Source organism: Magallana gigas, chromosome 5 (assembly GCF_963853765.1).
Source record: "Magallana gigas chromosome 5, xbMagGiga1.1, whole genome shotgun sequence".
In the NCBI taxonomy this organism is placed as follows: Eukaryota; Metazoa; Mollusca; class Bivalvia; order Ostreida; family Ostreidae; genus Magallana; species Magallana gigas.
The window spans coordinates 40162007-40234095 of record NC_088857.1 but is presented as its reverse complement, the minus strand read 5'-3'; the positions used below and the strand labels follow the sequence as shown (position 1 = coordinate 40234095).

General features: G+C 33.2%; 6 protein-coding genes and 1 long non-coding RNA gene across 8 annotated transcripts in view; 2 read left to right on the top strand and 5 right to left on the bottom strand.

The window, feature by feature from the left end:
- The window catches only part of LOC117692167 (antho-RFamide neuropeptides-like), a 10105-nt gene extending 6443 nt beyond the window's left edge, over positions 1–3662 (bottom strand). Inside the window, exon 1 of the mRNA XM_066085332.1 lies at positions 3529–3662. The gene's annotated coding sequence lies outside the window, so the exon portion shown is untranslated. The remainder of the gene's footprint in view (positions 1–3528) is intronic.
- A 12176-nt stretch (positions 3663–15838) lies between these two features.
- LOC105322698 (alkylglycerol monooxygenase) lies at positions 15839–29471 on the bottom strand. 2 transcript variants are annotated; one of them, XM_011421548.4, is made up of 11 exons: positions 29272–29471; positions 27713–27840; positions 26404–26555; positions 26158–26261; positions 23060–23155; positions 22220–22352; positions 20606–20685; positions 19494–19628; positions 17892–18008; positions 17575–17657; positions 15839–16468 (listed from the first exon to the last, which is right to left on the bottom strand). In XM_011421548.4, exons 1-11 carry the CDS (start codon positions 29386–29388, stop codon positions 16276–16278), a joined length of 1338 nt encoding a protein of 445 aa, XP_011419850.2. In that variant the 5' UTR covers positions 29389–29471; the 3' UTR covers positions 15839–16275. The 2 variants fall into 2 exon arrangements, with proteins under 2 accessions (XP_011419850.2, XP_011419849.3); XM_011421547.4 differs by lacking the exon at positions 26158–26261 and adding an exon at positions 24685–24788 and having other exon boundaries at positions 29272–29470.
- Positions 29472–30379: 908 nt separating this feature from the next.
- LOC105322697 (cubilin) lies at positions 30380–40182 on the bottom strand. The gene is made up of 17 exons (XM_011421545.4): positions 40051–40182; positions 39722–39897; positions 39236–39392; positions 38662–38861; positions 37594–37738; positions 37190–37377; positions 35541–35706; positions 34928–35112; positions 34429–34809; positions 34180–34336; positions 33722–33900; positions 33305–33458; positions 32669–32856; positions 31747–31918; positions 31464–31550; positions 31198–31291; positions 30380–31100 (listed from the first exon to the last, which is right to left on the bottom strand). The coding sequence occupies exons 1-17, from the start codon at positions 40130–40132 to the stop codon at positions 30572–30574; spliced, it is 3240 nt and encodes a 1079-aa protein (XP_011419847.3). The 5' UTR covers positions 40133–40182; the 3' UTR covers positions 30380–30571.
- Positions 40183–42813: 2631 nt separating this feature from the next.
- On the top strand, positions 42814–56291 carry LOC105322696 (cubilin). The gene is made up of 18 exons (XM_011421544.4): positions 42814–43488; positions 46906–47057; positions 47505–47652; positions 48084–48253; positions 48463–48616; positions 49876–50051; positions 50314–50476; positions 50626–50798; positions 50979–51129; positions 51243–51412; positions 51766–51886; positions 51986–52149; positions 52429–52564; positions 53017–53207; positions 53699–53864; positions 54021–54095; positions 54777–54870; positions 55011–56291. Exons 1-18 carry the CDS (start codon positions 43425–43427, stop codon positions 55924–55926), a joined length of 3384 nt encoding a protein of 1127 aa, XP_011419846.3. The 5' UTR covers positions 42814–43424; the 3' UTR covers positions 55927–56291.
- Positions 56292–56352: 61 nt separating this feature from the next.
- Positions 56353–66715, bottom strand: LOC105322695 (uncharacterized). Its single transcript, XM_011421543.4, has 6 exons — positions 66083–66715; positions 61187–61283; positions 60237–60419; positions 59662–59818; positions 58787–58938; positions 56353–56903 (listed from the first exon to the last, which is right to left on the bottom strand). Exons 1-6 carry the CDS (start codon positions 66413–66415, stop codon positions 56773–56775), a joined length of 1053 nt encoding a protein of 350 aa, XP_011419845.3. The 5' UTR covers positions 66416–66715; the 3' UTR covers positions 56353–56772.
- Positions 63749–68096, top strand: LOC136275675 (uncharacterized). The gene is made up of 3 exons (XR_010714196.1): positions 63749–63914; positions 66087–66184; positions 67978–68096. It is a non-coding gene; the product is annotated as an uncharacterized lncRNA (long non-coding RNA).
- On the bottom strand, positions 67916–70763 carry LOC105322693 (isoamyl acetate-hydrolyzing esterase 1 homolog). The gene is made up of 6 exons (XM_011421542.4): positions 70619–70763; positions 70217–70272; positions 69723–69939; positions 69054–69141; positions 68607–68725; positions 67916–68124 (listed from the first exon to the last, which is right to left on the bottom strand). The coding sequence occupies exons 1-6, from the start codon at positions 70688–70690 to the stop codon at positions 67954–67956; spliced, it is 723 nt and encodes a 240-aa protein (XP_011419844.3). The 5' UTR covers positions 70691–70763; the 3' UTR covers positions 67916–67953.
- Positions 70764–72089: the final 1326 nt, after the last annotated feature.

Sequence of the window (72089 nt, the reverse complement as noted above, 5' to 3'; positions counted from 1 at the left end):
TGTTTTTATTATTTACAATGCTTTAGGAATGCATTTCTAATGATCAAATGAAATTTGGATGCCAGTCGACGAGTTTTAAGCAAGATACAGGGCTCACAATTCTTCGTCATGTAAACAAGGCTCGTGCCCTGTTTATGTTTCCATAGGTTCAATATACCAGTAAAAAATCTGTTTCAAGCTGATTTGTCTATCTTTTTATTCATTTTAGACATAAATAAAAAATTACTAACGATTAACACATTTATTTGAGGTCTAAAACTGGAATTTTCACTTCAACAACTCGCTTATAACTCAACAAATGTCAATTAAATTTTGGTTGCCTATTAAAAATGCCTCACTGAGGATTTTAAACATTCAAATCAGAAAAATAATTTTTGACCAAAATCGTGCCCATGCCCCTTTAAAAAGGGAGGTTTTACATAAAATGACCAAATAAAACCGATTGTTATATTTTGGTTAAGGGGAACAAAGTCCGTTCAAAACAATATATCTATTATTTTTTCCTTAGAGTTCTATGACATCTATGACATTAAAATCCTTCGTAAGAAACACGAGTATGGCGGCTTAAGGTTTCCAGAATAAGCATCAAAGTTTTTAAAAAACATGTTTCGAATAATATAACAAAAGTTTTGGAGAAAACAGCATTAAACCGAGAGTGTGTGTCGATAGAACAAAACAACGCATGGTAGAAGTTTTTTAACATCATAAATGTCAGGGTTTTCGTCCCTTTGTTGAATTTTTCTCTCAAAACCATAATAAAAATTATCATACAAAAGCTAATTGCAATAAAAAGAACAAAGCTCGGGTAATCAAATTAATAACATGTGATCCATTTCCGTTTATCTGATAACGGACAAAAGAAGTATATGTCGCCCACACATGATAAAAGAAGGCAGATAATTGTTACATCATTATAGCTAACTCTAGAGAGCGTCCTTCATCAATTAATTTGCAAGCTCTTTTTTATCATTTGAGCTTTCAAATATTGAGCGTAGATATTAATGATAATTTGATACGTCACTGTATTTTAAAGAGAGTTTAGTGTGCCAAAGAAGTGCAGCAATGATGTATGATGGGAAATGACGTTGACGTAATTTGACTTGATGTCTCCTCTCGATTTTTTGCTGTCGAAAAATACAATATTTTTTCTATAGAAAACTTTACTTTTGAATTATATAATATTTCCGCTAAAATTGTTACTTGATATATGGCACTTAACGTACTTTATTGTAAATGTATATATTTTTTAGTTAAGATAATTATTTTACGTATTAAATTTCAAAAGACCCTATAGTTTATAATAAACAATTATTTCTTTCTCATATTCATTGGTTGAATTATAAAACGTAAAGTTCTCGAGTATTATGATGTGAAACTATAATAATGACATGAAAAAGTGAATTATCCATTCTTACACGTATATTTTCTATTCTTTCGTGAATATTTCTCATTAAAACCATTCAATTGAATTAACGCGATGTCAAGGACCCAATAACAGCTTACGATAAAATATCGCCCGAAATGTTTTTTTTCTTTTATTCGTCTAACTATTCGTCTATTTAGATGTAAAAAAAAAATCTCTCAGAAAATCAAAACCTTGTCAAAACCAGATTATTTTTTACATTCAATAGTGAAAGCATTTTCTTTGATTTAAGCCCTAGGATTTGGACCGCCACTCTATGTCTATTGAGTACTCTTTATAAAAGCTTCCCTAATTCCTGGTGTTTGATATAAAAAGTAAGAGTCAAGCAAAGTTCATAAACGATCTACAATATATGGAAAAAAGTATAAAACCTACATAAAGGCATGTGAGTCACAAATTGGTCGTTATGCTGAGTATAACAACAAAGAGACACTAACCAAAAAAACAACAACACGCTATCATCATAATAAAAGATGACGTTGAAACACATTATCCAAAAGACAGAAGTGATGATAAAAAAGTATGAAAAAATCGGATTGACAAAAACGATAAAGAAGAAAAAAATATAACATTTAAGATTAAAAATTGATATAGTCATCACTTTGGTAGTGTTTATAAAATCTTTAAAAGAAAATCGTTTCACAGATATATACATGTATGACAAATCTAAGTCTACATTTAATCCATCTAGATAATACCAGATCAGCGGGGTTTTGTTTTTATTCCTTTTGGTTTGTTTCCTTACAAGTCAAAACTTCTAATTAAGATCCTCTACATCGTTTTTATACATTCAGAAAATACTTCATTGCTTTGGCCAATTTAGTATTGAATTTTTTATATCACAATTGCATTTGAAAGTATGCATAGTGCATGTCCTGGACGAAAATAATTAACCTTGCTCTCGGCATAACCAAGTAAGATAGAAGGGATGTTCACGGGATATCTAAATTTATTATTCAATTCCTCGGTCCATATCTCCCTTCATTATTACGACTACGATAGATATGATAGAGATGATAAGTATGCAATTCCACATCAAAATGTTCAATTTGATAGAAATGGTAAAGAAATTCAATTATGTGGCTCCGAGGATGCTACGGAAAAACTCCAAAGCAAACATGGTCTGAATAATAGAGATTTCAGAAAAAGATGGCCTGCTGTACGTCGTTCTTAATTATGAAAGGCAACTGTCATGGCAGAACGATATTACCAGCATATCAGTTTTCCATTTACATAAATGTGGTTTTTCACGTTGTTAAACGGTCTTTTCTACCCATTGTAAATAGCGATAGTCTTTGTGATCGCATCTTTTGAATAAAAGCGTAGGTTTATCTTAACAATTATAACGTTTTATACACGTATATCTCAAAAACCTAATCTGAAAAAGACTTTTTTGTTGCGACTATCGACAGAGTAATTCAATAGATTATAAGATTTTGGTTCGCTAATCCAACCTCTAAGCACTTTGAATATCATCATACAAAGTTTTTGGGCTTTGTAGTTTTCACATGCAAATGCACCATAATCGGTATCACTAATTGCTGAAAACCGATTTCCTCCTGTATTTTGACTACATTTTCCCAACTGAGCTATCGACAGTTAACTTTCGAAGGATGGTGAATGGAATTAATTTTTTTTCATCAATTACATATGCTGATATGATATACAATATGATATTCTCAATTAATATCGTTTTATTTTAACTTTACCTTTTTTCCAATTGAATATACCAGTAAGCATGGTCTTTGATACAAAAATAATTATGATATCTTTCTATGGCTTTGGCAAATAAGACTTTAAATTGCATATAAGAAAACGAATAAGGCTTTGTCTTGCATTGAAAATTTGAAGAATTTGTTAAGTTTACATTTGCTTACTTATGACATATATTTTTTTTATAGATGTAGTTATGCTATTTATTTAACCACTAACTATAAGTCTAAAGGCATTTCTCCAGGAATATGTGTTTATCCTGAGGAAAACTTCCCTTCTTTACTCTAAACGATTTAAACTTAGTATACATGTATTTACACAAACCAAATCAGTACAGCGAGGTAAATTGGAAGTATACATTATCTTAACAAACAAAACAAAAAAATACTTACATTGAATTACGTTGTCCAAAGATCCAAAAGGCCAAACAACTGCTTTAACCAACCTTTTGGTTTTCAATAAATAGCGGGAGATCGCAATTGATTGGATGCTGGATGATTTATCATGACGTCGCGCAAGGTGCTTCGCGCACAGTGTCAATCAGGTTCTTGTTTCAACACAGCAAAGAGTGGGTAAGACGAAAGCGTTGTGATGACGTCGTTAACGTTTACATATATCCTTAATTGTAAAGTCCGGTCCGTCGCTTGAAATGAATACATTTATTGACAAGTCGCTCGGACTTGGTAAAGTAGATTAATTGTTAATTCGGTAAATCATTATCAGGACCTTGTATTGTATATGGAAGTTAAAGAGTAAAATTGTGATACAGTTGTATTGATTCCTTTCTCTCATTTTTGTGGACATGTCCAGCGTGTATTAATGTCTTATTGTTCAAATAAACATTGATTTTTCATTAATTGCATCGGTGCTTATAAAAGTGTTTCACACTGAATTCGCCTAACATATAACGACATTTAAGTCAAAAAGCATAATATCGATTCTTGAAAATTGTCACTGATAAATTGGATTGCTTGACACAAAACGCAAGTTAGCGAACCAAATTCCTTCATTATTTGCGAGACTACGAATAATATAATATAATTATTAACTGCGGTTTTTTGAAATGGATAATTTCATTCTCTTCAAGAATGAATGGCGTGTAATTTCTAGCGTTCAACGATAACAAGTCAAAGTAACAAGGCCCTTAAATAGCGTGTTCAAATCCTTTCAAAGAGTGGAAACCTTGGTACGTCCCTCACGAAGGCGAGGTATAATGTAATACAATCTTTCTGACATGTAGATTTCATAATGAAAATTAACTGCATTGATCAATAGGCTGAGACTTATGACCTCTATTGTTTTAAACTTGTCAAGGACAAGGTTCAGGATATAGCTTTGATTAGTGTAGGCATTGTCTACGCCTTTATCTACCATCACAACATACAAGTATACTTTTACTGTCTTTGTGACGAATATCTATCTCTTTTATACCTCTAAAACAAGGTTTGATATTAAAACTTGTTAAGAATTTGATCTGACGCCTATCCTGGAATAATCAGATTCCTTTTCTTTTCAGGTTTTATATACGAAGTCCCTAATAAAGCCCATTTCTTTATTGCCACATTGCACAAGAGTATATGTCGTCAAAATATATGAACAATTTATTCAAATATCGACATGCATTTTTATGTATTTTAATGAAAGTGATGCGTTTGGTTTTGCTATACTTTTCCATTTTTTATCGTAATAATTTCATATCTGCATGCCTAAACAAAAAGTCTGACGGTATGTCTGGAAAAGCAATGTCTATTTTTGAAACCTTTTTACCGGCAATGTTTGGAGAAGGGTGAAATAATCTCAATGAGAAGTGAAACATCGCGAGGACAATCACTGATTGATAGAACGTCTTTCACTTTCTAAAATGCAGGGCTTTCTGTATCCAAACATCGTAAATCGTTATTGACTTTCTTTCTAAGACATAGAAATGCAATGATTCATAGTTTATCCGAATTAATCATGTTTGGTGAAACATTTAATATGATTCTATAACCTTCTGACTGTCACTGTCACGATAAGCTATACCATTAACCACATTAACACTAAACATTGACTTTAAGGTGTGTTTTAACACAAAAGCAAAACTTTAAAAGTACTACTTGCATCTCACTTCTGTCACGTTGCTATAATAATTTAAAACATCTCAAACGCTTTTATTTCTCAATAATGGGACTTAAACTTGAGACCACATCATCAGGATACAGTTTCAGTATGATATTTCTGTATGACCCCGTCTGTTTTACTGTACTTTACCTTAATTTACTTTTATTACCTTACCTACACATGTAACTGTGTCCACCCTCATATTCATTTACCACAGTTTACCCTTAAAGCAACCCTCCGTAAGCTTTTTATTCTGATATTAGAGAGGTTTAGCAAACCAACGTGTACGCGTACGTGTACGTGTAGAAAGGAAAATATGTGCACTACGTCATCAGTTTGTGCAATGACGAATTTCTACACGTAAGTACACAGATGAGCATAAATACATTTAATTTTTTTTTTGTCTATGTACTTGCACGAAACTTAAATAGTTTTTCTAAATACCCATATAAATTTTCAAATCATGCAATAGTTGATGTAGTATGTAATCTGAAATCTTGCCAGAACCAATCAGCTATAACCTTCCTGCATAGATGAAGGCCCCCAATTCTGTATTTTTATGTCGGTACAAGATGCTTTATAGAGAAATTCAAAATAAATCGTTGCAGTAATTTCATCTTGTAAAAAAATGTTTGTTACATTGTGCTACAAGAACAAAAAAAAACACAAAAAACCCCCCAAATAACATTCAATATACTGGCTCTATGATTAAAAAAAATGATATTAAAAAAAATACAAATACCACACACAGTGTCAAAGACTTTGCTCTAATGTGATAAAAATCTTATATTCCCAAGAAAATGATAGTCGATATTCTAATGAACTGCACTCAAATGTGTTTTCTCGGGTTAACACAATTTGCCATCGTGAAAAGTGTTGTTTTATAATCTTTTGATTACAACAGGAGTGATTTATCTATAAACGGATCCTAAATTGTTCAGGGGAGAAGAGGAAGAACCAGGACCATTTCACTTTGTGTCCATTTTTCAAAATACATGTAGCTGACTTCTAGAATACAGAATACAGAAGACGCACATTTCATAGATAGAAGCATTTTTCAGATGGACACATTTTCCATACAGACGCATTTTTAAAGAGAATTTTTTAATTGACACACGTAATATTAAATATGTAATACTGTGTTACAGAGATGGATGACATTTTGTCGCATCGTCAGAAAGGAGCAAATGGTAGTAAATATTCACATAGATTTATTCAAAATTATACTCTACTTTCTTTCATTTTTTCCAGAATAATTGCCTTTGCCATTTTTTTTTCACATACTGATTATAATCGTGGAGGTTTAATGAGATGTGACACTAAATACAGCCATTTTGTTATTGTAGTGTGCAAGAAGTTTACTGTGGTGCTTGTATGTAGTAAACGACTCAAGGAGAACATGTATAGGAGTATAGGACATTCAACAATATCATCACTTTTATTTCTCCATTAACAGAGCAACTATTGTTTTTTTTTCAAAAAATATCCCTTTGTCTATATGTTTATCCAATATCAATAAGATACATGTACATGTAAACATCGCAAAGAAAAGGTAAAACCAAGTAAATTTGCCTAAAAGCGTAAATAAACTTCATCAGATGAATGTACTATCATACTATTTAATGTAGTTAACATTTTAAAAAAAATATTGTTTTAACCATAAAGAAGTTTAAATCTTGATGCCTATAAAATGAACGTAGTTAATCTATAAAGTCTTTCCATTATCTCCACTCTCATTACCACTCGAATACTAAAAATATTTGCGGGATAACATCAGAAATTTTCAGCAAATAATGGTGAAAAAAACCCAGTGTACTTTAGTAAATGGTTAAAAATTTCTGAACAAATGAAAAAAAAAGGTTCGATGTACTTTAGTTTAATGGTTAAAAATTTCCTTAATAACACAAATTTTACTACGCTGTACCGTTGCTTCCAATAGCACATATCTAAAGACGTTGGCAGCAAAGATAAGATCTCTGGTTTCCTATATTAAACTTTACTATCTATTTGTCATCGTGTTTTTTTATACCTGCCATCATTATATTAATCAATATAATTTTTATAATTATATAATTTATAATTCAGAATTATCGTAACTGCTCTACTTTTATAGTTTTAAAATTGACATTCTAAATGCAATACATATATATAGATTGACCAAAAAATGTAAACATGATCATTATTTACCACATTGTATGTAGTGCTTAGTGTCTGATTTACTCGTAATAACACGTGCATTTATCTTCTTGAAATATCATACAAAATTAAGTTATTACTTTCTGAATTTCCATGTAAAGTAAGTACGATTCTTCGCTATAAACTTTGCGAGAGACTTCTATTACATCATTTGAAGGTGATTCAGTTTTTACATCTTTATTTGTACTAGATATGGCTGTATGTATTTTTCAGCAGGAGACTGGGGATTTGAATGTAATAATTGTAGATTCACTTTAAGTTAATATACAGTGTTATGCCGTATTTAACACAAAGGCTTTTTTTTAATAATCAAAGGTACACATAAGAGCATTTTGAAACGTTTACGCTCCAAATTGTGTGTACGCATTGACGTTTCTAGCGGTAATGCATTTTCTTTACATAAAAAGGAGTCACATTAAAATTAAACCATGCAATTCCAACCAATTTTTCAACAAAAAAAAAATAGTCCATTAAAAAGAAGGGTACTTTCATTACATGTCGTTAGGAGTATTCTTGTGATTTCGCAAAGAGTCAGAAGATCCAATTTTCAGTACAATTAACATTTGATTACTGGCAACGATCATAAAAGTAATAGCAGGCCATTCCTTATTTATGTAACTAAATTTACAGTATTAATGCATGCAAATAAAGTCTTCATAAAATCCATTTCCCGTCTTGACTTTTCTTCACGCCAATTTCCGGAGTCTCGTAATTTCGCGTTATTCTGTTCGTCTTTTCAGCTTTAATGGCAAGACAACATGTCAGCTTTGATACATTTACATAACACTTTGTCAAACGTACCTTGACAATCGTGACTGTGCAATCTGATTAGTTACATTATCGTTATTTCAGACAAAAAACACATTCATATTAATGTAACAAAGGAGGAAAAATTCAAATGGTTTATCTTTGATAACTTTATTATGGTGACCCAAAATTACTGCCACATAATCAAAGTAACTTTGCCAACTTTAATGATGCACGTGTAGTAAAGGTTTGGTGATAATTGAATACACTGACTAAAGAACACCATTCTTAAAGGCAACATTTTAACGTCAAATAACTAGACATCATCGAGATGGTAACCATCTCAAATGGCCTCGCTAAAGTAATGGAAAATAGGATAAAAGCATTTCAGAGGATTTTGCTTTGACATTAACCTATGATTTAAAATTTTCCAGTTGGAAAATACATGTAACATCAAGTCAAGCTCATTACCCTTTATCAACAGGCATTTTGGGATTTAACCTGAGCTACATCAGGCCAATGGGAAATAACTTATAGTCTAAAACTGAATTTTAAAGAGATCTGCTATGACCTTCAAATTTGACCTTGCAACTTGGTTCAATGATGCTACACACCTTTTATCCAAAAGCACTGTTTACGTGACGTATGAGCCAGATATACTAAGGGGAGAGTAAATATGCTCTGAAAAAAATTGTTTGGTCTGATTTGACCTTGCCCTTTGACCTAGAAATGTCATTCAAGATCACTGCACATCATTGGACCAAATGCACTCTGTCGGTTAACTATGATCCAAATTAGACCAAAGCTTAAGGAAGATAATTTATGATCCGGACAAGAATTTTTCAGATACCTCTGCTATGACCTTAACCTTAGACATTGAAACTTGGCTCATTTTCACTGCACACCCTTTACCTAAAGGCACTCTGTTGGTGGAGTATGAGCAAGAATGGGCCAAGGGGAGAGAGAGACGAGTAATCTCGGAAGGACAAACTGACACCTATAGGGTGCCTGCAGAGCGGGGTCCTAATTCGTGATGTAATATGCTTTAGACCCCCGGTCGCTAGTGTCAATATAAGACGCCGTTGGGTTGGTCCATTTACCTGTCCCTGTAAGTTCTTGTTTTCAGTCACTTAATGTGTGTGCATAGAGTCACTGGGACCTCAGTGGTTCATCCAATCGTAAGTGTAGCATCACCTTCGTCATCTATTTTCCTTCGTAACACCCTGCAGAGATAATTTTTTTCCATATAAAGTCCTTTACTGACCGTTATACCAATAACAAGGCTTATTTTGGTGTTGGTCATTCGAACAATTTTTAATCTACACTATATCAAGATGCTTATTAAGTAAAAAAAAATATGGCAGCAATATACTGGTAGTCAATGTAAAATACGAATCTTTAAAGATTAATAAGTTTGATTTTCATCTTCACTATAGCCATTTTGCGATCTGAAGGTCGTGTTTTAAAGAAACTTGAGAATTCCACACATAAAATACTTGCATAGGAATTCACACTCTGTAACATAATTTTTTCCACTTACTGGGGTATTCTTCTAAGCTGAAATTATGTCAAAATGGCAAATCTTCAATAAGTTCAACGATGCATTATATATTAAGTAGTGTTGGTTATTTGAACAATTTTTCATCTACACTATATCACGATGCTTACTGAGTAAAACAAAAATGGCAGTAGTACACTACTAGTCAACGGAAAATAAGATTTTTTTAAATTACAAAGCTTAATGTTCACTTTTATTATAGCCCGTTTGCGATCTGAAAGTCACGTTCTGAAGTTACTTTAAAACTGTGCCGTTGTGGTCTGAGACAATTGTTGACGATTTTTCTTATATATCCAGGCACTTAGCACCGTATTGGAAGGCGTGCGGCAGATTTACACCATAATCTTGACAAAGTAGTCTCTCTCGGTTTTATGTGTCTGTATTCCTACACTCAGCTTTGCATAGTTACAGTGCATATTGAAGATTTCTTATAGTTCCAAAAGAAGAAAAAAAACTTGCCATATATCAGGATACTTGCATATCCAAACTATATCTTTTTCATTTTAATATAATTCTCACTTAAAGAGACAGTACAGCTGAAAACACATGTGCGAATAACTTCAGATTTACCCATTGTATCGTTAGGAAATGAGAAATAACGTTGATTGTAATAGTTGAAATACACAAAAATCCCTTTCACATACCTAGTTAACGTAATTATAAGCTTCCGGAAATTTAAAGGTCGTACAAACCGGAATAATCTTATATCGTTTATTTGTACCACATGGGCTTTGATTGACAGTAATTGACACGTGCTGAAAAATACAAGATCTCCGTTCGACTAAGGTCATCATGGTATACGAGGTTAAAAGTACTCTTTAAACGGAACACATCGTCACTTACTCGATAATTTGTAAATGGTTTACCAATTACGGTTCATTTTAAAATGAACAGACATAAATATGTCAAATAACCCCTCTAGGGGCCTCATTTACACAAATGAATTTAGGTTGTAGCAACTCCTATGATAAACATGAAAAATACATGCTTACAAAATAATAACATATTTTTATCAACAAACATGTCCAGGAGAATCTTCGCGAGCCCTGCATGTGTTTTGTTTACAGTACATACGCATGCGTAATAGTATAGAACCCCGTAACACGTTGCGATGTAAATATGTGATAGGTTATACGTAATAATTATTATTAATTTTAATGAAAGAATTAGATGTATTTCATGGAGAACTTTGTAATTTTCTGAAAGTTTATACATTCATGAGTAGTAAAAAAATACCGAACCCGATCGGACAAATTTTTCAAGTCGGTTTTTTGATAAGATGCGCCGTACTGTCTCTTTAAGCATTGGATGCTTATTTTTGGATGTCGTCGGTACTATTACAAACCAAGTCTGTGCTAAAAAGTTGAATACCGCGCGTAAACGCGGTAAACGCGTGGTATGATAATTCGTCAGCACAGCCTTGGTGTGTCATAGGACCTACGACATCCAAAAATAAGCATTTAATGCTTATATCAATATTCATATTGTTGTTTATTAGTATCAATCAATTGCGTATCGTCGTTTTAAATCTATTATATACGCTCTTAGTCAGGGATATGAAACAAACATGGAACAGCAATATTAACATGCCTTTTAGATTGCTTCCGCGACGAAAAATATAGTGCCAGAAACTTTGTAGAGTATTTTTTTTTTATTAACGAATATACATGTATATGATTTAATAATTATTTTTTCGTATTCTAAGTAAATATCAAATTAGTCATGTAATATAAGTTTGAACCTTTCATTCAATCTTACAATAATAAATATAACACCAGAACGCATAATGACGTTTACATTTGTGCTCAAGCGCCGTGAGTAGGCAAAGTGTTTTCACAGAAAATTGAACGTCATAAATATCTAATGCAATAGTAAGGGGAAATATAAACTAAATGTAAATATTATATTTTAAAAATCTTCCTTTGGCCAATGCATTGGTCATAGTTATAATCATTCTTGTATCTTTATACATGTACATGTGTATGTAATGTAAGGATACATGCACATTTATACTTTCCATTTTTTTTTAAAGAAATATTCCTACTATGTTGAAAATGTACCAAAAATGAAACCTAATATTGGTTCTTGGGTTATGACCTGACCATCGTTGAATCCACACTGCATGTATCATATCTAAAAAAAAATATCTGCATTGGTTGGGCAATGAATCATTTTTAGGATAATTATCATCTATTTTTCTTTTCTATAGACAATAGGGTGTGATCCTGCAGCTAGAAATTTTAGTTTAATTTTCGAGAAAAACCTGGCTTGGTGGTTTCAAAAAAAAATATTTGAAAAAGCGATGTTATGGACGCTAGAAAAGTTAAGATTAGAAATGCATAATTTATCGCTAGACTCAGGTGAGTCAAAAGCCAATTCTTTGGAAGTCAGGTTGTTCAATGTTGTAGTCATCTACATGATTTTATGTGATGGTAGATTGTAGAACTCAATAAGCAAAATTCGAAATTTTATGTAGTCTTTTTTATAACAGTAAAGTAATTTACTTGAAAAGAATCTTTAGAAATAATCAAAATATTCCAAAATAAATTCAAATTATTGTGCTATTTCCTTTTATACACTCATCTGATAAGAAATCTTCGTCAAAGCGGTTTTAGTTATGTTTATTGCTTCATAATAAAATCATTTTTCTATAAAAAGAATTTAATGATGACTGTACTCACCAGACGGCCTATAAAATAATAGAAGAGATGATAAATGTTCGAATAGGAGTTCAATGCTTCTCGAGGAAAAAACAAGAATTTCATAGCAATAAATCAATGTCAACGGAAGAAACAATATAAAGCACCGTATCAAGTCATAAAAAAGAAACAAATGCAATTGGGATTGTTACTTAGGTCATGGAATTGTGTCATTTTTTGGTGATAAATTAAACGCATTCAATGTATAAATATCAATTGCAGCATCAACATGTACTAGATATTGTACATTCCATTTTACTTTGATATTAGAATTGAATATGCGTGTTGGTGCGTGGTTATAGCAGATCTTAAACAATCTATACTACTATATCAAAATAATAGAATCGAAGTTTTGGGCTTTAATACCGATGAATCGGAAGAGTACTAGTCTGTCTTTCGTTATATATTTGTAACATCAGTGGTACTTGAAGATTACCAATTTGTTTTTATTTTTCTCAATCAAGCTTCGCTAATTAATAATCAACGTACATTTAAATTCCGTTAGAAAATCCGGAAATCAATTGGATTTTTTTTGGATTTTACAATATTGCGCATGCGCATTACATTCACCCTTAATCATGGTAGGCTCTTTAGTTTATGTTTCCACAATATCACATTTATATGGATAAACTCAGAAACAATATCTATAATTACAAATACGTGTAAATTTTCATTGAAAATTTGTCATATATTCTGTTCATCAAGGGAAATACGGGAGATAAATCTAACTCAGTGCATTTAATATGAAAAATCCTGAAAATTCCAAATATCAGCATGTAATGTCGAAGCGAGTAAACACGTTGGTGAAAAAGTGTTGAATTCTTCCAGTCCCTGATTCTTTATTAATATGAATTAAATTATTGGGTGAAAGGTATTAACAGCCTCAAAATGGCTTGTTATAAATAATTTGACTGCTATTTTCAATGCACCTTCATTAATTTTCTCCAAAATCGTTTCGGAGTGATTCTGCAATTTTTTGCTACATTACGGGTACATGGGAGGCATTTTAACTGTGGTGAAGGCCTGTGCCGAGACACAGTTAGATTATTCTAACTACACAGAGTAGAGCGAAATTAAAAGCATTATCGTAGGCTTAAAGTTTGGTTATGTAAAATTGTCAACAATACGGTGTGTCGATGTATCTATTTCGTACATGTAAATGTCCTATATCATATGCAATGTCAACCCGTGCACGCACGGGTTTAAGTCTAGTATATTTTGATTGTTCACATGAACTAAGAGAACATTGGAGCAAACGTAGAGTACATGCACTTTGGGGTGTACAAAGTGGTCCAAAGGTTTATAAGTCCGAACGTTCATTACACCAAATAACAAAAAAGGTAAGCAGTTTTACGAATCCCGGTATCAAACGAATTACTGCTTAAATAAATTACTCGAATTTCATTATAGACGAACATTTAAATTAATTAAATTTTATATTCAATTTCAATCATAATTTTTTTGTTTGTTTAGAAAACTTTCTTTGAAAGTGCTTTTGGTTTTTTTTCTTAACTGAGGGTCACAGATGTTACATCATTATATAGTTCATTCCTTAAAGACACCAAACCTTTGAAGCTGTGTAATACATATAACATTTTAAATTAATTATATCATTCATACATTTTGAAAAACTTTTCTAGTTTTATCAACTTTCATGGTGGTTTAAAAGTATAACGGGCCACTTGTTTCTGTTATTGTGAACAGAAGGAAAATCAAGATATTAGGTATATATATAAGTTATTTTTTTTTGTTATGGAATGTCACTTTGATCTTCTTTACACTATTAATTTTCAAACTAATGTTAACATTTATAACACGAAAAATTATTTGATAAATGACATTTTATATAGTTTTAGATTAAAAATTAGTAAAAGACAGAATATTATTTACAAGAAATTTATTTCAGTCATTCAGGGAAATACTGTTTTTTATTTATGCAATAAAATGAAATAAAAAAAAGGGTTCAAAATTGAAATATGTTGGATTTTAATAACAATGCTGGTCTGTCTGTTTATCTAAATAACATTATAAATACTTGAAAAGTAACAGTTTCTCTTATTCTGACCTGAAACACATATTTGTGGAAAATATACTTAAAGAAGTACTATTAGATTAACTTATTATTTCTAATTCTGTCCTAAGGATCATTGACATCATCTTGAAAATGACGTTTTAAAAAACAATCATTGAAAAGAATATTAAGGCTGAAATGATATCGGTGGTATCTTATTAATAGAATTTGATGTCACGCTTTAAATAGCATCAACCAAAATATCAGAGAAAAACTGACAAATGTACTTTTTCTCGTTATTACAAGGCTTTCTTTACATTGCGTAACGACTGGTCCTAAGAACGTGCAACTTTTGGGCCTGTACCTATACACACGTCAGCTGTGATACCGTTTAAAAAATGTCATTGCACTACTCCATTTTTAAATTTATTTTTAAAACTTTTAACCTAAATTAGGATTTTTATTATTAAATTTTAATTTTACATTACAATAATAACAATATACAGAATTGCAGTTAATAAGAATAACAAATACACAATAATAATCAATATCAAAATGAATTTAACAAAATAAATTTTAACCTTATATTTATCATCGAAGGAATATATATATATATCAATCGCAACTTCTCGGGCCTTTCCGGCAAGCTCGGAAAAACACCTCGAATGTATTACCTAGGCGTCCATGACAACCCCCCTTTTTGTAAAACTTGAAATGAATAGAACACATTTTACGATCTGTTGAGATGTGAGCTATACTTCATTAAAGTAAACGATATACACTAAAATATAACACAGAGGCGACATACAAGACTGTCTAGCCGATACTTATTTTAATGGGAAGCGACTCCATTTTGTATAAAATTCTAACATCCGGTGATGTTAATACATTCGAGGTGTTTTTCCGAGCTTGCCGGAAAGGCCCGAGAAGTTGCGATTGATATATATATATATATATATATATATATATATATATATATATATATATATATATATATATATATAGCTAGCCTATACATTTGCAAAATTTGCAGTCGTTTTAATTTTGGAGATAAAAAGTTGCGAAAAAACATGAATGATAAATGGCATTTATGACTGTCTATAAAGATTCTACCTTTATTTTTATCCAAAATTCAAGGTTCTTTTCATATTAAAAAAAATCTACAATGAGAAGCCATCATTATTTGATGACATAGTCTAAATTTCATGAGAATCTCCTTGAAACATTGAGAATGTATAGGAACAAACCATAATAATGAACAGAATTTAGGTTGGTATTATTTATTTTATTTATGTACAACTGTATATACTTTAATTCTATCTCCATGTATATACAATTCAATTCAACTCTTTTCTTTGTCGTATTCTCGTGATTCCTATATTCACATCAACTTCATGGATCAATATTTGAGCATTAAAAAGTTAAAAGGCATAAAATTATTTATTTAATGACGTAGAGCTTTTCAAGTTGTGAACCATCTTATAAGTTTGCTTTATTGGCAAACTATGCATGTCAAGTAAATGAGATAGATAGTACTTACATATAACTTATATGAGATTCAGTGTTAAATCTGAATCTAAACTCTTACAAACATTTAATATACATATATCTGTCACTAAACTGTCAACTGGTAAAAACTGTCTGATAATTATCCTTCATATTTGCAAACAATGTACATCTAAAACATAAATGATTGTACATACCAAATCTAATATCATTAACTTGTACATGAAAAGTAAATGGAGAAAAGAATACAGAAATCTAAATCTACAGATTAATCAATATTTCAACATGTATATCACAGTCTTCAATATAAACATCAACTTCTTTAAGAGGATTTGGGTTTAATTTTTACCGAAAATTGTCGAACACAAACAAAAACCCATATAGCAAAAGACGTCAAATAGACGGCTATTAAGGCGAGTCCACGAGTGGAAGAGAGAAGCGTAGGTGCAGCTAACACTCTAACAATCAGAAGGAAGACACCACAGCGGAGGAGCTCCTGTAGAGAAGCCCGTGGTCTGAATAGGAAAAGAAATCATGAATGGAAATGTTTCACTACTGAAGATAGTTTATGAGGGTTTTATTTTATATAAAACATTCTTTGACGTTCGTGGCAAATGACGGCGCTAATGACCAAGGATCTGAAGAGAGCTATCGATTGAACGATGAATTACCTTGTTTAATTATTTCAGTACAATAAAACCTTGAATTATAAATTTTAACATTGACCAACGACATTATTAATGAATCAATAAATACTGTGTAACTCTTGTCAAGGACTGTGGAAATCATACAAATTAACAAATGTCCCTAGTCACTTATTTAATCCTTTCCTTTAGGCAAGTTTCAGCAGAAATGAAAAGACCACCAATTGTCATCTACGTCATAATATTCGCCATAAATAAACATCTATTTCATATCATGAAATGGGATTTTATATTCCATTCCTTACTTCCAAATCGATAAAGCTAGCAGGAGACCCAAGGGTCGTCAGCGAAGCATTATGGACGGGCTTTTATTATTGGAGTAAGCTATATAAAATACGTTTGTTTTATAAAATACTATCAAAATTCATAAAGTTAATTTAAATGCATCTGTATCGATTCTGAACGAAAATGACTTAATGCAACGTATGAAAGAATTTTATTTAAAATTAATTTTGAACCTGGCATGGATATTGTAATTTGTTCCAAAAAACTTCTATCACCAAAAACTTAATTATTGCGAGCAATTGTTAAGCAAGACAAAACACTTAATGTTTGAATTTCTTAGATACAGTTACTAGCTGGAAACAATGATATAAAATATATTTATCCATCGCTCAATGTTAAAAAAAAAGTCTTAAAAAAAACCCTGTCATTGAAGCGTTGGAGAAAGTTTAAGTTGCATAGCTATCCTTTTAATGTCATTGTTATACACAATCTAAACTAAGTACTACTAATGAAAGATAAACATTAATAAATTACGTTTCGCCCTCCTTAAGCGAGTCAAGATCCTTTGTGTTTCCATCAAAGTTCATTCTCCATAGCATGCAGATATTGATAAATGTACGGGAATAATTACATCGTAAATTCAAGACAACGATCTTCAAAGAATGAAACAAGGAAAGTACTTTTCAACCTACCTGTGGTCATAAAGAGCACCGAAACTAGATAATGTAAAGATGATGAAAAGTACTCCACCCAGCGTTATATATGGCGAAAGTTCCTAAAAAAAACACCCGGTCGATTACGTGGATGAAATATTACCACAACATGTTTTTTATTAATAAAAGTATTATAATATAAATGACAAGGTTAATAAAACTTTCTAGTATTACCAATACATGTATGTATATTCATAGAAACAAAGATAAATACATAAACTGATTGACTAAAGAAACATTACCCTAGGATAAAGACTGAAAATCATTTGATAAATTGTAAAGCCCCAGAATCTTACCGATTTGTAATGACCAAGGATACCATAGAACACGATAAGGAGTAGCATGTGTGTCCAGATGTATAGGTTTGTCCACAAAGGTAACTTCCGGTCAAATTTCGGTTGAGGGGCATGGATCTTTGTAAGAAAAAGTGAAAGAGTAGTTTATCTATAATTATATATCAAGGTCATTTGTGGATGTAAATCAATGTTAAAGCATCAAAGTTTCCATCTATCTATCTATCTATCTATCTATCTATCTATCTATCTATCTATCTATCTATCTATCTATCTATCTATCTAAATGCGCATTTGTTACATGTGTTCGGAAACTTTACGAAAAAATTTTAACGTTACCGACTGCCGCGATATTTAAACCACGCGATTAAATGTACATGACGATAGATACGTAAAAGCGTAGACCAGTGTTTAAAAGTTCCATTACCTTTATCATATGACATATTACTGGATCATTTGTACATTTTATTTGCTTAAAATGAACATGTGTACAATTACTGTACTGTTAGAAAAATTGATTACTTTTTAATTTTTTGGTTAAAAATATAGAAAGCTCATAAAGTTCATTTCATTAACATTTACCTAAACTATTTATGAATATACGTGTAACTATCGAGAACAGATTATAAAAATACTGCAAAATAAAGAGGGATTTTGCAAATACATGCAAAACGCGAAACTTTTGCGATAATACACGAAATTTTCGCGATATTTCGCGAACGTATTCTTTTGCAAATACACTCTGAAATGTTTGATAAGTGTTGTTATTTTTTTTCCAGGAACTATTGCCAAGAACAATGAACGGAAATGAATGCGTTTTAGTTTTTCATAGCCCACGTCGTTTTTTTAATGTTTCAATTTATTTGCTGAAGCACTTAGTCTAGTATTCGCGTTTCTTTCCATAGATACAAATTGTTGGCATCTTTAAATTATTTAAGAGATTTTGACAGAATAGAAAAATAATATTTATGCAAGACTTTCGCCTATTTGGATGCTTTTGGATCATTTTACTTTGGTATGTTATTAATCAGAACGGCACTGAGTGTACATAAGTCGGCAAAAATTGAAAAACATCTCCTCCAAACATAAATCGTTATAAAAATGACCAGTTTTATAAAATCATTTGGCAAACTATAAGAATTCAGCTGAGGGACCGGTGTTCCCTTCCGCTGTAAGTGAAGGGGTCTTAAATTTGTTTCCGATGTCCGCATTCAAGTTCTCCAATAGAAATATTTTGTTGATATGCATTGATTTGAATTTATCTGGACGTTTTGTACAACTATCAAAATATAAAAACTACAAAATGGGCCATTAAGAGCTATCGAAAAATCTCCGAGGATTTGCAAAGAGTTTATTGGTTACTAAAAAGCCTCATGGTTCATTTGAGGCCTCATCGTTTCGGGCACTCCTCGTATTCTCTAGATGCAACATGGTTCGTATCAAACTTGAAATTCCTATCAATATTCGCGGACGTCATAAATTAGCATTATCCAAAAGTACAATTTCCTACTACATATATGAAAAGAAACGTGAAGGCGATTTTTACAAAGAGGCAGGAATAACGTTGAAATATGATTAACCTAATTCACAAGATCAAAGCCTTACATCCGGTATATCTTCAATAAGCCCAGTCCGGGGCTTACCCGGAGCCCAGCCAGGTCCCTTCCAAATCACTGCTAGTTTATTACCCAATCCTTCTGTTTCTTTGAATACGTCCCACATGTACTGAAGATGACAGATCTACAATAAAATGATAAATATACTGACAAACAGACCTGCAGACACATGATATAATAAAATGCCATATTGACCACTTCTACCCGTTTATCTGTATTTCCGTTCATATATGCATACATGTTTTTCACTCCCTTTGCTATGTTTGAAAATGTTGAGCTAATTCGATCTGTAGTACCTTCTATTCTATGCCTACTGATGATGACTACCAAGCGCATTAACCTACTTTCAGGAGACCCGAATTATTGCTGTATAACTTGATCATTGTTCTGCATCAGACAAAAGATGTGTTTCTACAAAAATCTTAATTTTTTTTTTATAAAAGGTTGCTATTATGGTGGTATGGGACATCTTCATGTTGTGAGGTATTGTTTATCGAAATAAACAACAAAATGAAGACTTAGTGTAATTATCTGAGTAATTTTTTCTTAAATTAACATTGTCACCTAACAGCGTAGCGCAGTGGGTTAAGAGGGTTTACTACGAATCTGAAAGTCATGAGTTCGAATCCCGTTTGGGGGTTTTCACAATTTTTCCCTCTCCAAATATTTTCAAAAGGCTATTTTTGGCTAAAAATTGTAAAAAAAAAATTTTAACCGGTGAATGTATTCTAATCATAATATACTTTAACCAACATTAATATCGACAGATGTCCCATACCACCTTAAAAAGATTTAAATGGGCGCATTTTCTAAATCTATTAATTTACTTTTGTCATTTTATTTATTGAAAGGATTTCTGGTGTTAATTTGTAATGAATTCAAAGTCTTGATTGCCAAAAAATTAAAAAAAATAAATAAATAAAAATAAAACTTCTACAACCTTTAACAAAACCGCATTAAACATGGAGTTCTATAGTTTGGATTAATACAATGCCTGCTTAAATATTTTATTTGTGTTATCAAAAATCACACCTCAGTCATCAAAGACATTTAAAACTGCAAAAAAACCGCAAACATTTGTCCTTCTTTTGGGTTCCTTACCTGGGCATTTATGGGGTCCCATGACGTCAGAGGGTGGACTAGTCCATATACGACTTCTTCCTGCTCCTTTGCAAAAGTACCTATAACAGAGAGATAATGATTTTTAATTTAGCTATCGAACGTTTCAGACTATATTCAAACTTTATGCTAGATTGGAATGATATAGGTTACCATGCACTAAAGCACTGGTCCTAGCATAATGAGAAACAAAGTTTTTTTTGTCGATTTCATGACATGATCTTTGTTCCAGTTGATATATATTCTATTTAAGCAAGAGAACGAACCGATTAAGAAACAATTTTGGCCGATCTGGAGTCTAATCAGCTGACCTGTAAACAAGAGAATTAAGCTTGATGGAAATCACACACTATTATCTAACACAGCCATCTTAACGACGAACGGTTATGTTTGCGTCAAGCATTTAAATCATTTTATAGCATTTCTAGGTAATAACACTTTGTCTCTGTTCACCCTGAAAATGATAATTGCCAAATGATTTCGGCTCCATGGCAAGGAAGCAGAATGAACCTGAATAGTTGAATCGTTTTGTAATTTCATAGCATGCATGATGGATTGATTTGTGAAATTAATTTTTTGCACTAAGTCTAATTAGTTAATCTAGCAAAAACGATCTATGGGTATTCATATAGTCAAGGATTTACAAATAATAACGCTAATGGGCCACGACGCTTACCTGCATAACATATCAACTTTCTCTTTCTTATTATTTCTACGCAAAACTTATTTACCATTGGGGCATCATCCTGGCTATTAGGTAGAGGGGTATCAAAATTTGAATTATTACTCATATAACGTAGCATTTCATGCGTTTTATGATTCCAGCAAGATTGTATTTTTCCCGATTGAAGGGGTCTTGTATATTCTTTGGTTTTGTACGTAGTGTTCAAATATTATTATTAGCGTAGGTTTCCAAGTGGGGTATAATAAAAAATATATGTCTTTATGAAATTCACTAGATACTGAAGGTTCATCTCCGCCCCGGCCGGGATTTGAACTATAGACCTGCGGAACACAATTTCCTATAAGCGTGCAAGCCGAAAAATCTTGCTCTAGATGACGAACAGAACCTGAACACTCTGTCGCACACTACACGGTCTTTGAGATATGGATAAAATAGGGTTAAAACGTCAATTTGAGAGGATCGTTGCCATACATATTGCAGGTGGAATACTTATTAATATTGCAAAGCAACAGCATTGCAGTAACTCTCAAACTAACATATACCTGCCCTAAGTGAAGAAATAATATATATCAAATCTATTTAAAGGATCTTTAACTTGTTTTCTTCATTTCCTGATAGAAAACAATCAGTTGTGAAAGGTTTATTATGATTGATTTCATGATTGGTTTTGGAAAGCACTAGCCTAATATGAATAGATACAATTAATTTGAGAGCTGAGCTAAAATACTAAAATTGACAGAAAAATGTCACGAATCTAGTTTAATTTAATTATCAGATGACGTTATCGTAAGTGACGTAAACACCTATTTTTTCTTTTATTCGAAGGCTTGTTGTCTCCTGTCAGTGCCAATAATGAATTGAAAACGTTTTGGTAATTTGGCAAACAGAATCGAAGATGGTTGATTTCTTACCAAAGATCCTATCAAATACAATCAACGTTCCTCCATAGTTCTTATCAATGCAGTATCGGTTTCTACCGTGGTGAACTCTGTGGTGACTTGGTGTGTTCAGAATCCACTCTAGAGGCCCCAGAGAGTCTACAGTCTAATGAAACAAAAGAATACATGTAGTGGTTACTTTTTTCTTACATTAACTATTATTGACAATATCTTTATCGGTCGGAAAAAATAATTATCAATCATAATGCGATGCTTTTGATGCAAAATCTCAGGGGGATTGCATCTTCTAACTGATTTGACAACATGTTTTTGCCAGTTTAAATCAGTTTGATAATTCAATATCTGTAAGATTACTAGTGGTTATTTACGCCGGCGGTAAAGTACGCGTTTTCTATAGTCAAACAAAACGCTTTGGTATTAAATTCGCCGATGCTTGATTTAACACACTAAAATTTTGATTTTTTTTACCATACGCGCTGGGGTATATTACGCGTATTTCATGGTACCACGTAATTAGTGTAAATTTTCCGCACGCGTAGATTACCACTTTTACAGTCACATGAAAACATGCTTGATGGCGAACATTTAATAGCTAGAAGATAAATTATTCTGCATGAAAGATTAATTATAACTTTGGTTATGACAATTATTACATTCAATATATGATCAGTCATGATTAGGTTTAACATTATTTTAACTCTATTTAGTTTAAGTCAATTAAAGTTGTCAAAAGAGCTTTCATAATGATATAGTGTACATGTAGAATGCTCCTCTCTATATCATGTTAATAAAAATAGATTTCCTCCATCATGCCATGATACTTTGCTATTCATATACTAGAGGTTATAATACCTCTGTGTGAATCCAGAACTGGTACAACAGGTTGAACTGTGTGTGAACCAAGAAGACTGACGGCGGCATCACGATAGCAAGTGGGAGGTAGAACATCTAAAGAAAAAAAGCACAACAAAACAAACCCCAAATCAATTGTAAGTGGTAATTACATAGCTATAAAGACTTCAGAATCATTAAACTTCTAGGAGCCCCTGTGTTTGCTCTTTGAAATCCTATTGATATTGGATACCTGTAATTGAAGTTTTCTTTGGAGCCTTATGTTATAGTAATTACATCCAAAACAATTCTTAAGTAAAGAATATGCCTTTCTCAGTTTAATTCATCTGGGTGTAATACGTGCATGTAATGATTAACTTCAAGAAGTCGGGTATGTACAGTATGTCTTCTGAGGATGGCATTAATAACTTTACCAAGCCTTCAGGAAAACTTGTGAATTGTCTAATGAACAGAACCTGGTGTAGTTAATGCTCTTTTGTTCTTTTTTCTATTAGTTGTAAGAAAAGGACTTTAATATAAAGATACATTCATTTGTCATATTTGGAAAATTTAAATATTGAATCTTATTCGTTACCGTTATTTACATTGCATATACGTATACATTGTAAAACATACAAAAAGCAAGTTTAATTCATGGAATTTGATACATTTATTAAGCATCAGCAACAAAAATGCTAACCTCTTTACAGCTAATGATAAACCTAAACACATAAACAAGCTTATATTTTTCCTCCATTCAACATTTATCACCGTGGCCTTTATAACCGTCACAGTGGCATTATAGAATCAGAAACTTCAGCAGACTGGAATGTAAAAATGTCATAAATCTATATATTTTTCTTTGCTTCACTTTTGCTACTTGGCATTTCTCTTGGATTCAATTTAAACTTGAAGGAGTTTAATAATGCTATCCAAATATATAAAGGAAAGGGCAGTGCAATTAATGGAAGTATAGTGCGTGGAAAAGTGGAAATTGATAAACGAGTTCTCATATACTATATAGTATATTTCCGTATCTAGAAAATTCAATTGGTATCCTGATAAACAATGAACATGTAGATATTATATATAGTTACAACAAGATAAGATAGATTTATACATGAACGTAGAATGATCTGATTATAAGACGTCATAAAATGTGTCTTGGTAAACTTGACATCCAAAATGAATTAAAAAATCACTTTTATTTTTATTTATTATAACGGCCCGACAGTATCTGATTGACGGGTCTGTGGGCGTGGTTCAAGAAAGTGTCACGTGATAAAGCAGTCAGTGGGAGTGAGTATTACTTATTGAATCAATATATGAGGTAAACTCAATACAGTTACTGTTATTTTAAAGAAAGATCGAGACGATACGGTATTCATTTTTGCTTTTTCATTGCATAATCATTTTTTTGTATGAATTTGTGATGGTAAAATGAAAGTTTTGATCGCCGCCATGTCCTATTTTTCGGACAAACGAGATAAAAATATAATCATAAATACACACAATTACAATCTTGACATTTATATGATGTTATTATCTATTCATTATTCAACTGAAAGTCTATGAATGCCCTGACCTCAGATATATATGTAGCCTAGATAATGGACAATGTTCAAGGTATTTTCATGTGGCCTTACCCAGGATATATAACGAAGGACACAAGATTGACGGAGTGCAGTGGTAAGGTTGTAGTCTTCAGAACTGTGATGAGTTTGGTGGGCAGCCCAGATAATGTTTACTTCTACATGATAAAGAGAGAAACACTTTTTATTTCATGGCAAGCATAGCGCTGGGTTATTTTACAAACAACTCTGGAAGTTAAGCTGGACACAATGCACAAGAACATGGCACTAGGTGTTTATTTACACATGGAACGCGTACTTTTTTCGTCATCAGAAATATTCCTGTGATATTCGGTATTTCTTATAATATTTCATCTCTTAAACGCGTTCAATGTGTTCAAAACGCAGCAACCTTTATAAGTTTACCCATTATAAAACGTGGTTTTGTGTAAATTCCTATCAAATGGAGACTCAACAACCCTGGGGTCTGGCTAAACCGGGGGTTGTTTTTTTTTTGGGGGGGGGGGGGGCGATGTGGGTCTTGTCTACATGTACTACTAAGTAAAAACTGGCAATCGATATCTTGTTTATGTGCTTCAAATGTTTTATGTAAGTTTCATGTATGTTTTAAACGATATCAATTTTTTTAATACTGTATGTAAATAATTCAAACCAGCAACTTAAGTAGAATAGGCAGTAGAAGCAGTATCCCCCTCAAATTTCATTCAAAGTAATTAAGTGGTCGAATTAAAGACTGTTCCAATCGCAACTTCTCGGGTTTTTCCGAGCCTGCCGGAAAGGCCCGAGAAGTTGCGATTGAAACTGTTTAAGAGGTATTTCTATAATAAACCATGCTAATTTCCTCCAAAGTAAGCAATGAAATATTAGTTTATTCTTCTGCTCTTTGGAATTTGAAAAGAAAAATCGATAAAAAAAAACGTCCAATTAAAACACCCTTTAAAGGTACATTCATCAGTCAAACAACAAGGTACGCTGGGAATCCAATGACTGCTAATTTCACACTAATGGGCAGGAAACTACTGTATCAAGCTATTGTTCCCTTTGTTTGTACATGTATTATATTCAACATTTGAATGCAATTGTCAACATGTGGCATTGCAAGATTTGCTGTACAGAAATAATATCATAAGGTCTGGTATATACATACATGTGTGATAACCTTCACATTCATTTTGAAAGAGTATATCACTCTATGCAAAATTGTACATGCGTAGTTACATGTACATGTATTGTAGACGTCCAAATGAAACATTCAAATGTAAACTTTAGATAAATTTTATGTAGATGTTAAGGGAACTGTTCATTTAATGTAAAACTTTATATGAATACATGATCAAATGTTTTTAATGTGATGTGTGTTACATGTTTATTATCGAAAGACTTAAATAACGGACAATAATATGAAAAGAGGTCTTGCGAGAATAACTAAGTCTAGGACAATTGATGATTTCAATAGGCCTAATGCGTGCTAATGGAAGCGGCATAACTCTAGCTTGGATTGTCAGAACATCGCACTGTATTTCTTACCCATCCAGTATATCTATGCAGGGCTGACTGCCTGAGGGCGGTGACCAGATAGTAGTCTTCCGAACTGTGATGAACCTGATGCCCCGCCCACATCAGGTTGACCTCTACACGTAAACGATGACATTGATTGTATACATGTATAGGAGAGAGAGAGAGAGAGAGAGAGAGAGAGAGAGAGAGAGAGAGAGAGAGAGAGAGAGAGAGAGAGAGAGAGAGAGAGAGAGAGAGAGAGAGAGAGTTAGTTACCGTGTCCACAGCGGTGTACCCAGTAATAGCCGAAGTCCACGCCTATGAAGCCTAGTAACCAGGTCCAGGCGCTGTCCCAGGGGAGATTAATCACGTTGAAGCGTTCATAAACCCACACGTAAGTCGTCAGCTCCACTGACCGGAAAAGGAGCCTAGCAAAGATCAAACTAGAGTATATATATATTATACAATACATACACAAAACCTATCAAAACTGCTTTTTACATTAACCCTCATCTGCGTAACTGTTAACGTAAAATTATCTCGATGCATATTTTCGAAATAATTCACAATAAAGTTTATCTAAAATGAATGACAACACATTTCCTACACTTTGTACATCTTCGGAACCACAAAGTTGTTTGTTCGGGTTATCTTGTTGTTTGAGTGTTTTTTTTGTGTTTGTTTGTTTGTTTGCTTGTTTATTCGTTTTTGTTGTTGTTGTTTTTTTGAGGTGGTAGAAGCGAGATTGACCGTTTATTTTAGATGATTTATGGATTGTAAGAAATGCAGCTTCCTTCATTTACAGAATCAGGAATATTAATTAAGATGTATAGATAGTACAGCATATCATTTGGTCTGAATTATCATTATATCACTATTATACTTGCTCAAAACTTAACGTAGAATTTAAAGGAACTCATTGAAGGAAGCACGGAATAGTCTACAATGCACAGTAGTATGTCAACAAAAACAGGACACGAGTACAATTGTTTACATACAAAATATTTAACACCTCATTTCGCTTCTAACTCGACAAGTTGGTAATTTCTTAGAAATATTTTAAATTAGAGCATTACAAACGGTAAAATTGGAAAAAGCAATGAAAAAATTTCAGAAATTATGTTGCTTTTTTAAATTCATATCACAGAACTTCATAATGTATTAATATATAAATAGTGCCTGTTTGGGAGGGTAACAGTTGAAATTGACACCCCGAGAAAACCATTGTCAACCGACGCGAAGCGGAGGTTGACAATGGTTTTCGAGGGGTGTCAATTTCAACTGTTATCCTCCCAAACAGGCACTATTTATTTTGTTATACTGAATGTCTTTTTTAAAATTTTTAAGAAAATTTTACTGCTTTTATATAGGAATAACGTGAATTCTACAGCAAACCGTACGCGCATAATTTTCGCGCATGTAATATTTTTTAATATTACCCGTTGCCAAGTGCGTTGCTAACGCTGAGGGTAATAGTAAATATTATTAACTGCGTCTTAACCAATCAGATTTCAGTATTTAACATGAAAGTATAACAATAATAATTAGTTAGTTATCGAAATGAAAATGATCACGAGACACATACCCGTGTAACAGAGAAAGAAGACCATTAGCCAGGGAACTAAAGCTGTCGTTAAATCGTGGAAGTTTCTTCCCTTTCCAGTACAGTATTGGTACTTCCAGAATAACCAAGCCAATAAAGAATGGTATAGCCTAGATGAAAGAAATAGCTTTTAGTTATCAAACAGTCATAGTTTACTTTTAAGACGTCACACAGGAAAACGTGAGAGCTCGAATATGGTGTTTATTTATTACGTGAATACACGCTTCAAATTATTACTCGGATCAGCGTGCTACAAAATGCCTAATGAAAACTAGACATATTTAATTTAGCAAATTTGTTGTTATTTGGAGATCCTCAAAAACACTCCTTATTGATAATTTAAATATTGTTGAATGTGTACATTTAAATATTTCAAAAGCACAACTTCAAATTTATGTTATATGGTGAAACAGGGCGTTATCAAATGCATATTAATTGATGTTTTACAAGAATTGTAACACATTTAGCAAAATTGCTCAAAAGCCTATAGAACAAAACTGTGCATATTGTGTACAGATATTTGTTTTCACAACATTTCAACAAAAATATAATAATCAGTGGTTAGCTTGTGTCCAACGAATTTTTAACTTGTTCGGACTTCAATATATCTAACATGACCAAAATTTTGCCAATACAAAATGGTTTACTGCCACTATAAATCAGAGATTAAAAGACCAATTTGTCCAAATAAATTAGGTATTCTTGAGATCATATGTACATGTATCAAATTTTGAAACCCAATTTTGGCTATGATAAGTTCATGTATCTCAATAATTTACTTGTAAAATTAACAATAAAATTTATGAAACTTCGTTCATCAAACCATCATTGCCCTGTAGAAACAAGCATAAAGATTAAGGTATAACTAGTACACCTCTACACGTGAGACTATGTTTACTGTGTAACAAAGGACCCATCGGTAATGAGTTTCATTTTATTTCAGAATGATGGGCATTAGAAGAAATAAGGAAAAAACATCTTTACATGAAAAATGTTTTAAACTTCTCTGAACTCATGTCATTTATAATTCTAAATCTCTGAGAAAATTGTGTGAAATTATTTTTAATATTTTCGATGCTGTCTTTTCCCCTCAGTTGTTTCTCTGATCTAATCCTTTATTTTAATACCAAAGTTTTAAATAAATATAATTTGTTAAACGTCCTTTTTTACTATGTATTTCCTGCATGACTAAGCTATGTAGATACATGTATATACTACTGACAATTTGTATTTATGTTTATATTGTATATATGTTCCTCTTGCACCAAAGTATTAAGATTAAGTGAAGATACTGAATTTGAAATTTTTACATAATGCATATACAAATCTATGTTAAAATTATGTTTAAATAAAAAAAAAACACCTCTTAAAAACCAAAATCACATCCTTATCAAATCTTTAAACATAATTGAAATAAATCTATTATTTTCATTATTTTTGTTCAGTTATTAAAATCTATTAATGAGGTTTATAGGTTATGAAAATTGAGAATACATCAGATGTTAAAATTCTATAAAAGAAAATATAATTACACAACTAACCTCATCGACATATTTAGGAACTTCATCCACAGTAGGAAACGAGGTTTCGCTGGGAGAGACAGCGTAAAAAAGTCTCCTTAACCCAGTGAATACCTTCGTCAAGACGCTACTTTCCATGTTATCCCAGGCAGCTGATCCGAGTACGGACTTTGACCATTGCGAAAGTAAAATAAAACTGAAAGCAATATTAGTAAACAAACCTTGTTCACAATATTTCGCTCCCCGAACCCGAGCAGAATTTATCTGGATGGAACTCGTTGTGAGCGTTTTAATTGTTTGTTTGTTTCTTTGGTTTGTTTGTTTGTTGTTGTTGGTTGTTTTTTGTTTGTTTTTTAATTATATTTTTTTTTGGGGGGGGGGGGGTATAGAACATATACTCTTATGTGACTTCGAATTCAATACCATCGCGGGCAGCTTGTTTAATACAATATCACTTATATACACCTGTACATGCACTTGACTGTACATGTAAATCAGTATAGTGAAGGAAGTAGCACATTAAGTTGATTTAAAATTTGTCAATGAACGGATTTCAAACTCCTGTGAAAATGCGTTATTGAAAAGGTTCTGTACGTAAACTAAACCTAAATTATGATAAGAGAAAAGCCTGGAGCTACATTCGTTCGTAAAATCTTGTTACATTGGACATTTCTTATAAAATTAATTCGCACAAGACAGATGTTCTTTTGCTTCAGTTAACCAGCGTCTGTATATGAATACGTTTCCTACATTGTATTCAAATAATATGAAAAGTTTTTATTCCTAAGTTTTTCTATAACATGGAAACTAATTTGACATTTTGTTTTAAAAATTCAGGTAAAGTTAATGCAAATTACTGACCACATATGTGACGTAATTGAAATGGGGTGAAGAATCCCGCGTTCACACCAGTAATAGGTGTGGTTTACACAAGATGCTAACCTTGTGATTGCTTTAAACAAAAAAAATACCAAGTCTCATTAGTTCACTTATTGCACCGTATATTATGTATCATATACATGTAGTAAGATATGTCTAGAATAATAAAACATTTATTTTAAAAAATGAATTTTCATTATTATTCAATTTGATACAATGTATTTACAATAATATGTAAATAATTTATGGATACATGTACATATAATCAAAGACATATTACTTATTCATATGTTTAAATGAATGGCTTATTTTAGATATGTCTTTAAACTCATGTTAAAACAAAATAGACATAATGTAGATAAGTTAACATGCCATAAATGTAAACACGTACATGCCCATAAGCTCGAGTTTACCAAAATAGCTAACTTCATCAATTAAAACTTTATAAATACATCATGTCAGATGATGGTTTAGTCCTTGTGCTTTCCACATCATCGTACGCTTCATTGGCGAACCCTCTCTTGCTGGTAGAAAACTTCATAACTGGGCTTTTGGCGCGCTGGTCAACTCTCACATAGTTATCGAAATCTGATTGGTCATCTTTGTAAGTCTCGGTCATCTGTGCGTAGTTGTCCGCCGTCTGCTTGTAACTGTCAGCTGCGGAGGGAGAAACGCTCCTGAATTCTGTCGACTCTTGAATTCTCTCCGGAAGCTGTTTCTTCAGTGGCTGAGCGTACACGTCACGTGGAACGTTACTTCCGGTGCTTTTGCGTCTTCTCTGCTCTCTGAGTTGCTGCTGCAGCGTTAGATTGATCTCTGCCCTGACGTCCGAGTCTTTGCTCTCCTGACTGGGTGAGTCCACTTTATTGTACACGTCAAGAAGCTGTGTGTTGTCACGGAAATTCAAGACGCCGTCATTCCGCGAGGGACTTGAAACAACCACTTTCTGCTCTTGTACTACCATTGGGGTTCTGGAATAGATTTAATTAATTCATTTCGATAACTTTATGTGAGAGTTGGCCAGCGAAAGCGAAAAATCTGAAGCGGACGAATGAAAAAGCCTCTTACTTTTTTCTTCTGTTCATCATCAACATGACAATGATAACGATAATGAGAACGACGACGATTATTGACAATATAGTGATGAGTGCGATATCCATATCTACAAAACAAAGACGCATTCAAAATTACTTACACCCCATATATTTAATATCATATTCATTGTGAGTCAATACTGAGTTTAACAAACAAAATTAAACAATTAAAGTAGACAAAGCACGATAAATGGATTTTTCGCACGGAAATCTCCTATAGAATAACATCTTTTTACTTACCTAAAAGGTTTTCTTGATCCGCGGTTAGTCCTCTGTAGATAATTGTGAAGTTTGGCGAGATTGTGCTGGTAGATGGTGACATTGTGTCTGAAAAAGAAAATAAAACATCTTTACTATTAATATTGTACATAATACAAATAAATTATTTTGCACATATTTGGGGTTAACTTAATGAATAACAGTTAAAATTGATTTAGTATAGACCATTAACCAAAAAACTAAGTTAACCCCTTTAAATTTATTATTTATTTCTTAATGTATGTAATTAATTATTCGTTGTGACCTTTGACATTGGACTTGTATGTGGCCTTGAACCCTCTGTATCGGATGTTTGTGTTGCTAGTGGATACTAAGATGAGGTTAATTGTATTGCTGGTGGAGTTTACTGTAAATTTTTGTAAGCGCCCACAGTACTTTCCAATTAGCGTAGACTGTCGAATAAACCCATCTCTAATCTGCCAAAAAAAAAACATAAAAAAATCATTATCAACGAATTCTTACACAATCTTAAAATTGCAATACCCAACAGGCTAAGTACATGTATACGAATGGATATGGTCCAACAAGTGAAGCCGCTCGGTATATGTACATACGAATTAATCATTAAATAAATCAAATTTAATGCTCAGAAAATGTAATATTGCTTACCCCTGAAATAAAAGTGCATGTTATTCCGTATAATGAAGCGCGATTATCTTTATCTTAAAAGCAAGTAGGCCGAATAAACAGAGAAGAAGAAAAAATAAGCTGTCACCTAAAAGGCAAACAACAGCTTTCATTTTTAAACAAATACTACACTCATCAAATAGCGTCATTTCTCGGGAAGACGTGTTCTGTAAGAGGGCGTTGCGTGATTCACACAGAGGTAACACACATTATTTTGTTTCGCAGAAGATAACTTTCCTTGTTGGACATTCAAAGATGTTTCCACGTTTAAACAGGTACAGGTCTAACTCATTTATATTTAATACACTGTGAACTGTACATTGCTGATTTGGGATCAAAAATATGTATATCATTTTGTATTTACAATTCAATTATTATTGGCAATTTTTTAAAATTTTAAATTAGCAAATATATATGTATAACTTTTTGAACACTTAGACAAGTGAGAAGTTGAGCGAACTTACGTTACAATGTACATGATTGTGTTATTCAATATTAACAATTCTAAAAGAAATTGTATGTATATACATGTACATTACCTCCACATAATCGTTTATACACTCATTGTCGACCTTTGACCCAACTTCGAAATCTATGAATGTTAGGGATGTTATTTTTCCCGGGTACTGGGTGATGGTGTAACTACAGGCAATGTCCCGGATGTAGTTCTGGGGATAACTAGGGGACATAACTTCTCCCGACTCTTCACTCAGTGTTACTCCACACACTGAAAATTTAAATGTTAAATACTAGAAGATGAAACAAGAAGAATGGTTTGACTTCATAAATATACGTTATTTATTACATGATATACTCTAATCATTATATAAGACCCAAAGTATTTCCTTCTGAGAAACAACATTTTTTCATACAGGTATCCTTTTTTTAAAAATTTTCAATCGCGATAACAAACAAAATATCTTGAAAAATAGTATATATCAATTGAGATATGGACTTGACCATGTACGGGTATGTGAGACAGACCTACATAATTGTATCAAAGTGACAGATGAAAACCCACTTAACCACAAAATTTTTTTCTTACATAAGTTAATTCGTTATAAGTTAATTCGGAAAATATTTACAACACACATTAACTTTTTGACTATCATATGGCTACAGTACATGACATTGTATTAATGCAGTGTTTGAGGTATGAGCAGATGAAAGCGTACCACTCCATTTGGCTTGGAATCCCTCAGAGCTAACATCACACTGCGCCACAAACTTGACGAACATCCGACTGGTGGTAGAGATAGTAGTGTCCGGTATTGTTCTTCCGGTTACAACTCTCAACAGGGGCGAATTTTCGTTCGCGCCATTGTGAATCTGGAAAAGAAACGCCCTCAAATAAAAAATAGTGTCAAGTCCAAAATATCATATCGTGAGCTTTTAGTTTTGATTATAATTGATTATTTCACTAGTAAAATTATTACATGAACTACATGTATTTATTGCAAATCAATATGCAAGCATTATTTTCTACTTGAACCAGCATCTTATCATAATAAGATACTGTTTGCTGAATATAAAATGCCACGTTTAAATCAAATAGAAACGAAAGAATTCAATAAGGTATATTGTTCGTGTACCTGAATGTAATCCTCACACGTGTCTGTTTGAACAAGTTTCAGGTTCATAAAGTCCAGAACGACGTTACTTCCGGACACACTGTCTATGACATAAGAGCAGGACCGTTTGATTGGATAATACCCGGGCCAAAATGGCGATCTGATTTTTCCGGTCGGAGAGGTAACTCGACTGCCGCAAGCTATTCAAAACATATAAATTTACGGTATATGATACAAAATCAAAAAAAACCATGCAGAATATAGCACAAAGATATAACTGTATTTATATGCGAGGTCATAAAACTGAAATTTAAAAGTTTATTTTTTACTTTTGAATTCAAATGTAGAAAAGGCAACAGAAACCAATGAACGCAAAAATACAAGTGTCAATTTAAACAGAAGTGGTATTCATACATATCATATACACTACATTAATTTATATTTCATTTAAAAGCTAAAATAGTATGCAAAATACTTACCAGTCCATAGAAGACTGTACTTAAAACCCCGAGGCCTTCCGAGTGCTTGATTGAAAGTAATCTGTAATTTCTTTGCCCCAGTTTGAAAAAGTCCAGTTTTATCGCCAGAGCACGGCAGGTTAACTAATGAATTGTTCTGTGGGCCAATTTCCCTGACCTAAATAAATACAAAATGAGTTTGATATTTTTAAATATCAGTGATATGTTCATGACGAGAATAATTTGAAAAGAATTTTAATGTAACAATACCTGTAAAGCGTTATCACAAACTCCATTTATATTTGTCTGAGAAAATTCGGATGAATACTGCACAAAGAAGGACTGTACGTCTTGTGGTTCAATGGTGTAGACACACGTCATATCCAGTATGTGAGAGAGGTAGAGCTCAGGAGATTTCAGTTCGCCATAGTGATCTGTTACCTTGCCGCCACATGCTGCCCATTCCATCACAAAGCCTTGGCTCTCCACGGAGCCGTCGGACCGGAACTTGACTTGCAGTTCGTTCCCGTAGTACAGAGTGTTCGGGGGTGTGGTACTGCCGCAGTAATGCCGGTGACTATTTTCCAGGATGTGATCGTGTGGAGTTCCATCACCTGATGTTTGATGTTCGAATGCAAATGGGTCACTAATCTGAAGAGAACAAATGCTCAAATGTTACACAAATCTCACCTTTTTAGTAATTATTAATGTTTTGGCTTCAAAAAATTCCAGTTGTAAAGATACACAATTAGAAAATGGCGAAGAATACCTCTACATAATCCACGCAACTCGCTCCCCACTTCTCTTCCAGTTTAAATTTGCTGAATGCCGTCATGATTTGACTCCCAGGATAGGTTTTGATGTGGAAGTCGCAGTGTTCGTTGGCCGAGTAGATGTTGTTATAGTCCGGAGGAAAGAACCGGCCCTCCAACAATTCGTATATCCCGCCACAAGCTGGAATCATACACTGGTATATTATACATTGAATTCCTTTAACCCCTTTCTTTTTAGTTAACGCCCTCAGGTTACAAACTACATGTCTTTGATTTGCTAATTTTATTTAGGATAAGGGGGTGTGGTGTAATCTCGGCTGAAATTCCGCTAGGATTAATATTTAGACTGAATCTCAGTCTCGATTAGCCATACTGGGGGAGGCGGTGTATTCTTTGTAATAGCTAAGGGTATTATTATAGATGTGGTATGGTGGCTTATTTCTAAAATTATGCTCAAATGTAACATTTCAAAACTAAAATTATTCGCAGTTCATTCCTTAACATTTTTGTATTGAATATTTGGAAGTTAAATGTATACATGTCATGTATTTGCCCTACCACATCCACTCCCCTAACCCCACCCCCCTAAAAAACGAAGACAAAACTTACGTTCGACTTGAACATACGAAATGCTGAAGCCATATCCTTGAATTGTTTCATCAGAATGAAACCGAACGGTGACTTCATTGGAACTCGACGTCACCGTAAATTGGGAACTTATGACGCCGCAATGTGTGGCAATCGGAGTTGTAAAGCCAGATCCTGTGTCTGTTACCTATGGACAAAAAGTAAAATGCATTGGTACAATGCAAAGGGAACACTTGACATACCAAAGGAAATATATTTAAAGCAATATGAGCTGTATTTTTTAGAATTTTATTTTGCTGGAAAACCCTGCTAGCATGCTAAGTCTGCATGTAACTTAACTGATTTGGAAAAAAACCAAATAATTTTTGTCAGAAGAAATATTTCTCTTCTAAGGAATATAGCCTATAGCAGTTCAATTTTATTATAGGACGACAATAATTCAAATTTGCTTCAATTAAGGCTTCTTAACGTCTATTCCGACAAAACTAAGGCTAACAGAGATATAAGAAAAAACATGATATTTTTATCATTATAGTAGAAAATAACATTTTCGAAAAAAAATTTCGGCATGAAAATTGCAGCTCATATTGCTTTCAGTTTTTATTTTACACGGAAATATGTCAGCTAGATATCGGCCACCAGTGTTGAGCGGATCTTTACATTGTGACCTTAAAGTCGTTCATATGTCTAGGGCCAGTGAATACAAAGAGAGATCATTTCCCGTGTTAATGTCTATCGTGTCAACGAACCTGGACTTTAACGTCTCATAAAAAAACCTGAAAAACCCGTAACTTTCATTTTTTTGGGGAAAAAAACAATTTCCATCTTGTTCTCAACGTCTGACAGAGTTAGTGATGACAATTTTCAAACTTGACATCTTTTAAAGCTGCTCGAGCGGTTTGGCTACACGGCAATGGTTTAGTCTTATAAAACTATATATAGATCGTATGCTTTACTCCAAAGTGTACAATCAAATCCTTCATTGTATTGCTTTAAGACATACTTACATACCAGTAGGATTAAAATCCCAAATTATTTTTATTTAGGTACCAGAATAGGCCAAACTCTTCACTCCAAACTAAGACTAGAATATAGTGGTCTTATAGTGGTCTTCATCTTTTTCCAAAGAAAATTAATCAACTCGCCTCTTTGTATTTGCGGCGAAGTTGAAAGTACTGACCATTTTTTATTACACTGTAATACATATTTCAGAGTTAGGATCAATACTATCCTGACACTTCCATATTTTCTTTATTAATGTTGAATTATTGTCATATGGTGACGCTAATTTATCTGAAAGTGAAAACAATATTTTTACCTTGTCCAGAAATTTCTTGTTGAAAGTAAAAGGTTCTGAGTTCACCTGTTGTTTTACTATAACTATTGTATTACATGAAATATCATATTTGTATGTACCTGTATGTTCACAGATACATGTATATAATGCTTATCTAGAGTTACCTAGCAACATTAATATTTATGTATTTAATATACTTCCTAATTCAGCGCATCAGTATCTAAAGCAATAAATTTCTTCCTTGTAGTGATATTATATCGGTTGGGAACTTCCTTACTTCGGAAAAAATCCAGATTTAGTGCACACTGTGTCAAATTAAATGCACAATGTCTTGCATGTATCAATAAAAAAGTTTCAATAGCCCCCGCAGTACCTCCACGTAATCTATACATCTTCCGTCCGCAGCCTTTTGCTGAAGGTTGAACTTTGTGAAGGTGATGGCGACACGCTTTCCCTCCGGTTGCCGGAAGACGAACCTACAGTCCATGTTGTTCCTATAAAGGCCACTAACGAGCGGAAGTTCCATAGTTCCGGCTGCCTGATCAATGACCCCTCCACACACTGAACAAAAAAAAGTTTCCCAAAGTGAATTTCTTTCAACTTTGCGTTGTTTACAACTATTCTAAAAGTGCTGTATATTCACAAATTATAACTATTATCTGCATATTCACATCAAAATATAATATTCAAAGGTTTTGCCATAATATGTTGACTTTTTTCATAATTCAATTTAAATGCATGTATAACTTTCTTAAAATTTTATTAATGTATGTTTACCTTCCCAGCTAAAAGAAAATCCAGCTTTTTCTAAGTAAGTGTTGGTCAAAAAGTGAAAGTACATCGTGTTGAATTTCGAGACAATGTCTTTAGGAATGGTATTTCCGCAATATCGCCCTAAAGACTGTCCATCCGCCTGCTGAATCTGAATTGAAGAAGTATATTTTATTGATAAATGGTTTGTTAATGTAAATGAGGGAATGTCTGCAGGACATATCATTGATGAAAACTTCTATACAAACTTATTTATTTACATATATACATGTAATAGTGTAATAGGCTCAAAGGTTTAGCGGTTTAAACTGATTCTGAATATCGATAACTTAATACTTGTATACTCAAATATTTACAATGACAGGATTGGAATGATACAGACTTTATGTTTTATAAAAATGATCAGTATATCATACATAAATGAGCGATTTCCTTAATATGCGTCTTCAAATGTTGCTTTTCATGTATTAATAATACATGTAACTGTGGCTGAATATTTGTGGAAGGACGGGGTTGGACTGACGGAAACTGTTTCTGTCGTAGCGATCAATAAATAACTGATAATACATCCCTGTACTACATACTTTTTTAAAAATAAATTTAAATAACTTTAAAAATCAACCAAGAAATGGTTTGTTGTGTTGCAATTTTAAGGTGGTATGGGACACCTCCATATTGTGACGTATTTTCAATCGAAATAAATCATAAAATCTAGTATAATTTTATAAATCTTTTCTTTCCCATTGGTTAGAGTGTTAACTACGAATCTGTAAGTCATGAGTTTGTATCCTGCTGGGACTTTTATGATTTTTACCTTTCCGAAATTTTTAAAAACTTATTTTTTGGTCAAATATTGAATTTTGAAAATTCTAAAACTGTGAAAGTGATTTGATTATTGTTTTCTTTTATACACATAATTATCGAAAGGTGTCCCATACCACTTTAATATAGTCTGTTCAAGTAAACACTGCTCTCGATCATTATCATTTGTGACTCGGTCTGGGCCAGGGAGTGAATGTTACGCTTCACTGGACAATGACTACATTGCGGTCACTGAGTAACACACAGACGTACCTCCAAGTAATCCAGACACTTGCCATTGTATTTGGTCTCCAGGTCAAACTCCGAGAACGTGAAGATGATGCCGAAGTCTCCGGGGATGGATATGGAGATGGTGGCCCGGAAGTTATTGGCATACAACAGAGAGGAGGGGCCCTGGTACCGCGGGGAGGCAAAGGACCCCGAACTGGCGTTCAGTTTGGCGTCCTCTGGGTCTGTGGAGGAAAAAAACCATTTTCACCTTTCTTGAATCTCCCAACTTTTCTTAACGTTTAAGGCACCTTTTGATGATATGTAAGGAACCAGGGCAGGTGGAATATTGTAAAATCTAGACAAGCATTATCTTTACACTCATTCTCACTTTTCTTCTTTCATATTCATCAAGTGAGACTGATCAAATCTAGATGAACTTGTCCAAATTTCTTTTCAATTGTTTTAAGATGATAAACAGGGCATTTATCTGGTTTTGTTGGATCATATTTGCAACTGTTTAAAATGAATATTTCTCCTTACCAAGCCACGTATGCTTTCCTTTTCACGCTATGCATTTTAGCCATATGTATACATGTATGATATACTGTAAACTTACCGAAAACGAAATACTCCGCTGACACAACGAGATCGTTAAAAGTGGCACCATTGATGAATCGTAGGAACATAAAGTTCTGGGTGGCTGCAACCGAGAAAGCTGTCTTCTGGCAAAACCGTTTTATCAATTCAGCGTCTTCATTGCGGCCATCACGAATCTATCAAAATTTACATTTGGTAAATATTTTAATGAAATAATTGCGTGCTATCATCAGAACGATGTAAATTACAATTTATACGTGATTTAAAAAATAAAGACACAACCTTTCGGTCAATAATTTCTAATGACAACTCTTGATAAAACAGTTTGTATCTTTTGATTATTGCCAATTCAAAGAAGATTTAAATTTTAAGCAATCCTAGATATTGCATAAATAATGTGGTTTTTTTTTTAACTTGACAGCTGATATTGAATTACTTATAGTTTTTTCTCAAACTTCAGATGTATTTTAACATTGAATCACTGAATCTCAACATTTTTCCATACCTCTATGAAATCAGTTGAACAGTTCATGATGATCGTTTTGAACCTGATGATGGCGAGTTTCCCTTCAGTAACATTAATCCTTACTATACAGGAATCCGGGGTGTTGCGATTTCGACTCGTAGTAACAGCAAACGCCCCAACATCTCCGGAAAAGTCTCGACCACAACTTCCATAAACTGTTTAAGAAATTATAATAAAAGTATATGATAAAAAATGATAAAATGCTTGCAAAATTGACCTTGTAATGAGAAACCCCAAAGATAAAATTACGCATTTTTTAAATCAAATTACAATCAAAAAAAAAAAAAAAAAAATTCAACTACAACTACCTGAGAGGACAAATGCACCAAAATAAAACAACAGAACACAAAGTGTATCCTTTTGAGATTTCTTGAAAGAAAAACCGTGCATTATTCAGTCAATAAACAGTTTGGAACTGCGTCTCGTTGAGTCCACCCGCCCTTGAATGTCAACAAGCATGACCCCCGGGGACAAACTACAAAAGTCCGATGATAATCGGCAGCAAATGACCTCAATATATAAACGAGAATTGACCAGAAAACAGATTAATAAACTGATTAAAACACGGACCAGATGGCCCAGTATGTTCAAGATTTTTGTCGGCAGCGTAGACTCACGAGAATATTTAATGTGTGTGTCACAGGTCTTTGTTTTCGCTTTTTAACACCCGTCCCCGTACATCGCACTATCAAAGCAATATTGTGTAAATTACTTGAAATAATTTTCAACTCAGTGTTTGATATAAAAAAGATATTTTTAAATCCAAATCTAATGATTCATAGACTAACAGAAAGGAGCGGAAGTCGACCAAGTGAAACTTATCACTACTGTTCTTGATAACGAGCGTGAAGTTCATTTACGAAGAAAGATTTAAAAAAATATCACGAAGAGATACACCTGGAGAAAGGGGGTTAATCAATAATATATATCATTATCTTTGAAAAGTCTGATATTTAAACTTAGTAATATGTTCAATCTTCGGTAGGAGTTATAAACAGTATACGTGGTTCAACCTGTATGTGAACTAATTAATTGACCAAATACAACCCCGAGGAAACTCAACAGGACAGGTATCTATTTTTTTTTTTGTAAAAAAATAAAAGGTTTACAAGCGGGACCGTCACATTTTTTATTCTAAATCTTGAAATAAATTATAAATTAGCTGTCATTTTCATGACCAATCATTTAAAATGGCAAGCTGCTGGACACTGGCAAGATATTTTTATTTTTTGCCCAACAGAGGAAATGAATATTAAAATACATAGTGTGCTTTCAATACTCCTTTATTTTTTGGGAGGAAAAGATTTTTAAAAATTGTTCGTGGTTATTTACTAAATTAAAATAATATGAATAAATATGGTATATAATAGTATAAATTATATGGTTTGCACCAATTTGTGCAGTAAAGTACAAGTTGATCGAATAAGGTTAATAACGATTTCTGGAAAAGTCCTAAATAATATTTTATATATTACTTCGAGGTAATAATATGTTATTCCCTTAATAATCCTATAGTTAATGTGTCTGTTTAGACGGTCCCTAAAATATTCGACTAGAGGAGGTACATAAGCGTCAGACAATGTTACAAGTCACTTTAAAAATGAGTTTTTCTAGTGTAGTTTTTACACAATAGAAGCCAAGTTGGCATCATAAAAGCCAAGAGCAAAATCTTTATGAACACACAGATATACACCAAATTAATCTCTGACTTTTATATTACAATTTTTTTATTGCTTGAAAAATTGAACTCCCAGGAGTACTCTCTGTACTTTGATTACTTTTTATCAATGATCGTGTACGTGCGCTATGTACATTGATCTACAGTACTGATTAAAATAAAATACATATCTTGATCAGTTTCAGATTGACTTGTTGTTTATATATATTTAGTTCCTCAGGGCAGTGCCAGAAACGTGTTGACAATATCGATAATATCGACACATGCAAACTGCAAACAAAAATGTATTTCCTGTGTAGTATTGATATTAAGATTGGGACTGATACATGTACATGTATATGTTTCATGCAATTTCTTTAATAATTCTACGGCATGATAAAGATCCCAAATATATCCAATTTAATCAAAGTCCGGATAACCTTCCGCATGAGAAAACTTATTAAATATTTGGTCAATCTAATTAAAATACGATCCTTCACGCTCCCGTATCTGATATGTCGCTGTTAGGCTGTGAAGGATCTACATTTTAATTAGATTAATATTTGGTTAAAGACAGAATCCTTCCGCACGTTTAGTTAATGCTTTTACGATCGCCTGTGATCTAGTACACTAAAACACATCATAACTAACCACCACAGTACCATGCCCCTTCCAGGGCAATAAAAGGGTGATTTTGTGATAGGAGGTGTCAGGACGCGGCGGCTGTCCAGCTTTCTGTGGCTTGATAGAAATATTGCTCTTGTTACTTTTATGGCCCCTGTTTTGGACGCGATTGCTGCAAAGATAGACTTTTTAAAGATTGTTTTCTCTGAATATTCTATTTTCGGTTGACATAGGACTATAAACAAAGCGGGATTTTTTTAATCAAAGAAAATGAATTTGTTTTGCTAATTCAAGGAAATTTGATTCAATTGGTTCATTATCATTCGAAATAAGTTCACTTTAATTCAAGAAACAATAATTTAGTATGCTAGTATATTTAATTTGGGACTGCAAAAAAAGTTGATCTTTTTAAATACATGTACAATGCAAACTGATAGAACCATTTTAACAAGACCTTGGACTTTCAGTATGGCGTAGCTATCTATTCTCTGCGTCAAAACAAATTAAAATTGACGCGGTTTCAAGCGAAATATGCACTGATTGCATAGTCTTAGCCTAAAAGCCAGACAAATTTTCTTGATTTCAAAGAGCCATGGCTCTGTGGCTAGCAATGAAATGGACAGGCCTATGTCATGTTGCTGTTTGACACAACTACCCAAAGTCCAAGCTCTTGTTAAAATGGTTCTAATTTTCCAAATACGTTTTTAATCATGTCCATGATCTTAGGAAACAGGACGTCAATATAATGTTTGCGATTGTCGCTCTATAGTGTTATCTATCTAAACAGTTCAGTTTGAAAACTTGTTGTAAACAAGCGTAAAAAACACCTTGTCTTATTCCTCGGAAATGTTCAATGTCCTGTATTGTTCAATTAACATAGCTAAAACAGGAATTTTCGAGAAACTGATATTCGTTACAACGTTCGAACGAATTTTTTCTTGTGATTTCAGGGCAAGTTAAAGTTTATTTGATGCCAGAGCGACGTTTTATTCACGTGTAGCATTAGTACCATAGTTGATTGATCTCATTGACTTAGTGACATGAATATAGATATGTGACGGAAAAAAATCTGTGTGAGAAGACAGAAAATGACAACTCGGTATTACCTTGATTTATAACCACTGTGCGACATTACCAAGACATGGTCAGCGTAAAAAAATGAAAATAAATCTGCGTATTTGCGTTTCTACAGACGCGGTGTAGGGCTGGGGTTAAATGCTGTACGAACAAGGATTTTATTTATTTTTACACACCAAGCACCTTCCTGGTTTCATTTATTGTCATAGTTTGTGCTTTTATTGGGAAGTTAATACTTACAAGTGCTACCAAATCGAACTTTTCTGCCCTAGCAGAAGGAAATGTTATAAATAGGACATCATACTCTGGAGCTGGAAGTAACCCATGGCTGTATTAGCGATATTCGGAGTGTTCGTTTCTTTCTGTGTTCTATTTCATAGTTGTAACGGTAAGTGATTTCACGAGAGAGAGAGAGAGAGAGAGAGAGAGAGAGAGAGTAAGTAATACAAGCTACTGCATTTAAACACATTGAATTCATTTGGATCGATTCAATATCATTAGCAGGAATATTAATATACATTGTATATTTAAGAAATGAACTCAATGTCTACCCAAGTTATACTCGTATAACCTGGGTTGGGGCAATTTACGCTTTATAATCCGCGAAGCGGATTATAAAAAAGCGTAAATTGCTCCAACCCAGGTTATACGAGTATAACTTGGGTAGATATTGAGTTCTTTCCTTATAATTTAATTTTCTGGAATTTGCTGTACAAATTGAGTCCGTTTTACTTTTAAAAATGATATAAATCTGTTCAAAATTCAAACGTAACGTCAAGTGAATTAGTACGTTGGTGCATTGTGACGTGTCTTGTGACGTGCAAACCAGGTTATACAAATTTAACTAAATTTTTCTATCCAATCAAATGCCGCGTTACAACCAGAATTAAATTATACATGAATATATTTAGTAAATGCATATAGGATATTCTTATGTCTTTTTTGGCTGTTAATATGAGATGTAATTGGTTAAAGCAGTAAAGGGGAAACCAAATCTTGATACCGCATTAACCAACATAAAACAATTTCAATAACATGTATATGGACGATATACTTACATGTAGGTGTATGTGATAAACATGTATATAACCTGCTTTCCTTATTTATGCCAAAAACATGTTCATATGAAAATTCTTTAATTTAGATATGAATTATGCCGTACAAATTGAATTAATATTCATTAAAATGACAAAAAATAAAACCGTTTTACTTCTCTATATCACACTTTGTTTTTGGCAAATTTGAAAAAAGGGTCCTTTTCGAGCTTTTTGTTTTGAAAATCAAAAGTCCCCCCCCCCCCAAAAAAAAAAAACAAAAAACAAAAAACAACACAATAAATAAATACATTCACGTTGGTATGTAAATGTATTACATTTGTGTAAGCTATGTGTTATATACACGCATGTCTCTAAACTTTAATTAAAAAGTACAGACGCAAATTAAAATAGCAAAAGTCAAATACATGTACTAGTTATATGTTCAAAAAGAGGGGGAAGTTAAAGAAGGAACATAGTCTTGAAATGCGGAAAATCTGTATAAACGCCCAATATATAAACATGTATGTAAGACTTTGTGTTCTAAACGGCAAGTTAAAATATTAAAGGAAAGTGTGCTACTTAGCGTTGAACTTTTGAAACATTTAAAGTATTTTTTTTAAAATCAGAATTATTTTTTACGGTTTCCATATAGGTTAGTTTGTTGGTTTGTTAGTTTTTGTGTCCATTTGTATTAAGAAAGATGTGGTAAAAGTTTTTCCTCCAAAAAATCTGTGCATTTCGATATTAATACATGTAAATAACATGTAAATAACAATTCATTATTCATATTTACTCTGCAACTGTGCAGAACAAATTAGAACACATGCACATGTGTATGCATCTGTTTTTAAGAGACTTGGGCATTTCATGTAACTTGTCGTCCCCTTATTCATCAACAAAAGTCAGAACGTTTGCTATTTAAAGGCCAATGTTATGATCGATATTCTCATGAAAATAAAAAATAACATTCTTATTTTTAAATTAAACACATACATTTAATATTTCCCTTAAAAAAATGTTTTTACAAAAAAATCGAAATACAACGAAACTTAGGTTTAGATAGTGGATTGATGTACATGTAAAATAATAGTCGAAATACACGTTAGGAGTAAAATGATTCTTACATAGGAACCCAAGCAAAACCACTGAACACATCGCACTGAACAATGACCTAAACCGTGCATAAATGCGAAATTAAGAAATGAAGTCAAATGCAAATCCCAATTGAGAAAGTTGCGCGATTCTTGACGGACAAACAAACAGACAATTGCAAACACATGATGATAAATCCTAGCAGCAGATTTGTCGCTGTCCGGTATGGAAAAAATGAATCCGATAACATCTTAAAAGACTAATACCTGTAAAAGCGTAATAGGCGAGTCGACTTACAGTTTATCTGCTTAATACGAAAGAATAACGTTTTCACAGAGAGAGTAAGAGAAAGAAGGATAAAAACGAAAAAAAACACATCATGTCTGTGATCTTTTATGGTATAAAAAATGATAGCGACATCACAGCGTACATAGAGCGAATGGAAAAACCTGTTCAGAATAAAACAGTGTGAGAGGCCGATGTCCTGGTTGCACTTTGTTCCTTGTAGTCCGGTGTCCAGTGCGAGTCGTTCGACTTTACATAGCGTGCTAAAAACGGAGCGTCAAATGATGAGCGTACCGCATGGTTCAAACCAAAACGCGTGCGATTGACGTTCGAGAAACACTCCGGGGTTTAACATAATGTAAAAGAGACATATAACGCGGCCAGTAATAGCTTCAGAACTGTAAATAGCTCGGGATGACGGGCCGCCAACCCGAATTTCCCGTGGAGCTAATGTTCTGCAGCGGTCAGTAACATTTGAGTATGGGGCTTTGATACTGCTTATTACATGTGAATGCTTCTTTTTTGTCTTGGGTCTGGTGTAGATTAGTTAGATATACAGTCATATTAGAACTATCTTAACAAGACCTTGGACTTTCGGTTGGACATAGCTATCTATTTCTTGCGTCAAAACAAGTTTAAAACGCTGTTTCAAGCGAAATATGCACTGATTCCGTAGTCTTAGCTCAAGATCCAGACTAATCTTGTTGATTTCAAGAACCCAGCAATAAAATACACAGGCCTATGCAATATTGCTGTTTGACACAGCTACCCAAAGTCTAACAAGAGCTCTTTAAAAAAATATATTAACGCAAAGTATATAGGAAAAATATTTGGAGTTTTCCATTTACTAAAACATGTTATTGTTTTGCTTATTATGTAGATCATTAGGACATTCATTTTATATAAATGTAAAGATGTATTGAATGTCAATCACATTAGTAAGTCCTATTTTCTACATAGAATTGCATATCAAATGCACATAAAATCTTGAACCTTTTTGACCTGCATATATTTAGAAGCAAAAAAAATGTTTTAGATGTCGATCTGCCAAGTCTTATTTATATATACAAAGATGATACAGGGAAACTCAATGTGTCGACAGAAGATCGTTTTATGGTTACTGACCGCTTTTAACATCGCTAGGTCACACATCGACTAGCAGGTCACGCACTATGTATTTATGGATGGTTTGATCTTTCATTTACATACTCAAGATCTTTGAGAAAACAAGTACATATAGTGAGATTTTTAGTGTATCAGACAGACCACAAACGCTTGAAGCTTCTAAAAAATCGATCACCATTCTTTAATTTAACTATAAACAGTATCACAACATAAGAACCTCAGATGTTTTTATTGCTCAGAATACATTTATGAATGTTGTATTACAGGTCATGTTGACTGTCCGCAGATTTGCAACACAAATATCTTTGCGTCCATTTTGGAACTCCAGAATCACACCTTCTGTGACTGGAGAATTACACCCCTCAATACAACAGTGTCCGTCAGCATTAACAAGGAAGCGTGTGACCAGGGCGTCTATGTAAGTTGACTCAAATAACTGGTGGTAGAAAAGTCCATCACCAAACGCTAGTAATTATACATTATATGTATAAAAGACACAATTTTTGCTCTTACACCTTTCCCATAAACACATCCTGGAATTCGAATTGCATGAACTGTGAAATGAATAACGCCGAGTTCGGTGCACGCATATTTCACTGTAGTGTCCGTGTCATGTTGTAAATTTTGAATTTACCGGGTGGCAGTAAATACAAAATTTACAACATGATGTTGTAAATTTTGTATTTACTGCCACCCGGTAAATTCAAAATTTACAACATGACATCCGTCTGATTAATACCCCCAGTACACAGACAATTCAAACGAACAAATAATGCAACAGATAATTTAAAACTTGTCAAATGTAAATCCCAAAACGCTTTGTGAAGTTTACGTTTATAAAATGTGTTACATTTTCTTTTCCTAGTTGTCAAATGACAAAAAGTTTGAAAACATCGTCTGGAATTCAACGAACTGCTCAAAAACTGACAATACAACTGTTCTGACGGGAGAAACAATCTACATAAGAACAAATACGACATCGCCGCCCAATTCAATACTTGTCTCAAACTACGGTAAAGTTTTCACCTACTCTCTCTGATACCATAACTCCTGTTTGTACATGTACATGAAGCATCGTACATTTGCAGGTAGAGCGACAAGATACACATGACAATTCGTAGAATTGAGTTGGCTTGTATCTTCTTTTACATGCTATATTTCACCTCAAAAAGGGAATAGTTTACAAGAAATTGAAATGAAGCATTTCAAACCCAATGTATTTCTTTGTCCAATGTGATTTAACAAAAATACATCATGGAAATTTAAAATATTTGAAAGGATCACAGAGTAATCGAACTGAAAGCTTATTGCAGGCATGTGTAAACACTTTACAATGAAGAAAATTTAGCCAGGTTAAAAAAAAAACCTTATGAATTATCATACCAGGTGTCAGGATATGGAATTATTTTTTTTAAAAATGTTTAATCTGTACATTGTTTTACAGAATGTGGTACAAGCTCTACAAACCTAACCGGAAGCTTCGTCGTTGGCTTACCGGAAGTTCAGGTTCTCTTAACACCACTCACATGCAAATACACTATATCGTTACCAAAGTATTACACAGTCGACCTAAGGATAGACACTCTATTGCTTCAGGAAGAGGACGTGTTAATGGTTTGTTTTTTTTGGCTTTTCGGAGTGTTCAGAAATAATCATTTTCTGGTTAAAGCAGAAAAATCTTAAATATGGCAAGCAGAATATTTCTCTCTCTCTCTCTCTCTCTCTCTCTCTCTCTCTCTCTCTCTCTCTCTCTCTCTCTCTCTGTTGAACATATCCAAACGTATAAATGTTTGTATGTATGTAGACATATCGGCTTTTTTTAGTTACGGGACATGCATTCGGAAATTCAGAAGATGGTTGGAACAGCCAGGAATAGGTCATTGCGGGTGATGAATTCTTCATACGCAGAGATACTTTTCAAGCCTTGTGTTGGATGTGGTCGTACGTCCCCTAGTAAAATCAAAATTTCTTGGTCATGTAAGTAAGCAGTACTATTATGACTTACTTTTTTTGGAACAATGGTCATATATGAAGGAGAAAAAAGGAGATGAATATATCTTGTATATATAATTATATGGTGCACATAAAAGATTTTGTTCTGGTAGTGAACTTGTATATATCGCCAATACTCCAGGTGACTGTGATGTTACGACACAAATTTAGTTATCATGATTGAGCTTATAAAACTCAACCTTTTTTGGTGTAATGAGTTTGCTGTACATGTTTGATGGTTTGAAAATGAAAAGATGTGTTATTATGATAAGAGTTTACACGTATAAGCGTGTTCTTTCTTTAAGAAGTAACAAAACATTATATGAAAGCTAAAAATGTCTTCTGATGATATGCAAATAAAAAAAGAAAAAAATCTATAAAAAAAAAAAGGATTGATTTTAGAAACGTAGCAATTTATACTCGATTTATGTGTGATATCAGATTCGGAATTTGAGATAAATATTTCAATTAAACATTATGGTTTAACATGCAATTATAACATTTAATTAACAGCATTAACAAATATTACCAACCAACACATCTGCCCCCAGCCATTTAAATTAAATAAAAATAAGATTTTAAAGGTTATATGGAAATGTAAATGTGACTTCCTTAATTTATTATATTTCTTATTGTCTATTTTAATTGATGAATTTGGGGAAATGAAATATCTAATCGAATAAACCGGTTAAGGTAAAAAACTGCAACTTATATTGTAGGTCATGGTTATTCTGCGGTGAATGGTGAATGCATTGATCAGTACATAGATTACCTTGTTATGTTCTGGTTGTCTGCACTTTTTATGACCCGTAGAGAATACTTAATATAATTATGAGTCATTGTCTATACAATGTACATGTAATATTCATCCTTTATGATAACAAAGATTTAAGCAAATGCCAATTTCTCTCTTAATATTTGACTCATAGTGAATATAAAATGTTATGAACTTATTATAGTTATTCATAAAGATATATATTATAAATACAATTTTGGTGATCATGTAGACAGCATGAGCGGATCATGTTTTTTTTCCTAGAAGTTTGGCGGTTTGAGGGGATAATTTTGTTTGCCCGTGGGTGGGATGTGGGTCAAAGTTCTATTTTGGGTAAATTTACTGTGAGCTTTTGATAAGTTTGAATTTGCATGGGATTTGGGGGTTCGAAACCCTCACTTTCCCCTAAATCCGCGCATGGTCTCCGAAAAGAAGAAAGAGATAATTATACTGTTCATGTCTGTTATAGACTGTGGGGGAGTGTTCGAAGAAAATGACAACATTACAGCATCCATCGGAGGAAGCGACACGGAAATTAATGTCAATTGTTTATTTTTACTGAAATCCAGTGTCACCGATTCGTTGGCATTCCGTCTTGAAAACTACTCACAATTTACAACAACATGTCGGAATGACTTTTTGCAGGTTTGCAATATAAATTAATTTCGAACAAATTATGAATTTAAAATTGAGTGACATTCGTGAATTGCTTTTTTAACCAGACAAACGTTTTGCACGTATTTTAAATTCACGTAACGCAAGCCAATTTACAATATAACTGCAAAGACAGAATTGGACAGCATATGTAGATAGAAATCTACGCTATAACAGCGTAAACAGATATATTGTATAGACAGAGCATTCTATCGTAGCCCGTGTACACCTTACATACTATCTTTAATTGCAGATATACGATGGAGCACACGCGGATGCCAATCTCCTGAATCAGTACTGTAATACCTCCTCTAACGACCTGGTCTATTCTTCAACCAATCAGCTAGTGTTTAGACTCGCATCAAAGTCTTTAAAACAACCAATCAATTTATCAGGAAAAATTCTACAAAGAAGAGGTAACTAACCAACCATTCTCTTTTGGTAAACATCTTACACTGCTTATATATTGCAAACATGTTAGAGAACATGTTTGAATATTTAGAAAAATTACAATTCTAATTTAGCCTTGATCAAGTAACATTGTTTCCGTTTTGATCATTTTTAGATTGCGGAAAGAAAGATTACTTCCATCAAGGGGAAATAGTTAGTCCTATTGACCCCCTTTCTGTGTCCTGTCGGTATACAATTACCACTCAAGAACACAGTAGAATATGGCTTGTGTTTACAAATGTTACGTTACCTTCAAGAACTAACGGACATTGTTCTGACTATCTTCAGGCAGGTCATTTATTTCTAAATAATTTTTTTTTAATTTTCATACATGCATTCATGTCTATGCATTTTCCAAAGAAGAGAAATGTATAGAAATTTAACGGAAGAAAAATAGTAACTAGTATGCAGAAATGAAGAAGAAACGATACGAACGTTTTATCTTAAAAAAAATTCATGTACTTGTAGGTAACCGATACCATTAGCGGAAAGGCACATCGGTATTGTGGTGCCAACATTCCAACACAACAGCTGATGTCCGGAAACAAAGTTCTCATTTCGTTTTACACCAATGGAAACTCGGAAGACACGAATTCTACATTTCGAATTCAGTTTACAGGTAAACAGTTATGAATAAATTTTATCTGCTTTATGTCGTCACGGTATTGTTAGAGATGAACGACAAAGATATATATGACTTAGTTCAATACTTGTTTGCAATATGTTTTGCAGAATGTGGGGGTCTGCTTTCGGGGTTCTCGGGGACAATCGCTAGTTTGTGGGACACTCCAGATTTAATTTCTGAGGAGAGATGTGCCTGGGAAATTAATACTCCTGGTGGAAAAAGCCTGTATCTTAGATCGAATGAAAACTTTGCCCATCCTTGCAACGATTCTATAAAGGTATATATTATGCAAAAAATGGCTTCTCTTTCCATAAACTTTTGATTCAAAGAAAAGGAAAGGAAATTAATAATTCATGTATATTTAGAACCAAACCCTAATTTTCATCCAATCAGCAAGCGAAATAGCCTCTGCACAGTCATGTGACATCTAAACATTTGCTGATTGGGCTTCATTGACAGGCATGTATCAGAAACATGTATGGAGGAGGAAAATATTGTCCTTTACTGTATTTTAATTTATCAAAGTAAATCAAAGTTAGTTTTCACCTTGTAAGATAATATAATATTCAGTAAACGTCATTATCAGCATCAACATCATATTAATAAAACGTTGCATTTTTATGGTGATAGTTGAAAGATACAACAGGAAATGATACAGACAAACTTTGTAGTAACACGTCAGACGTTGTACGGTTGTCTGGGAGATACTTTTTAGAGACCACTTCCATTATTCCAGCGCTGTCATGGATAGGTAAGTTTGTGTTAATATTGTTAAACATGATTTTTTAAATTTTCTTTTGTTAACCATATTAGTTTTGATTTGATCAATATTTTTCATTATTACTTTCAGCGTGTGGTGCGGTCGAGAGCCACAAGAGAGGACATTACTCTGTTGACCTTGATATCTACCGGGATATCAATGAAAGTTGTCCACTGATACTTGACGATAGCAACATTGAAAGCTTTATCATAACAATAGAGATAATGGATACAAACTGTTCAGTCGACTTCCAGGTACTGAACCATAAACGAAATATAGTTAGATTAATTGATCGAGAATAAAACTATATTGAAATCAGTCGAATGAAATGTTGTGTCTCTCTCTGATACATTGTACACGTTTCACGTTGCGATTAATCTAATCTTTCCCTAATTAAATCGTCTCTATTTATACAAACATCAATTGGCATCTGAAGATGGCAAATATACGTTGCATCTATACTTGTACATGTATTGAGTCATGGAATTTATAAATTGCTATAAAACGTTTACTTTTTATTCATTTTGGTCCAGATAAACAATTTAAAGTATAACTTAGAAGAGGAAAGCATATCGAATTTGCAGTTTCAAACTCCTGTGTCGATTCAATTGCCAAAATCGGCGTCTTGCATCAGAAACAGAGAAAATAATGCTAAAATTTTCTGGGAAGGTAAGAGAAGTTAATAAAGATACAGTGTTGCAATGTAAGTAAGTTTCTGTTTTGCCAAACCGTACCCTCAATAACCCCTTCACACCACTTAAATTTATCCATAAGACAGAGCAGGTAAACTTGACGGTCATGAACAGCATATTTTGGCCAACTTTGTGGAAAAGCGATTGATAGGCGAGTGAGAACCATTTGTGGCAATTAACAAGATTATCTTGTAAAAAAAAAAAAATAAATAAACGTAAAAGGAAAATTGAATGGGAGATATAATCAGCCGGGTTTGGAAAGCTTTTTAAAATTTCATTCATTTAATTTATTCTCTGTTTATCTCGTTTTCAAGCTAAAACACATGGACCAAGACATTGGGTCGTTCATTAGAATCTTTTAATATTAACATGCATCACAAACGTATTTAATAAGTATATGAAATAAAGAACCTTGCTTTATTCCTATAGCCTGTAACCAGACTTTCACCAATCACAGTGGTAAGTTTGCATCCCCTGGCTACCCGGATGAATACTTCAAAAACATCTCGTGTGACTACACTATTGCAGCACCGCATGGCCATCAGATATTTCTTTCTTTTCTGGACTTTGATGTTGGCAAATCAAATAATGAAAAGAAATGTGGTGGAGATAGGGTTGAGGTACTTTTTTTTTTCCTTTTTTTTAAAAACAAAATTCATGAAATTGGAAGATTATAAAAATCAGATCTCACTTTATAATCAAATTGTAAGTAGGATCGAAAACAATAGAAAACTAACAATGATTAAATACTTTTTTGATATTTATACTATATAGAACCATTGAATAAAAGTATTAAGAGGGCTCGATGGTCGTCGCCTTTTTTTCAGAGTATTTTAATCTCCTTAAAAAGAAGAGCTCTGTCTAAAGATATACTAGGAAAATGATCAAATTTTAAAGCTGATATATTTGAATTTATTCTTTACTAAATGTTAGTTTATCGGTTAACCAGTTCATGGCCAGAATATCACATGGCAAAGTTAAAGGTAGATCTGATGGTGAATTTGTGGACCACCCAGCCTCCTTAATAAATTAATACAACGCCACCTGTAAAAGAGTATCTATATACTGTACCTTGCTTGAGATCCCAGTAAAGTTTAACTTGTCTCAATAGATTTTCGCTGAAGCTGACGTAGACATCCATTGTGGGAGAAAAGACAATGACGAGTTGTTTCAAATTCTGAGCGCTGGACAGGTGCTGATCGTTCGATTCGTGTCCACCGGAAATCAGGAGCGGAAGTTTAAAGGATTCCGAGTTTCTTATGACGTTTTAAAAACTGGTACTATAAGTTCTTCTTGTATGTTTTCAATCATTTCCCCGAAAATTAATTTTTTTTACGTTAAATGGTCGTTTATCAAAAAAAGTTCTAGACAAATATGTCTCTATTTAATAATATTTTATAAAATCACTGCATGTATTTTTATGTTTTCTACAGTGCCTCATCTACCACCCACTGTGGATCGCTCTAAGTCCGATTTTCATGAACTGAAGCAGGGTCTTCTGTCATATAGTAAGATATTGAATAGTTTAACACTGTTAGTAACAAGGGTGAGATAGTGGTCAAATTGCGATATGAAGTTTTGAATAATTATATTGTAAACAACTATCAAGGGTGACAGCTGGTCCTGATCAAATCTATAGAATTTCAGTTTCGCCCAGGTTTCCTGTTATATTTCAATAGTTATCTCGCTATATATTAATGTTTTGCAGGAAAAAAACATCATGCCCCCAAGCATTATTCTTGTGAAGGAATTCACTGTTTCAAAATTATTGACGCATTTTATATCGATTTACGAATGAAATTGTATCATCATGCACTGTGGATATCTAAATAAAGATATTCAGAAAATACATGTCAAACATTAAATTCATAGTCATAGTTTAACTTTAATCCAATTAGATACCTGTTAAATTCGAATCTAAAATCCAATTTACAAGTTGGATTATTTCTCGAAATATGATTCATTTCAGAATTTTGATATCTCTTTTTAGTATTGAAAATAAGCTTAACTGCCCTAACTGCGCACATCTGGGAATAATGATAATTTTTTTTAAGTGATACAAAGACTTCATAACCAAAAACCGATCTTTAAAGGTTTCTAGAGGGTTTTAGAAAACTGTCCATGTGGTATGCTTTACTGATTTCAATTACAGTTGTATCATTATCTAAATTCTGAACTCCTGTATATAGGAACAACCCTTGCAACCACGGTGGCTATGGGGATCTGCATTGGAGTGTTAATCTTTATTGTTATAGCCCTCTCTGGATTTCTTGTCCGGCAACGGTAATTATACCTGAAGTTCAGTTAATAGTCAGATATAAGTTTAGTGGAATTTTATACAAGATAATATGGTACATCTACAACTTAATGATATTTAAAATTACATAATGGAAACTGTTAAATCTACGATTGCTGATTTTCAGGAAACGCAAAGGTTATCACAACCCAGTCCTCCCTCAAGCATCTAACGCATCGACCACTCACATGAATGGAAACGTAAGAAAGCAAGCCTATATAAAAAAGAAAGACTCTAATAGTTTATCAACACCTACTCTTAAGACAAGTCGGATTTCGTCTGTCGCCAACGGACAGGAGAAACCAGACACGGATAAGGCAGCCGACAAAACAGAGGACGGAGTGTATAATCATCTACACGAACAAGCAACTAAACAAAATGCTAAATCGAAAAACGATAATTATTCGGATGTCAGTTTTGAAAATAAAGAGTATAGTAAATGTGGGTATATTGAGAAAAACAGCGTCATTATAGGTGATAACGAGTACGGCACTTCGAACACCCTTCCAAAGAAACCCCCTGGTGATGTTGATGGGGTTACATCTATGTATGAGTTCACCAAAAATTCAGACATGTCTCCAGATGTGATCAGGACCGAAAATGAAAACGAACGGGGTATAATTAGTGATACTCGGAAACGTTCTACAGAAAAAGACATCATGGGTGATGAACAAGACTCTAAAGCGCAAGTAGCGGAAAAATCGCAAAGTTCGAGCCAAAGTACCGAAAACAGAAAGACAAAGAAAGAAAAGTGTTCTAATGAGAAAACGGACAGCGAAGATGTTGGAAGTTTAAATAAAAGTAGTGAAAACAAAAAGACGAAGAAAAGAAAAGTTTCTAACGAGAAAACAGTCCCGGACAGTGTTTATAGTAATCTTGATAGAAACAGTAATGAGTATGGAAATTGGAAAGAAATAAGTGAACACCTCAAACCGAAGGACTCCAATTCTCAGGGAGAGGACAAATTGTATTCCAATACTGAAACAATTTACAGCAATAATCCGACGGAGGAGATTTATTCCAACACCAGCAGTAATCTGTAAATCACTGGACCTGCATGTACATGTATTTTTCACTGCATAGTGATTACAATTGTTTAATATACCATGTACCATTAACCATGTATTATTGTGTTGCAAAGGACAGTCTGTTTCTCAACTGACGTTTGTTATGAACTACATTCCTTTCATTGATATATTTGCATGTTATACATGAAGTAAAAATCATCAATGTCAAGGAATCTCATATATCTATATTTAATCAGAATTTTGTTGTACAGTTATAAGATATTTAGTATATATTAAAGTATACGATGCAAAGTGTACATGAACGAGATAGTTAAAACTCTATGTTGCTGTTTTTCTTTCGTCTCATTGTTTTTTTTATAATAAAGTAGAAAAAACACACATTTTGTAATCAATTTTAATATATTGAAACAATTTTTAAACAAATAAAACAATGTGATTGATGGGCTAATATAAGTTGTGTGAATTTACGAAAAAAAAATTGCTACAGATATTTTTTAATTGAAAATTATGAAATACAAGTTTATGGCTAAAAATAAGAAATAAAAATAATCTGAACCAAAGGAAATGATATTAAGTCTGCGTAGAGTATTATAATAATACCTAATATATTACACAGCAGTACATAACTGACATGTTCTCTACACAAATAGTGTACATATTGTTACAATTACTTAGAGATAAAATATCTCTTGTCCAGAAAAAAAACAACAAACAAATATCTTTAAGAAAAGTTATCTATAAAAAAGACAAGGAACAACCTAGATTGAAAACTTCCTCTAAAGATATTAGCATGCACACGTAACTGTCCATTTGGGTTTTCTCCCGCGTACCGGTCACGTGTCTCCTTAGAATATTTCCCTTTCAATGGACGTATACATCGTCAGGAATGGTAACTCCACATTCGATCCACGTTCCAAACCAATTGTACGATGGCCCCAGATACCCAATATCTCCAAAATTAAAAGGTTCATTCATCTCTTGCCGGTAATACCCTGTATATCATATATCATAATGACATTAAGTACCACTCTTGAATCTAACTCAGCAGGATCATTACAAGTTTAAGGTGGTACGTGGTACCTTCAGAAAACACCGCTGGTTAAAAACGTTACAATCAAAATATAAATACAGATTGCATAAGTTGAATTGTATTTAAACATAAAATACATCTCAAATATATGGTGGCATATCTCCGCCCCTTGTGTGCAAGTTATTTTTCTATTAATTATGTCGACATGCAAGATAAAGATGTTGACATGCAAGATAATTATGCCAACATGCAACATAACTATGTTGACATGCAAGAAAACTGCAATCAAATAAGAGTTATAAAAAATCTCAAATATCGCCAACATGTGTCATCTAAGATGCTAAATGCACTGGCGTCGGAAGCAAATTTAAAGTGGGGGGGGGGGGGTGGCTAGACTGATCCTCAGAAATATTAAGAGAAAAAACCTAATTCCCAAAATCATGAAAATCCTTATCCAGGGGGAGGGGGGGTAAACCTATACTTCCAAAACAAACAATCTTACCTACCATACATTTTTTTTCCCAAACCATGAAAATCCTAATCTCCGTGGGGGGGGGGGGGGGGGGGGGAGGAGGGGGGGGGCTAGTATGCCTATGACTCCAACTTCTCAATCTTCCAAAGGTACAATTATATTTCCTGCGAAAAAAAGTGGGGGGGGGGGGGGGGCTGAATCCTCTATTCTGCTATGTGCCTAATGGTTAGGTCTTACTTTGCAAAAAAAAGTAGGGGGGGGGGGGGTAAGCCCCCCCTAGCCCCCCCCCCCTTGATTCCGACGCCTATGAGATGCGCTACCTATTGATGTCAACATGCAACTTATTTATGCTAACATGCAACATCTTTATGTCCACATGCAACTTATTTATGTCGACATGCAACTTAGTTACGTCAACATGCAACTTCTTTATGTCGACATGCAACTTACTTATGTTAACATGCAAGATAAATATGTTGACATGCAACATAGTCATGTCGACATGCAACTTATATTGAGGGGGGGGGGACTAGTATACCTATAACTCCAATTTTCATTATCACTAGTTATATTTCAATTTTTTAAAGGTACATAACAATTATGTTTACTGCGGAAAAAAGGTGAAGGGGGGGGGGGGGGGGGCTGGCCCCCTGTTGCGTTGCTATGTGCCTGATGGTTAGGTTGACATACAACTTATAAGTTGCATGTCAACATATTTATCTCGCATGTAAACATAACTAAGTTGCATTTCAACATATTTATCTCGCATGTTAACATAGCTAAGTTGCATGTTGACATAAATAAGTTGCATGTCGACATAAATAAGTTGCATGTTGAGATAAATAAGTTGCATGTCAGCACATTTATCTTGCATGTTAACATAAATAAGTTGCATGTCGACATAAAAAGGTAGCCTCTAGCATCTTGGATGTCACAGGTGGTCGATATTTGAGATTTTGTATAATTCTTATCTGATTGCAATTTTTCTTGCATGTCAACATAGTTATGTTGCATGTTGACATAATTATATTGCATGTCGACATATTTGATAGAAAAATAACTTGCACACAAGGGGCAGAGATATGATATATATAATTATTCAACATTATAAAAGTAAAATAGATAAAATCAGCAGCAGGTTTCGAACTCATGACAAACCAAAAGCCAACACTTCAACGTACTGCGTAAAGAAGATTCTTTACCTTTACGAGAATCTTCGGGTAGCCAGACCGTAAGACGGTCTATGGTCCGTCAACCCGAATCAGAGTCAGGTATAGATCTATAGCTAGGTACTGTGTTATGTTGTTACTCTAACAGATTATCATTTCAACACGTGATAGAAAAAACCGTTTGAAATACATCTGTTTGATTACCTTGGATGTCGGGACTTTGATCGTAGTCTGGAGATTCTAAGGCCGTCGAAGTGGTTCCTCCAATCAGCTCACAGTGGTCGTCGCCGGATCCGGACCCGTCCGCGATGTTGTAGAACATACCGTAGAAGTCGTCACTCAGAAACAGATGGTATCTAAAACACGTCGGTCGTGGGTTAATGGTGTCATAACAGTATTTCAATGAAAGTTCATAGCCGAGGCAAAATAATTCCCAAATTTCCCTTTGAATTTGGGGCGTTTCCATCAGAAATCTTAACGAGCCAAAAAAAACCAAAACAAAACAAAAAAGCGCTAATTCCCAAAATCACGAAAATCCTATTCCTTGGCGGGGGGGGGGGGGGGGGGGGGGGGTGACTAGTATATATAACTCAAATTTTCATTGTCACTAGTAATATTTCAAATTTTTTAAAGGTATATTTAGGAACAATTCTATTTGCTGCGAAAAAAAAGTGAGGGGGGGGGGGGGCTGGCCCCCTGTTGCTATGTGCCTGATGGTTAGGTCTAACTTTGCAAGAAAACGGGGGGGGGGGGGCTAATCCCCCTTAGCCCCCGGTTCCAACGCCTATGCGCAAAGGGGGAAAATTTTGGTGTATAACATGATTCTACAGAAGATAGCGCAGGGGTATTGCAAAGATATAAAGGAATTCATTAAAATATTGACTTCGTGAAGAGCGACATTCATCCCATCCCAGAGTAGAGGGAGAAATGGTTCTTAAATGTGTGACCACAGTATGTCTCGAAAACTAAAGACAAATGGGAGGATCGGAAGCACGCTTTCTATAGGTCTATGCGTCTACACTTAATGTATTTGACTGGTAGTTTAAGTCTGAAATACAATGAAAACCCTTATAGGATACCTTGTTGGAGAACAGAGGATTATTCCCACGTATTTTCCAGGGTTGTAGGTGGAGTTTTTGATGTACATATCGCCATAGCAAGCATTGTATGAGTCGTCAAATGTGAAATCCTTCGGCAAGAAGCAGTTTGGGTCTGCGAGGCAGGAGTCAATGCCATCTGAAAATGAAAAAGATTGTTGCATGTTGTCAATAAAATGTATTTTAAAAACTTAAGGAAAAAGGAAGCAACCCTTGTACGAAAGCTCCCTTGCAGAAGGCTATTCGGGAATCAAAATACGAGATGTTAAATATCGAATATTGAATTTCGTATCTCAAATTTCGATCTCGTACCCTCACGTTTAATTTCAAGATTTATATAATACAAATTCATGTGGTAACTACATTGTACAAATAAATTTACACCTTTAGTACAGTATGTGCTACTGCATGACTTTCATGAATTTGACGTCGGATGCTGAATCAAGTTTACGTGTAGCTGACCGATAAGTATTATTATCCAAGACTTCATTAAACACTAGAGGCAATGGCACTGCATTTTATACAGATTTCATCAATATTAAACATGAATTACTCACTGTCACATGTCAAGTTGGCCTTAGACCAAGACCCATCAATTCGGCACGTTGTGTTTGGGTTGTCTCCCGTTGCGTTGTATCCAGGTAGACACTCGTACGTCAGAACGGAACCCACCACTCGATCTGTGACGTTGATGGCAGTTCCCCGGATGGTGGGGGGTTCCGCTGTACACGTGTCGTGCGCTGAAAAATGTTAGAGTGTATGATTTGCTCTTTCTGGCGAAAACTGTGATGCCTTACACGTCAGCAAATAATTTCTTAGACATACTTGGCATACTTAAAATCTTTGCAAACCTAAAGACAATCTTTATTGACAATGGGGGGGGGGGGGGGGTGTAAATGTTTTAAAAAGATAAAAGAACAACGTGTTTCAGGTCGCCTTAGATACAAATAATCGTCAAGCTAGCCATTTTTTTTTTTTTATAAAATATATATCTTCTATATAGTATTAGACCAAAGTTGCAAAACTAAAAACATGTGCCAATATATGCGTTCATTTCGGTTGTTTACTATTCTGTTATATTTGAAATACATGTAGATACAAGTACATGTAACGATCCAAAACAATTTCATCTGTTCTTAACAATAAACAGAATAATTTCGTACAGCCGTGATCCACAAAATCGATATTAGGAATATATATTTAATTAACACATATTACTGGCCTATAGGCAGATCAAAGTTAGGAACGGTCGGACCACCGTAAATAAGCGACTTACCGGTACACGTATATAGTGTAGGTAACTTTGAAAACTAAAAAAATTGGTATTAAAAACGTCTTAATACCAGTAACTATATGCATACAGAGACATGATACATACATGTACACATTGTATAACAATACTACGGTTTTTCCGTATACAGTTGGTCTTCTTCTTTTGGATTTTTTTTTCGACCTTTGAGAATATTTACATGTATACCATGTACATGTAATGTTGTAGAATACGTACAGATATCTGGAATGCAGACTGGATTTGTGTTGTGTAAATTGACACACAGCTTCCCCGGGTCGCAGTTATTTGAAGTTAAACAAGAATCCCCAGAACTCTGCATAAATGTAAAAACAAAATTAAAATGAGAATTGTAACCCAATGAATCGAGACAAATCAGATGTTTTCAGTGTCTGTTTCAGTCATGCCAAAACGTTTGTATAGTATTTAATTTACATGATCATTATCAATGTATTGTTAAAAGAATGAATTGAATAGATAAATGCTAAAACTTTAAACGATTTAATTATATATCATGCATTAAAAATTAATATTTGCGTGTTTATTGCCACATAATTTGCAACATGCAAAGAAAAAAATCAGTTACGCCAGTTTATGTGGTATTTATAGGAGATATCATCATCAGTCTGGTTTTAATCCTTCGGTTAATGATAGCGTATCAAAAATTTAAATACAAGTAGATTGCTTGTGCTAGACGACATGCCGCTCTGCGCATGTGTGATCATGAAGCGGAAGGGAAACTTGATAATTTTGTGAATTATGTCAAAAAATAATGCATTAATGTTTCTCATAGTGGGTTAACTTGGTCCAAATTTAACGCACTTTGAAATTTTTTTTCAAAGTGCGTAATTTTTTCAAAGTGCATTGCCAGAACGCACATCAATGAAAAAAGAATGAAGACAAATGATGTTCTTGTGCAATCACTTGCAGCATGCTCTCTGGTATGTCAAGTCAAAGTTTGTGAGAGAATAAGAGGTTGTCCAGCCACTGTACATGGGGTTTTTGTTTTGCCTTGTTTTTCTCAATTTCAATAAGTGGACCTAGCCGTATGAAAAAAATCATTAATGTACATGTACAAGTACACCCTGAATAGTTTAAATATTATTCTCTCGGTCTATTAATAGCGTTCAACTTATATTACCTTTTTGTTCTAAACTACTTGTTTGAAATTGGACCTTACCAAAAAATGAAAAGAAAACGATTAAATTGAATAATACAAAAAACTTGGTATAACTTAATTCATTGACCTACCAAATAAGGCCGATTTACATTGATTTTCGTATTTTTTATTGATGTTAAAACACCTTTAAACAAGCAATATTTGCATAATCATCTTGGTCAATATGATCACAACTTTTTTTTCAATGAGGCAATTTAGACAAATATTTACTGAATACTTTCTCAGTGAATTTTCAAATATTTATACTGTCTTAACTGATGACTTTAATTATCATATGTAAAACAATGCTCATTTTGAATAAACTAAACCCTCTGGTCTTGTTTTTGTTAATTTTCATATATAATTATCGTGTTCTTTGATATAAAAAAATAACTGTTGCATTTAAGATTAAATTATTATATTGGTGGAAGTTCTAAGGAAAGGGTGGATATCGTTTGTACACGTATATTGTTAATTAAGTAATCATTCAACATGGACGTTTCCTTCATATACATCCTTAAAACTACCAGAAATTCATTCAACATTTCATTTTGACATTGTAAAATTTATTAGAATTTTGTAAACATATTGATGAACATATCAGAATTACGTGTGTAATTAGAATTCAGAAAGCAGTTTGTCAATAGAATGAAAGAATTGCAAAATTAGTCAAAATATTCTCTGATCGATTTCACAATACTTTTGACATGATTACGCGTGTTATATGTACATATTTTACATACATTAATTTTCTTTTGGGTCTCTCTCTCTCTCTCTCTCTCTCTCTCTCTCTCTCTCTCTCTCTCTCTCTCTCTCTCTCTCTCTCTCTCTCTCTCTCTCTCTCTCTCTCTCTCTCTCTCTCTCTCTCTCTCTCCTGACGATATTTCTATGTGCGTCTAGTAGATCAATACTGCAATTGTTCGATGTACACATCAATAACGATATGTTGCAAAATTTATATCTCAAGCCTGTGGGAAATGATATTCCGCGCACGCACGTTTCATTCATCGATCGAGCATGTCAATTAATGTTTTACGAAGCCACTGGACATTAAGCTTAAATTTTATGTTGCATAATGATTTTACAATTGTAAATTCATCGGAATGATTTGCATTTTTTGGTAAAAAAAATTAGTTTCAGATTTCATTAAAGAATTTGGCACTTCTCCAATTATTTGAATATTTTTGGTATGATGTAAGAAATTTTCTTTTAAATAGTTTTATTAAAAAAATGATATTAAAACATTTTAAAAATACTTTACTGAATTACACGTACATGTACCTTTTAGATAGCCTCAGACTTTTTATAAAGAACATGAGACTCTCAACGACAATAGGAAGTGAAGTGTGTTTAAGTCCTGTGCAGATTGAAACAATACAACACTAAATTAGGGGGTTACTAGTTACTAGTAGTACTGGTGTTTGAAAAAAAATCACAGGTAGGAACAGTGACAAGATCAGAACAAGGGGGCTTCAAAACTAAATAACTCTGTATAAAAATATCATCACTATCCTTTATTGTTATTGTAGTATGGGGATGACAAAATCAACGGATTCATATGAGATATGTTTTTGCATCGATTGGATTTTTGGTATATCAATTATTTTCACGAAAAACCATGTTATCAAGTTGTGCGTAGCAGTGTTTTCTTGTACATGTATTTAGATTACTTATGGCCTGTGGCATGTTATTTTGACTTTTTTCCGGAGAGCTACATGTACACACATCTTGCAATTATAGTGTGATGAAAATGGCAAGATTTGACCGCTCAAATTCAAGGATTTGTGGGTACTGTTCTTTTTATATATGATTTATTTTAACTACTAAAATATTCAACATTATGATTGCTATTTTAAATATTCATGTATATATATTTATTTAAAAATAAATTTGTGCTATAATTTATACATTGTAGTAACTAATGAAATGTACAATATGTCATAAACTATTTTAAACTTGCTATATTTTTTTTTACTTGTAAGAATAAATTATTTCAGAAAGGACAGTAAGCAATAATATACTGAGTTAAATTCGGTGTTCATTACCACATATTTTAAAATATGTATCTCTATGGAAGGTTTTCTATAAAACCGGAAACGCTTTGTAATTGTTTTGCGACTACATGTAATATGAGAAGAACAGTAATATTATATTATGAATTTTCTTTTTTTTGTTACCATAAGTGTATTTATTTTCGATAACCTGAGGATCTTTTCTGTGTACATGTTCGAATCATTAATTTTCAACACTTTAACTATTTTACTGCTATTACTTTCTAGACCACAATGGTATATATATATAACTTAAAATGTTAAAAATGAAATGTTGAATATAGGCCTACTGGCTTTGAACTAGTATTTACCATAGACTTTAGTACATGATTGTCCGAAATTAAGTTTGTGCCTTAAGGTGGCTCTATACACCACTTTTTGATGACGCAGTACGCAAAAAAGTAACTCTGGAAGCATGCAATTCCGGTACTGACTGATTTAAACTGAGGCGAATTGTATGGGGACCGCTCTTTTGAAAAATTTGTTAAATGAATAAATTTAATTTGATAATTGGAAAATACATTACTTACAAGTAATGTGGTATGTGACACCTTCACGTTGTGTGGTATTATATGTGAAAATAAACAATAAAATCAAGTACAATTTTTTAAATAGTTTCTTTCCCATCATCGATATGTTACACCGTAGCGCAGTGGGTTAATGGGTACACTACAAACCTGTCGGTCATGAGTTCGATTCCCGTTGAGAACAATAATTTTTTAACTTTTCAAAGTTTTCTAAAACGTATTTTTTTGTTGAATACTGTAAAAGAAAATTCTAAACCGGTGAAAATATTTCAATTACAATATACTTTAACGCACATTAATATCGACACCTCAAGGGGATGGAAGGGTTGCTTTGAATTTCTCTCAGGTTGGATCGATACATAAATCCTATTAGCCTAGTCAATTTTCCCCTTTATTTATTTGACTTAGTTTTGCATTAAAGCGAATATATTCACTTATACAGGCATATTAAATGAGATATGTATGTATTTATCATTCCAACATTATATCTAGGAAATTTTCTTCAACTCAGAAATGAAAAGTCCCCAAGGTGTTTTGGGACTTAGGAACGATAACCCTTACCTGAGGAACTTTCATACCAAATAAAATTTAAAATATTTTTTGTGTTTATTTGCAATGATTTTCATTCAATTTTTAATGTCACATTTATTGAAATACATTTTTTTATAACATCAAGCAACTTTTTCAGATGATTTGTCAACAGAGTAAGAAAATATGAAAGACTATGTTTTGGGGAAATACTACAAAAAATTGTAATAATAACATTTTTGAATGTTAATAAGTGTTGTATTTTTTTTTATGTGTCCGAAGGAAATATCCATCAAATGACAAAAAAAAATTCTCTCAATTTGTTAATAGTTGTCTTTTAAAAAAATATTTTACACAAACACGAAAAAACATTAAAAAATTCTTTAAAAATACCTATAGTATCCCTATCAATATTTTAATATTTGATAAGTATATGTTTTGTGGTCTTCTATTGAAAATTGGAATAAACTGTGGGTGTATAGAGCCACCTTAAAAGCTTGGAAAATAATAATTATTTCAATTTTACAAAGTCAACGATCGATCCACTAATAAGTGCTAGTCTTTATGATGTATAAAAGTTTTAAAATATTTTGATGTTACATGAAACGTCAGCAAATTATTCACATTAAAAAACAAAAAAATTTAGTGGAAAATAGAGGTAGTATTTAGCATTTCAAATATTAGAACTGGAAATGGTGGTCATTCTTATATCTAATGTATAGTCTCCCCTTATTTATGAAATAGTTGATCACATGATTCACATCTCGAATCTGTACCAGAAGTCTAAACAGCGGTTATTAATTTGCCTGTCCCCCACCCTGTTTTTAATGACTGTAATTTTCGTACTTACGTAGGATATTGCAGAGATGTCCAGATAGTCATAATTCGGATCATCGACGTATTCCCCGGGAAAACGACCGGCTGTGGAGGTCCTCAGCTCACACAAATGAAGGTATTTGTTGAAATTGATGGACTCGCAGAGTTTTCGGGTGACGCATTCTTCGATGCAATGCTGAGGCCCCCTGACTGTCATATTGTAAAGGGTATGTCCAACAAGCCGTTTGCTGAGAGTAAATTTGCTGTAGAATTTGATCAGGGATCCTCCTGTTGGTACAACAAGGAGAAAAACGCCAACGAGTAATATACTGGTCAGCGCCATACTTTTATCTACAATTTTCATCATTTATAAAACAGTGTATTTTCTACTGTCCGTTTACTCTGTGGCAGCTCTCTAGGAGAGAGGGTGTTTGTGTGTCATTGCTCAAAAAACATGTGGAAAAAATCATTAAATTCTCAACTTATGGACGCGTGGTAGAGAATCCCAATTAAAGGGAGGGGCTTTAACTATTGATAGTTTACTCTCAACATTTCTGTACTAAGTACCTCCTGCTGATTTTTGCCAAATGCATTGTTTTACAAAACCGGACTCTTCATGCCTTTATACTGGTTAAGAATGTATATATAAAGCCAAAGTTTTTTGAGGTTGTCTAGCGAAGGCATAATATTTGGGCTCAGTATCACGCAGTTCATAGGATTTTTAATTAAGAAAGTCGCAGTCAAAGTCTGACATAAATATATTGCTAAAAATCGAAGTCTTAAATCATTTGAGACAATATTAATGAATAGGGTATACTGTGAGAAGCCAAGTAATATATTTTTGTTTTATATAAATGTTTCGGATTTCTTTAGCTATGTAAACATTTTCCAGCTCCGTCAACCCCCTGTAGAGCTATAAATCTGCAACTAGATACATGTTAATAAAATATTACGCTAGAAAGATCATAATGAGGGAACATAATTATATGTACATGTATACATCATCTGGGACTCTTTGTTCAACACTGTACATGTACTTCATCCGTTTTAAAATTTTACCAGATTGAGCTCTTCAGTTCACTAACTTTAAAACGGTGAACTACATGTTCGATCGAGAACTTACTCGAAGGATGTCCTACTAAAACAATGTCATATTTTGAATGACTGGCCTCATTTCCTTCACTTTTTTTTTTTATTTCGATCAAGTTAATCTTATTTGTAATGACTAAATTCATGGCCCATACTGTTAGTTTAAGAGGTTTAATAATGGAAGTTGAATATATTATTCATTCGGGGGATAACAAATGTACCATGTTTTAATCGTTACTGTAAGTTCAAAATGACAATCATCAAAATTCATAACTACCGGTACACTTTTTCTTCGAAAATGAGCTGTAATATTTCGTGACTTCATATTATATTGAAAATTTTGAATTTACTACCACCCATTAGTTCAAATACAAAATGACTTGCCGTTAATCTAAGATCATGAACACTAACAACTTCTATCACAAGTGCTTGAGGACAGAAAAAGTTTTAACATTTTATATTTTAGTCGGAGTATACAAACCATTATCAATTATTTCATCTCAAAACAGTATGATAATGCATTCCTATTCTCATTTTGATGCGCGTTTTCTATTGAATGCCAAATGTGAAATGAGCATAAAAAACAATTGAATGCTTTTGAAAATGAAATGGTTTTTAAAAATCGATTATACAAGTATCGTAACATCATTTTCTGTGTACGCCATTCTCTCACATCATACAAATTAAGATCACTATTTTCTACCTGGCTAACTACGTGTTCCCTACCCATTTCCAACATTCATACGCCGGGAACAAAATAAAATCAACATTCTATAAAACAATTATAAAATATTTAATGATATTTAATTACAATATTCAAGGTTTTAGACTGTTGGCCAGGTTGTCAACATCCACATCTTTCCAGTCCGGATAAATCATGGGAAGCTCAGAGGTTAGCTGGTCCACGACTGGCTTCAACAGGTCGAAGAGCAGGTGCGATCCTACCATTGAAAGGTGAAGGCCGTCAGACAATGTCTCCTGCCAATTCTGGTGGAGGAAAAATATCCAAGTGCTTAATTTCAGAACTCTATGGGGAAAATATCGATTGATGATCTTTAATATGGAATTTAGATATGATGTAGAATTTATTATTTGGAGTTGCAGTTCTGTAGCTATTACTCATTTGCTTTAAAGACATGCACGAATCTATAAGGGGTCGGGGTCCGTACCCCTCCCTCCTGGAAAAAAACACACTTGTTTAATTCACATATTAAAATTACCAAAAATAAGACCCCCCCATTCTTACATTGTACAAAAATTTTCTTGATCCGCGCGATAAAACGGTAGCTGCACGCCTATAAAAAGGTTGCATTTTTAATGATTTGGGAATCACTGTGCGTGTCCGAAAGCGACGGGTTGCTATGATACTGTATGGAAAGAAAATAGCTAGCCTATTAGAGGTCGTATTTTTGAAAATTCATTTGCAAGTAGTCTATACCATTGTACGGCTATTCAGTGTGATATCTTACTTCAAGCTTCATGATGCTGCCGTAGAAATCTACAGACTTGGTGCCGCATTCTCTCGCCGCATCTAAACAGGCATCTGCATACTTCCCCGCGGTAAGGTTGCATTTTGTAAAGACCTTATCTGAAAAATTGATGATTGTGCTCATCAAAAACAAAATATTTAGGTACATTGTTGCATATAAAAGTAACGAAGGTGTAATTATTTGGGTCAGAAGTTATTTTCTACGAGAGAGAGAGAGAGAGAGAGAGAGAGAGAGAGAGAGAGAGAGAGAGAGAGAGAGAGAGAGAGAGAGAGAGAGAGAGAGAGATGTTAACTGCTGTTAAGAAGGACAAACTACATACATATACATGTGTTGTGTCTTAAAAGAAATCATTGTAATGATTTAATCTCATTTGCAGCAAAAGAAATTTAATGCATTCAAAACAAATTGTTATACTGGAAAAATTACCGTTATCTAAGCAAAATTTCTTCCAAGCCTTTTCATCACAGGCAGGTGGAGCTATCAAAACAATTTTGTCCTTTGGAATACCAAAATCCTGCAGTGAAAAAATCTATTTGAAGAAGAAACCTCAACCAAAATAGATTAATGAACTACAAAAATTATTAGTACATGTAAGTACATCATTCGTAAACTAAAACGGCAGTTAGATGAATTATCTAGTTTATTAAGTTGGTATGGGTTCTGTCAACATTAATGTGGATAAAAAAACATTGTGATCAAAATACTTTCATCGCGGTTTAAAATTTTACAATATTTGACCAAAAATCATGTTTAAAAATTTTTTGGAAAGGAAAAAAAATTATTACAGGCCTGGCCCAGCGGAATTCGAACTGATAAATTATAGATTTGTAGTAAACGACCTAAATATAATTTATTGTGCTACGCTTTTAGGTAACAATTTCGGGTAAGAAAACATTTATAATATTACTATACTTCAAGTTGGTTTAATTGTTTATTTCGATAATTCGAAGTAAACAATAAGTAGAATATATTATGCTAAACCACCTTAATACTGGCCCACATAAGGCATTTTTTGTTGTATTACTGACAGGATGGACTCAGATAAAGAAGCAATTGAACTATGATGATAAACATTACATTAAAATGCATATGTACCATCATCATTTCAACCATATCCTTTAAATCCTGTTTGTATCGAGGCAGTGGGACGTGTTGAACTGTGTTCTCTGGTAAGTTAGAATCGTTGGCTCCAAGAAATATGGTAGCAAATGCAATATCTTGTGGGTCGAATTCTTTTAAAATATCGGGTAATATAACCCTACACCATCTTGTATTGTAACCTGAAAAGCCGCGAGTTATGACGTCACATTTTCTGAAATAACAAGAACTAATCAAATTAACTTACGGATGTAAGTAACATATTAAATAAAAAGGTAAAAATGTCTCAAACGAAAGAGTGAAGCAAAACAAAAGAAAAAAACCCATCGTTGACTGAAAAATTGTTTAGTGATAATTTTTGTGTTATTCTCGCTAACATTCAATTATTATTACGCTGTTAAACATAAATATTGGTTTAATGAACTAGAAACTCATTTTGTTTTTACAAACGTGTATCAATTAATGCATTGAAATGGTTCTTAATATTTCACCTTTGCAAGTGATCGGCTAAAAGCGCTGCATACGAACCATCCTTTGAAAATCCAAACTACAACAAAACAAACATTATTCATTTATGGCATCCTCTACGCTTCGTACATTTCAATTAGTTTTACTTTCATTTTACCTCACATTTCCATATTTAAATTTTTATTAAAACTCGACAAATTAACCTTTCAAGACTTTATAGATTCGGTTCGATTAATCAAACCTTTCTGACTTTATGGCTTCGGTTTTGTATAGAAACTATTTTCTTTTACAAATTTTACGATGATTTATTATAATTGTTATGAAACTTATGCTACCAATAATTCTTTTCGACACGTTTTTGACCTTTCAAAAAATTTTAACATATCAAATTTGCGATATGAATTGCAGGTAGCCATACACTGTACCTGCGTGAGAGAATCTCCGACAAGGAGGACCTTTTTCCATAGGGACCTGGCGGGAGTTACACCGGCGGACATGATAACAAATACATATGGAGGACTATTCGGGTTGATTTTCTATTATACTAGTAAACCCGATGTCATTCTATTCATAGAAATGACGTGGTTTTAAAAAGAAGTCTGAATTTATGACCTGGGTTGAAAGCTATTCTAGTCTGTCGACAATATAAAAAATAAGCAGTCAATGCTTCAAAATACAAATGGGTTAAAATATTTTAATTGTGATTTGTTTGTTTATAAAAAGAAGAAAAAAGTTATCAAGTAGTAATTTGGTATTTATTTACATAATCATATAATGCACATACATGTACATTTGTATTATTTACAAACAAATTTTAAATTAAATGTAAAAATTATTTCTGATTTTGTATTGTCCCTGAGACAAATGTGGAATGCTACACCAAAATTTTATTTTATGGATCGTTAGAGTATCATTTCTGAAGCAAGATTGCGTTGTTCACAGAAGGATATATGCCCTTACGGTGGAATAACACTCCTGGAAAAAGTCACTCAAATTAACAGGATTTTTTTTGATAATGAAAGATATAATGATAAATAAACTGAACGGATCACAAGTCCGACACTTTATCCACTCGGCTATGGAGTATATTAAAGTTTCATGATTCAGTCCATAAAATCCTTTTAATAAAACGAAATGTCGTTTTGTGATGATGTGTTATTCCACTTTGATTTTTTTATACGAATTTTTTTTTTATCTTTAACGAAAAAGTAGAAAATCGATGATCTATTTTAGTTGCAAGTTACGCACTGTAAAATTTAAAATTAGATGTGAATAAATGCTTATATAAATATCTATAAAATCAAGTCCTGTAATGTCAATAAGACGTTTTATTTTTTTAATAAAAAAATATTTATGAAAAAAAATATTTCTTTGATAATATTTTTCAAACCTATGGATAATTTTTTGTAATTAAGGAAACGTGTTCTATAGAAAGGAAATGAAAGGCAATCATTTTTAAAAAAGAAATTGAATCAAATTGGCGAAATTTTGGAGATATGGCAAATTTTTAAAATATAACCACAGCCGATCGAAATTAAACCGATCCCGACTTGAATGACATAAAATTCGAATATATAACAATTTCGCGCCCCCCAAAAAGGATGTTTCGTTGTAATTTAGTTTGTTAATTAGGAGAACAATTAAAAATTCAATTGATTTCGTGTTTGCACACGAAGAAATATTGTTGATTTTCAATTATTATCAATTTAGATCGGGATCAGTTTGTTTCAAATCGGGATCGGCCAAATTTTGAAAATTAGCTATGTTTCTAAAATTCGTCAATTTGATTCAATTTCTTTTTTTAAAAAGTGACTGCCTTGTATTTCTTCTCCAAAACACGTATCAATGTGTCACCACATCCCCCGGGATTTCCTTCAGTTAAAGATCATAAATAAA

Bases quoted from the DNA above. Each gene is read 5' to 3' on its own strand.
- LOC105322697 (XM_011421545.4), bottom strand. From the start codon at position 40,132: ATGCACGGTTTTTCTTTCAAGAAATCTCAAAAGGATACACTTTGTGTT. The intron at 38,862-39,235 runs GTAAGTTTACAG...TTTCCTCCACAG, and splicing joins AGCGGAGTATTTCGTTTTCG to ACCCAGAGGACGCCAAACTG. The intron at 33,901-34,179 runs GTAAGTATTTTG...TGTTTTGAATAG, and splicing joins GTACAGTCTTCTATGGACTG to CTTGCGGCAGTCGAGTTACC.
- LOC105322695 (XM_011421543.4), bottom strand. From the start codon at position 66,415: ATGATGAAAATTGTAGATAAAAGTATGGCGCTGACCAGTATATTACTC. The intron at 61,284-66,082 runs GTAAGTACGAAA...ACATTTATGCAG, and splicing joins ACATCTCTGCAATATCCTAC to AGTTCTGGGGATTCTTGTTT. The intron at 56,904-58,786 runs GTAATCAAACAG...TATGATATACAG, and splicing joins TCAAAGTCCCGACATCCAAG to GGTATTACCGGCAAGAGATG.
- LOC105322696 (XM_011421544.4), top strand. From the start codon at position 43,425: ATGGCTGTATTAGCGATATTCGGAGTGTTCGTTTCTTTCTGTGTTCTA. The intron at 48,617-49,875 runs GTAAGTAAGCAG...TGTCTGTTATAG, and splicing joins AATCAAAATTTCTTGGTCAT to ACTGTGGGGGAGTGTTCGAA. The intron at 52,565-53,016 runs GTAAGAGAAGTT...TTATTCCTATAG, and splicing joins TGCTAAAATTTTCTGGGAAG to CCTGTAACCAGACTTTCACC.
- LOC105322693 (XM_011421542.4), bottom strand. From the start codon at position 70,690: ATGTCCGCCGGTGTAACTCCCGCCAGGTCCCTATGGAAAAAGGTCCTC. The intron at 69,940-70,216 runs GTGAAATATTAA...TTGTTATTTCAG, and splicing joins TTAGCCGATCACTTGCAAAG to AAAATGTGACGTCATAACTC. The intron at 69,142-69,722 runs GTACATATGCAT...TTTTCACTGCAG, and splicing joins ATATGGTTGAAATGATGATG to GATTTTGGTATTCCAAAGGA.
- LOC105322698 (XM_011421548.4), bottom strand. From the start codon at position 29,388: ATGGAAAGTAGCGTCTTGACGAAGGTATTCACTGGGTTAAGGAGACTT. The intron at 26,556-27,712 runs GTATGTGTCTCG...GATCTTTGCTAG, and splicing joins CTTCTTTCTCTGTTACACGG to GCTCCTTTTCCGGTCAGTGG. The intron at 18,009-19,493 runs GTAAGGCTTTGA...TTTCTTACAAAG, and splicing joins TTATTGAAGATATACCGGAT to ATCCATGCCCCTCAACCGAA.